Raw genomic sequence first — 60,948 nt, 5'->3', positions numbered from 1 at the left:
TGGTCGGTGGAGCTATTCCTAAGAGTGTATCACTTACATACAGTATTTTAAACAGTTTGCTTCTAGTTCTCAAAAGGAAAATGGGGTAACATTTGTGGTTCCATGGCTGCACGTGCTTTGCCATTCTAAAAGTAGGTGCTAAGGTGTGTGCTACGCTTGTCTCCCATATAGCTTGCTTACTCTCATTTCGCTTATTTAAAGTAATCCCCAGCGTGCCAGCAGAGTGTGGTACTGTCTTGTTGTATTAATTTTGCGAGAAAATCTTCAATACCGCAACAAATTTCTCAATATTTAACGCACAATGATAATTAGGTTGAATGCATAGTTACAACAGATGTTGACTACTGTTAACTCTTGAGTCTACTTCTGCAATGGGGTCTCATACGTGTTACAAAAATAGCAGTCACACACTGTCTTTCTATCGGGATATTTTTAAGCACAAATGAAATTAATTAGCATCATACTTTTCCCTTTAATAGCAGTTAGCCGTTTTCGTATGCTCGTAAATTTGTTTAGTGCATTTAGATAACTGAGGGATCAAAATGAGGAAAAGTACACGAATTTTACAGCTACGTATATACAGTCATATTCCATTCGAGCATAGATTTCCGCCTCGGCAGGCAGTCACATGATGCCGGTTTCTGGTCCGAAACGTCAACACAACCAGATGTTTTACTGGCGCATACACCCTCGGTTCCATAGCTTTGTGCAGAATACCATGTGAAGTCCTGGTTAGGTGCAAATAATCTGACAAATCTGGTGGACTGTATTTAATATATAAATTCATAAAAAATTATTGTATGTAGGATGTTGTTGTCACTGAACGGTACGACCATCTTTGGTTGCTACTTGCTAGTTGAGTCAGTGATGCACGAAGACGCTGTGACGGCAAGTGGTAATTGTGGGGTGCGGTGTTTTGATCCCGTAGATTGTTTATGTGAGAAAGCACGTCAATGAATACTAAGGTTCTGAAAACCTCTGCCATCAAAGATGCGAACATTGTCAAGATTGCTGTGGAAATGGTACATCAGGTACCTCAATTAATAGAGTTCAATCAGAAGCAGCCGCTTGCAGCAATAATACAGGAGCTATGCAATGGGTGGGGACTTTCGGAGCCTGACCAGTATGCACTGCAGTTTTCAGAAAACAACAACCAGAACTATATAACGGAGAAAAATAGAAATGAGATTAAAAACGGATCAGTTCTGAGATTGACACATTCACCATCTACCACTGCTCAGGAGATATTGCAGAAACTGAACACAGGAACAAACGACGAAAAACTTGCAGCGTTACAGAGACTTGCTAAATTAAGTACAGATATGACATTTGCTTTGGAATTCATAAATAAACAAGGACTTGCGTTAATAATAAATATGATTGAGGGGGGAAAGTGTAAAATCAACATGTTAGCTTATTGCTTGGCGTCCTTTGTGGAACTAATGGACCACGGAATAGTTTCATGGGATATATTAGAAATACCATTCATAAATAAGGTTGCCAGTTACGTGAACAATCAGTCAGTCACACAAGATGCAAAGGTGATACAGGCTTCTTTGTCTATACTCGAGAATATAGTACTGAATAGTTCGGGAAAATATGGACAAGTAGAAAAAGAAGTCACTTTTCCGAACTTGATAATGCACCTGCAAAGTCCACATCCTGTGATTCAACAGAATGCCATTGCGCTCATTAACGCACTGTTTCTTAAAGCCGACCATGTTAAAAGAAAAGCTGTTGCTGCTACATTGTGTTCAAAGCAAGTCCGGAATGTTATATTAAGCAACGTCATACAAACTGTGTCAGGACAGGTAAGTTTAGAAAATTAATAGTTGCATGGGAACAGTACATAACATTAAAATAAAACTGCTTGTAGGTAAACTCTCGGTGTTCTCAGATGTGTGAAGCTGGAAAATTGTGTATGGATATGTGAAGGGGTAAATTTTTGGAGTATTAGAATATATTTCTCAGAATGAAAACAAAAATTGTAGAATAAATCTCTCTTGCAATATCCTTTCATTCATATTACGGAGTCGTGACAGCCAGATTTGCATGCACCAATGACACTGATTCTATGACATTTATGTGCTATACAGCACTTCATTAAAGGTGTTTCTTGATGGGTGGAGTGAGATTTAAAGCAGTCTGTTAACAAAGTCCCAGTCATTAATTAATACTACTGTGACTTCTAAAGAAAAACCACAAATACTTTGCCCTGAACTTTTTATGTAAGTCAGCTGATTCACAGTGTCATATGAACCACTGACTTATGGATCATTATAAAGAAGAAAATTTATCATCATGATGTTGAAACACACAGATACAGTACATACAAGGCTGAAATGCCATTTTCAACATTTGTTATAGGTTGTAGGGTAGAAGAGGAGTGGGAAATATGCTGCTCAGAAGTCATTACAACCAACCAACGAAGAGGTGGATTACAAATTTTGTGGTTTTGGAAATTGTGTGTTTCTTCTGTAGGAGTCACGGAAAAAAGTGAAACAAAGTACTTGGGGCGACCGGGAGCTGAGTGTGTTGCAATAAGTATGGTAGATCTCTATCCAAAGGGCAGGAATTGTGGTTTAGAATGTTATAAATGCAAAGGTAAAGCTAACAAAAACCTACACAGGTTTCAAAGGACATTGTTATGGTTTGGGCTGATTTTCAATGCTACTAATGTGTGTTCAGCTGGACTGCAGGCAGCGAGTCTAATGTCTTGGCAGGTGTAGTAGTTCGTACTAGCATGTAATTGTTATTTTGACAGCCCTCTGCTTGATAGCGAATGACAGTGTCTTATGGAATGAACAAGATGTGACACTGAAATGAATATATTGTCAGCAGATTGTTGACGGTAAATTACATAGGGCATGCCACCTGTGGACTTGGGCTGGACAGGGCTTGTCATTGGTCCTGATAACATGAAAATTCTTTGAACACTAATTTCTGAAAAAAAAAAAAAAAAAATTAAATTCTTCCACAGAGCCACAGCTTGACTAATGAGTAAACTACTATGATTTTCTCTGGTGTTTTAAAGCTATTTATGTAGGTGATCTGATGGTCAGTGGTTGCGCGATGTCATTAGTTCCAGTGCACTTTCAACAGGTAATTTTGTCTAAACACTATCTCATGTTGTGACAACTTCTATCCATGACTTTAATTTATTCTTAACTGAGATCAAGTACAAAATACATATTGTATGTGATTTACTTTCCTTTTGGACAAACTCTGTTTTGTCCCAAAGCTGCTGCTGTTGAATTCAGGTTTTAACTGTCATACAATATGTGTTAATATGTTATCTTCCTGCAGTTGTGTGGAATTGGATTAGAGATACTTTATTAACACAGTATAGCACTGGCTAAAGTGCACATTGTTGGGAGCTCTTGCATTGCGTGCTGATGTTGGAAAGTTGTTGGTGTTGCTCGTAGCCAGTTGAGTGATAGTAGGCCTATATGGTAGCTAGTAAGAATCTCTAACTCAGAATCACATTGTTGTACTTCAGAAGTTATTCAGGTTGTGACATTGTGTTGCAAATGTTTAGCCAGTTGATTGCTAAATAATACCTTCTGGCTTGAGCTGTCAGAAGAATTAGTCTGTTGTTGGGGTTCTCTGTCATAAGGTTATATGGACTGGATAGAGATTTCTGTATGCTGTAAGATTCCAATCTCATATTCCTACTTGTTTTAAAAGGCAAGTCCTTTTTTTGTTGTTAGTACGTTTACAGTTAATGTAATTTTAGTTCATGTTGTGTCAAAAAAATGCAAACCATCTGACCAATTTATTTTTGTGATTGGTGACCCAGCAAAATTCATAGTTATGTCATTCTCATATATCACTTTTTTATGAAAAACTCCAGTCTATTACCACCCTAACAAATGGAGAAGATACGATTTTGACTTTCTCACCAGAATTCACCAATTTCTTAAACTTTGAGATTAAGGCATGTCACTGATACCAACTCCAACTCTTATTCTTCTAATTGTCTGTGTGTGTGGTATAACACATTCATTCAGCTGCATCTGTCTTCTGTGATTACCAACACATGACCAGACCCCTACCTCTTTTTTAACTCAGAGATGTTATGTGTAACATCTGCTCCTAATTATGTATACATCTATGCCCCACAAGCCACATTGCAATGTGTGGCATGGTGCCTTTCCTGCTCCTTTTGCGATTATAATGTGTGGAAACAATGACTGTTGGTAAATTTATCTGTAAGTTTAGCTGTCTCAGATTTTCCTTTTTCGGTTATTTCACGAAATGGTATTTGAAGCTTTGTGGCACAGTGGTCAAGTACTCGACTGTGGATACATAGATCTTGAGTTTGATCCCTGGTGAGTCTTTGGTTTTTTATTTGTAACTTATCATTTCTTTCACCTCAGGGAAGGTTTTTTAATGTGAAAAGTGCTTCTTCATACTGATGTTTGCAGAGTCTCCATTAAACTGTAGGGCTCACTATAACTGGCTGGATAAATGAGTTCAAAGGTTGGAGGCAACAGCTTACTACTTACAACAGGAGCATGCCTAGTAAAGAACAGTGGCACTCAAACCAATCGTCTGATTGATGAGAGCATTAACTTCTTTTTAGGATGATGTGATGTGTTTCTGAAATCATCTTGTGTCATAAACTCTTTGACATTTAATGGTAATCCTTTCTTTGGTGCAGAAAGTACCTCTTATGGTGACTTCCACTGAAGTCTGATGAGTATCTCCTTGATGTTCTCACATTTGCTAAATGAACCCGCGCTGAAACACACGTCTCTTCTTTGGTGCTTCTCTGTTTATGTTACCTTGTACAGTTTGTATATAGTCATGAAAAACAAAAGTAATTAAATATATGATTTACCAAATGTGTAGCCTGCACAAGAAAATTTTAAAAATATTGAAAAGGAAGATCAATACAAAAGCCCCAAGCAACCTCCCCCCCCCCCCCCCCCCCCCCCCCACATACACACACAAAACATTTCAAATTTGTTAATCTATCAAGAAGGAACATACATTTTTGCTAACACATACATATTGACGTGCCTGTTGCAGAAAAGTCACAGGATCATTGAATAAATCACCTTTAAAATTCTGTTTCAGGTAGGAACAGAAATGGCACATCAGTTGTACGTTCTCCAAACATTAACTTTGGGCCTGCTGGAGCATCGTATGAACACTCGCATGGATTCTCAAGATCAGGATGCACATGACAAAATTAAAGAATTGCGTCGAATTGCATTTGATACAGATATTGGAAATTCTGGAGGTGGCGATTTGGCATCAAGGCGTCAACTTGGAGTTTTTGCAAAGGACTACAAGAAGCTTGGCTTCAAGCATGACATTAATCCAGCTTTGGATTTTATGGAAACTCCTCCTGGAATGCTGGCACTGGATTGCATGGTTTATTTTGCTCGGAACCATACAGAGAGTTATACTAAGGTACAGACAGCTACTGTACAGTATTATGTTTTTTAGATCTATGTGAAGGTAATTTCCCTTTATTGTATGTATGGGTCATTGGAACCGACCGATTCCATCTGTCTGCTTTGTCCTGTGATGTAATGGTTTTGTTGTGTGTGGCGTCACTATGGCGCGCTGTTGGTGGATGTTTGTGTGTTGAATTTAACATTGGGTTCATTTGAATCTTGGTTATGACTGTGGTGATGTGGGTTTGTTTGTTTGGGTAATAACACGGTTTTGAAGTGTTTGCTTTGTTTTCAATGAATTATTATGTTTTTTTCCTTTTGTTTATGTGTTTGGTGTTTTTGTGAGGTCTGATTAGTTTGGTGTGTGTGTGTGTGTGTGTGTGTGTGTGTGTGTGTGTGTTTTGCGGTAATTGTGATGTTTTGTGTGTTTTATATTTATGGCATTTTGGTTGTACTTTAATTGATGTTGTGAACATGGGGGTTTTTGGGTTTTCGAATTGTTGGGGTTTTTTGTTTCAGTGGTGTTTTGTGAGTTATGTAGATGTGAGAAGTTTATGGCTGTTATAAAGGTCAAGGAAAATGTCCAATTCTGCTTTTCGAATTGGAGATGATGGTTTTTTTGGTATCGTGGACTTTGTTTGAGAAATATAGGTCAAGTGAAGTGTACAGTTACTGTTGGTTGTGTGGCTGTAACGTTTTGTTGTGAGTTGAGTTTTTTTAATAATATTTTCGGATGGTGCGGTGTTTTGTATTGTTATATATTTAGCTTCTCCTAAATCCTCTGTTTCCTGCACTTGTCCCATTAGTTTCCTTTTATTGTTGGATTGACAAGTTCTTGTGTCATTTTTTTTCTTGTTTGCATTTGTTGGCATGTATATGTAGTGACATCGTAACTATTTTGTATACACTAGACATAGTTGTTTCCACCATATTGATGATGTCAGGGGTCAATCAAGACGGTGGAATCAGTCACTTCCCTAATACCATGCTAGAGTTGCGTCACTATTACTGTCTTTCTTTCTGTAGGATACAATTTCATCCGTACCTGGTTTCTTATGGTGTTTAGTCTTGACTGTCAGTTGGTTGCACGTAATTATTGAAAAACCTGGAATTTGATTTTTGTTACGTACATTAGTTTTTGATTCAGACAACATATTGGCATTGTGAGTGTCTCCCTTAAGCTAGTGCACTACTTATAAATCTTCCCAAACCACAACTTGTGAATATTCTTCTTTTTGTGCTTGTTGGTCCTGCTACAATTGACTCACTTTCTGTGATTATTTATTAGGAATTCTATTTTATCTAGTGTAGATTTTAATTTTTGAGTGAGTTAAATCACCACCACCATTGTCCATTCTTTTCTCTCTAGCAAGCTTGATGCAGTTGTACATGAAGATCTCCCAGACAGTTCAATCCTTCTTCTCATGTGACATTATTACTATTTGAGTGTCTCTTGTCTTTGAAGATTTGTATGTCCCAGTTATCACAATGTCCTCCTCCAGATTTTTTCAAATATCGTTTGAGGATTTATGTAAAACCATTCTTTCCATATAACCGTGTCACGGCCGTCTTGAAATATATCAACTAGGCCCCTTTCTAAATGAAACTGCTGTTTTATTTCCTCATTTTTCTTCTAGTGTTTTTGATTCAAAACCAGAGTAATATCATGTAACATGTCTGTAGACAATTTCTGGTGGGTAAAGTCAGTGTAGCTGTTTGCAAAACCATTCACATTTGGATCAAGTTATGCTCTGTGAAATGTGATGTTTATAGATAGCAAATTTGTGTTCTAAAATAACTGATAAATAGAGTGGTACAATTTGGAAGGTATGTTTATTCTGCTGATGATGTGTGTTGTGCCTAGATAGCCCAGTCGCTAAGAGCAATTCCTGTCAAAAGCAAATTTCCATATGTGCTGTATTATGTGGTCATATGCCTCCATTATACGAGTGACTTTTTTTCCTCCCATTATTTTTCAAGCAGTATTCTTGTAACAAAAGTGAGCTCTGCAGTTGTCCCATAATTTGGCCACTCTCCCTTCTATCGAGGTAACTGGAAAAATATATTTTTAGAACTAGTCAGCATACAGTTCAGTGCTGTGTATTGTTTGTTTTCATATTTTGTAATCACTGTTGAAATTTAACATTACTGTGCTGTTTGGATGGTACAAACTTAAGTGTTCTGTGTGTCTTCTTCAACATGTATTTAGATTTTTCAGTTTTAATCCGACAGGCAACAGTAGCTTGTACATCAGTTCCTACTTTCTGCTGTCACCTTTCTTTTTGTTTTTGTAACTTCTTCTCATAAACCTACACATGGCTTGGGAAATAGACATTAAGAAAGTAATTTTGTTAGTGATCTAGAGGTAGCGTCTTTGATTAGCAATCAAAATGTCATACGTCCTGGGTTTAAACTCCACCATCAGTTAAATTTGAATAATAAACGGCATTGGTGGCCAAAGACTTCCTGCGTAAGAAGTCACCCTCATTCTGCCAATGGCCTTGTTAGAGGGGCCAGAGGAGTGGACAGAGGTTCAGGGCACTCTCTTGTCTTTGGGGTGGGAAATTGCCCCTGAAAGGTGGAAGAATCAGGAATGATCAACAGCATGAGGATGAAGAAGGCAATAGAAACTGCTGCATTAAAGAGAAATAATGTGTATCCACATGATATCTGTAATTGAAAAGTGTTGTTGCAATCTCTCCATTGTCAAAAGATTCTGGAATAGTCCCCCATTTGGATCTCTGGGACAGGACTGCGAAGGGGGAGTTGACCATGAGAAAAAGATTGAATAATCATCAAAATGGTAACATTCTACAAGATAACATTCTAGGGGTCGAGGCATGGAATGTCAGAAGCTTGAACGTGCCAGGGAAGCTAGAAAATCTGAAAAGGGAAATGCAAATGCTCAGTCCACATATATTGGGGGTCAGTGAAGTGAAATGGAAAGGCAACAAGGATTTCTGGTCAGATGAGTATAGGATACTACAAACAGCAGCAGAAGATGGTATAACAGGAGTAGGATTCATTGTGAATAGGTAGATAGGGCAGAGAGTGCGTTACTGTGAAAAGTTCAGTGATAGGGTGTTCTCACTGGAATTGACAACAAACTGACACCAGCAACAAGAATACATCCTGATGTTGCAAGCTAAACACAAAGTATAGGAGGATATTGAAAGGGTAAGAGGATATTGAAAGGGTAATGGGGTATGTAAAGGGAGATGAAAATCTGATAGGCATGGAGGACTGATATGTGAGTGTAGGGGAAGAGCAGGAGAAAGTGTTACAGGAGTGTGTAGGCTTGGTACTAGGAATGAGAGGGAAGAAAGACTAATTGAGTTCTGTAATAAATTTTAGCTAATAATCGTGAATACTCTGTTCAAGAAACAAAGAGGAGGAGACATACTTTGAAAAGGTCTGGATCTACAGGAAGATTGCAGTTATATTACATCATGGTTAGACAGAGATCCTGAAATAAGATACTGGATTGTAATGTGTACCCAGGAGCAGATATAGACTTAGATCACAATGTAGTAGTGATGAAGAGTAGGATGAGGTATAAGAGATTACCGAGGAAGAAACAGTACACAAAGAAGTGGGATGCAGATGTACTAATGTTCTCTTAGGTTATAGATACTGCAATAAAGAACTGCTCAGTAGGCAGTACGGTTGAAGAGGAATGGGCATGGCTCTAAAGAGCAATCACAGAAGTTGGAAAGAAAAACATAGGTACAAAGAAGACAACATTGAAAAAACCATGGGTAATGGAAGAAATGCTTCATGTGATTGATGAAAGAAGAAAGTACAAAAATGTTCAAGGAAATTCAGGAATACAGAAATACAAGACACTGAGGAATGAAATAAATAAGAAGTGCAGGGAAGCTAAGACAAAATGACTGCATGAAAAATGTGAAGAAATCAAAAAGAAATGATTGTCGGAAGGACTGACTCAGCATATAGGAAAGTCAAAACAGCCTTCGGTGAAATTAAAAGCAAGGGTGGTAACATTAAGAGTGCAATAGGAATTCCATTGTTAAATGCAGAGGAGAGAGCAGATAGGTAGTAATTGAAGAAGAAGCAGGGGTCGATTTAGAAGAGATAAGGGAGATGGTATTAGAATTAGAATATAACAGAGCTTTGGAAGATTTAAGATCAAATAAGGTGGAAAGTATAGATAACATTCCATTAGAATGTCTAAAATCATTGGGGGAAGCGACGACTGTTCATGTTGTTGTTAGAATATATGAGTCTGGCTATATAACATCCGAATTTCGGAAAAATATCATCCACAAAATTCTGAAGACTGCAAAAGCAGACAAGTGTAGAATTATGGCACAATCAGCCTAGCAGCTGGTGCATCCATGTTGCAGAGAAGAATAATATACGGAAGAATAGAAAAGAAAATTGAGGATGTGTTAGATGATGATCAGTTTGGCTTTAGGAAAAGTAAAAGCACCAGAGAGGCAGTTCTCACACTGTGGTTGATAACGGAAGGAAGACTAAAGAAAAATCAAGACTCTTCATAGGATTTGTTGACCTGGAAAAAGCATTTGACAATGTCAAATAAATGTTGCAAGATGTTTGAAATTCTGAGGAAAAATCTATACATCGAAGAAGCAATGATGGATATAAAAGGAACGTTCAGGAGTGGAATTAGAATCCAAGGTGAAAGGATACCAATGATACAATTTTGCTGACAACATTGCTGTCCTCAGTGAAAGTGAAGAAGAATTATATGATCTGCCAAATGGAATGAACGGTCTAATGAGTGCAGAATATGGTTTGAGAGTAAATTGAAGAAAGACGAAAGCAGCAGAAATGAGAACAGCGAGAAATTTAACATCTCACGAAGCAGATTAAGTTAAGGAATTTTACTACATGGGCAGAAAATAATCAATGATAGACAGAACAAGGAGAACATCAAAATCAGACTAGCACTAGCAAAAAGGGCATTTCTGGCCAAGAGAAGTCTACTAGTATTACATGTAGATCTTAATTTGAGGAAGAAATTTATGAGAATGTGAGTTTGGAGCACAACATTATATGATAGTGTAATATGGATTGTGGGAAAAACGGAACAGAAAAGGTTCGAAGCATTTGAGGTGCTGCGCTACAGACGAATGTTGAAAATTAGGTGGACTGATAAGGAATGAGGAAGTTCTGTGCAGAATTGGAGCGGAGAGGAATATGTGGAAAACACTGACAAGACATCAGGGAATAACTTCTATGGTACTACAGAGTGCTGTAGAGGGTAAAAACTATAGAGGAAGACAGTGATTGGAATACATCCGTCAAATAATTGAGCAAATAATAAGTTACAAGTGATACTCTGAGATGAAGAGGTTGACACAGGAGAGGAATTCGGGACAGGGTTCATACAAAAAAGTTGTGGACTGTTGTATTCGAGGAATACAGCGTATCATTTCAAAACATGAACAAGAAAGAACATGAATATGGTAAAGAAGTTTTTCAATCATTTAAAGATGTTTTAGTGTACCATTTTCAAAAATGTATTTACAGTAAATGGAGTGATAACAATCTCAACAAAAATTATATGTTAGAAAACTGCCAGTTTACAGACAAAGCTGAAGTAAGGGTAATCCATCGTTATGTTCCTTACATTATTTGCTGAAATTCCTCCACTAAAACCCGTGCTAGCATTTGTTCTTGTTGGTTTTCTCTGGGATTGTGCTGAGAGGCCGGGAAGGACTAACATGATGGGCTTTATCATGCCGTGCCATTCTGTGTGCAACAGCAGCCACGTGAATGTAAAACAGACATGGCAGCATGCCATTTAGATGTCTGCTTGACGTTGGTGGAATGGGTCTAAGAGGCTTAGATGTTCACTTGGGTCACTGGTTTACAGCTAGTCTCTACATGTTTCAAAGGTGGTGGTGTTAAAGATTACTTTTCAAAATGATCTATAGAAGTAAGAAACAGATAATAGGGGAAACAATGAACTATAAATTGTGGCAGTGTTATGTGCAAAGTTCTTTTTTTAAAGATGTGTTACTCGGATAGCACAACATTGACTTTGCATTTAATTTCATGTTACTGCTCTGCATTTCACTTGCAATTAAATGTTTCTGTATCAAGCATCTGAGATGTTTTGTGTTAATTTTTTACTCTCACCAGGTGGTTTTAGAGAACTCATGTCGAGCAGATGAACACGAGTGCCCATTTGGTCGTACAAGTGTGGAACTGTGCAAGTTGCTGTGTGAAGTTCTACGAATAGGAGAACCACCTAGTGAACAGGGGCAAAATTTTCATCCGATGTTCTTCACGCATGATCATCCCTTTGAAGAATTTTTCTGTGTTTGTATTGTGCTGTTAAACAAGACATGGAAAGAGATGCGTGCAACAACAGAAGATTTTGTTAAGGTACTAATGCTTCTCTGTTCTCCAGTTACTCTGTGTTTGTGCTGCCATTTTGTTTCCTAATTCAGTATGTTCAGAGAATTTTATAGTTCTTGTTTTATGAAATGATATTTATTGTGCAATATGCCTGATGCTATGTTGGTCTGTTCAGTATAGTGCATATTTCTCTTTCTTGCTTTATACGTTGTCATAATGGTTATATACAGGCTGTAACGAAAGGTATGTCCAAACTTCCAGGAAACATTCCTCACATATAGGGAAAGTAAGTATGATATGGGCATGGGTCTGAAAATGTTTTATTTCCATGTTAGAGCTCACTGTCTACCTCTCTTCATAACCAGATTAATAATTGGAAATGCACAAAAACAGAAAGTACCAGTGTTACATGAAGTGGTTCCTTACGTGACATGTTCAACATACTCTCTTGGTTACTGTATGAAACACCTTCCTACATGAAATGCTCAAAATACCCTCTGCCTCTGTTAGCAGAGACACATGCATAAACCCACCATCAGATTGAATCTTTGATATGCTGATGTATCCCTGGGGGAATGTGTATTGTTTCACAGCTGTCCACACTGCAGGCACAAAGACTGTACACCTTGTTCCTGGGTTTCATACACAAGGGCTTTCAAATGCCCGCACAAATAAAATTCTAGTTTGTTCTAGTAGAACAGGTAGACTAATCTCTAAGAAAGCATGAAAAGTTTCTCCGTTGAGCCTGGGTGGAACAACATGACGGCATAAAAGGCACCAGTGCCAGCCCAAATGCTGACAGAAAAGCTTTGTTGGTGATGTGATTCTCAGGGATACATTAGTGATTCAGCGTGATGGCAGGTCGATGCATGTATCACTGCAAATGGAGGGCATTTTGAACATTTCAATTAGGAAAGTGTTTCAGTCTGTAACCAAGAGAATATTTTGAACATTTCATGTAAGAAAACATTTCATGTAATGTCAGTAGATTCTGTTTCTGTGTGTTTTGCATGGTTAATGTGATTATGAAGCAAAGTAGAAAATGAGGTCTGACATGTAAAGAAAATATTTCCAGACCCATGTCCAAATAACAAATTTTCCCCTTCTATGTGTCAGGAATGTTTCCTGAAAGTTGGACATATCTTTTTGTTATACCCTTATCGGAAAACAAAATAAATGGCCTGGTTCCTGTAAATGTAATTAAAGTTCAGTCTCTATTGTTGACTGTATCTTAGCAAGCTAAAGCATTCCAACTATTCAACATTTAGAACAGATATATTCACTTATCTTAAAGACAGCTGAAATCCCAGTAGAACTTGCAACAGCAAAGAGATAATCATTTTGAAATAAAGCTTATTTGCTTAGAAGGCACAACATTAGTAATACTTGTGAATGCCTGATGGCTTAATGCGTGTCTCTTTCCTAGTAACACCCTTTGTTTCCTGCCAGAGATATAAGATTTGAACCATTCTGCAGCATTTCCTGTTACACCATAATATTCGAATTTACTTAAGAGGATATTGTGATTTACACAGTCAAATGCTTGCAATATTTTGTCTAATGAATTAAGTACATTTTCACTGTGTGTGTAGATAGCCTTCTCAGTATCAGAACCCTTTAGAAATTCGAACTGCGACATTGACAGTATGTTATATGTGATAAGATGGTTATAAAGCCGATTGTACATTACCTTTTCTAAACTTTTTGAGAATGCTGGCAAAAGTGAAATTGGACGGAAATTTGATGCTATTTCTTTATCTTCCTTCTTAAACAGTGGCTTAACTTCAGCATATTTCAACCATTCAGGAAATATTCCACTGACAAAAGACTGGTTACACAGCCAGCTTAATATGTTAATTAACTCAAAATCACATTTTTAATTAACTTTGTTGATATTTCACCATAGCCACTAGAAAGTTTTTGATTTTAAAGATTTTATGATAGACATTACTTCTGCTGGGGTAGTGAGGGTCCAATTCACATTATGGAAGTTATTTGAAATGTCTGGTCTGAGGTATCCCATGGCAGCATCTACAGAACCTGACAACCCCCACCTTTTCAGTAACAGTTATAAAATGTTTGTTAAAAAGTTCTGCAACACTATACACATCTGTCACCAATGTATCATTTACTCTTAATGCTATTGGCCCCTCTTCATGTCTGGATCTACTGGTCTCCTCCTTCACTACATCCCATATTGTCTTTATTTTGTTATCTGATATGACTGTCTTTTCCTGCAATATATTTGCTTTGATGTCCGTATTACAGTCTTTAATATTTTTCAGTATTTCTTGTATTGTACTATTGCATAAACATCAGAACTGTTTTGGAGTGACAGATACAGTTTTCTTTTTGTTTTACAATATACCTCTATTCTTTGAGTAATCCATGGCTTCTTTGTAAACTTTGCACTAACCTTGGTAAGTTTTACTTTGCACTAACCTTGGTAAGTTTTGGGGGAAAGCAGTGTTCGAATAAGGTAAGCACTTTATTAGCAAAAATGTTATATTTTTCATTCATGCCATGAGAACTGTAAACATCACTCCAGTGAACGTCTCTGAGGAGTGCCCTAAAATAATCAATTTTTGGCTTATTGATTACCCTCTTGAGTTCAGATTTAACATACTTTATATCCTGTTCAGTATTAATATTTAACAGAAGGAACTGCATGTCATGGTCTGAGAGGCCATTGACTATTGGTTTTGTAATATAATTTTGTTCACTGAACTTTTCTATAAAGATATTATCAGTGGCTGTTTGTGAGCAATTGGCTACCCTCGTTGGGAACTTTACAGTGGAAAGTAAGTTGAATGATAGTGTTACTAACTCAAATAAGTTCTTATTGGGGAGAGTCTTTAAGGAAATCTACATTGAAGTCACCAGCAACCACTATTTCTTTGTTTTTGGTTGTTAAATGGGCCAGTACACCTTCAAGATGGTTTATGAACAGATTAAAGTTACCTGCAAGTGCTCGATATACATTTAATATTATGAAGGATTTTTTATGAAATTCTGCTTCTGTTGTGCATGCATCCATATGCTGTTCTAGGCCAAATATATGAATGCCTATTTTCTTAAATTTATGACAGTTCCTGGTGAATGTGGCAACTCTACCTTTCTCCATTTCTGCTCTACAAAAGTGAGAGGCTAACCTAAATCCTGTAACACTTAACAGTTCTATACCAGTGGTTGCATGATGTTCAGAGAGGCTGATTATGTCAGCTGGATTGGAGGACTCAGATTCATCTGTGCAGATAATTAATTCATTAATTTTATTTCTCAGTCCTCGAATATTTTGATGCAATAAAGATAGCTGACATTTCACATTGACTGAGTTAAAATTGGGTAGAGTTGAAATGTCTGCTGATTGTTGAAAATTGTTAATCAACAGCTGTTTATGCTGATGTAATGAGCTAGAACTATGTTTTTTGGCTTCTTCAATGTTTTGCATTCCTAAGCAGGCAAGAAATATTTTCTGTTATGTTTATGTTCTATGAAAAGGGAGTATATCAGCGCAATAACAGATATCATCCAGTAGGTAATACAATGTACAGAAATAGTATCTTAACAGCTACTTCTCTCTGTTGATGTATACCCTGACGGTTTTTACACCTTACATTGTTCTTCTTCATAATATTACCTCAAGAATGTGATAGTTTGATGATTCACGACTCACTTTCTTTCAGGAGTGCTAGTTCTGCAAGGTTCGCAGGAGAGCTTCTGTAAAGTTTGGAAGGTAGGAGACGAGATACTGGCAGAAGTAAAGCTGTGAGTACCGGGCGTGAGTCGTGCTTCGGTAGCTCAGATGGTAGAGCACTTGCCCGCGAAAGGCAAAGGTCCCGAGTTCGAGTCTCGGTTGGGCACACAGTTTTAATCTGCCAGGAAGTTTCGGTAGGAAGACTGCTGGAAAGCAATGCATTTATTTTCAAACAAAAGTGAGAGTGAGCCTGCAGCCACTTGGCCTTAAATTGGCTGGCTAAGACACTGTTCTTCCCCCCCTGAACCATGGACCTTGCCGTTGGTGGGGAGGCTTGCGTGCCTCAACGACACAGATAACCGTACCGTAGGTGCAACCACAACGGAGGGGTATCTGTTGAGAGGCCAGAAAAACGTGTGGTTCCTGAAGAGGGGCAGCAGCCTTTTCAGTAATTGCAGGGGCAACAGTCTGGATGATTGACTGATCTGGCCCTGTAACACTAACGAAAACGGCCCTGCTATTTTGGTACTGCAAACGGTTGAAAGCAAGGGGAAACTACAGCTGTAATTTTTCCCGAGGGCATGCAGCTTTACTGTATGATTAAATGATGGTAGTGTCCTCTTGGGTAAAATATTCCGGAGGTAAAATAGTCCCCCATTTGGATCTCCGGGCGGGGACTACTCAAGAGGATGTCGTTATCAGGAGAAAGAAAACTGGCGTTCTATGGATCGGAGCGTGGAATGTCAGATCCCTTAATCGGGCAGGTAGGTTAGAAAATTTAAAAAGGGAAATGGATAGGTTAAAGTTAGATATAGTGGGAATGAGTGAAGTTCGGTGGCAGGAGGAACAAGACTTCTGGTCAGGTGACTATAGGGTTATAAATACAAAATCAAATAGGGGAAATGCAGGAGTAGGTTTAATAATGAATAAAAAAATGGGAGCGCGGGTAAGCTACTACAAACAGCATAGTGAATGCATTATTGTGGCCAAGATAGATACGAAGCCCACACCTACTACAGTAGTACAAGTTTATATGCCAACTAGCTCTGCAGATGATGAAGAAATTGAGGAAATGTATTATGAGATAAAAGAAATTATTCAGGTAGTGAAGGGAGACGAGAATTTAATAGTCATGGGTGACTGGAATTCGACAGTAGGAAAAGGAAGAGAAGGAAACGTAGTAGGTGAATATGAATTGGGGCTAAGAAATGAAAGAGGAAGCCGCCTGGTAGAATTTTGCGCCATAACTTAATCATAGCTAACACTTGGTTCAAGAATCGTGAAAGAAGGTTGTATACATGGAAGAACCCTGGAGATTCTAAAAGGTTTCAGATAGATTATATAATGGTAAGACAGAGATTTAAGAACCAGATTTTAAATTGTAAGACATTTCCAGGGGAAGATGTGGTCTCTGACCACAATCTATTGGTTATGAACTGTAGATTAAAACTGAAGAAACTGTAAAAAGGTGGGAATTTAAGGAGATGGGACCTGGATAAACGGACTAAACCAGAGGTTGTACAGAGTTTCAGGGAGAGCATAAGGGAACAATTGACAGGAATGGGGGAAAGAAATACAGTAGAAGAAGAATGGGTAGCTTTGAGGAATGAAATAGTGAAGGCAGCAGAGGATCAAGTAGGTAAAAAGACGAGGGCTAGTAGAAATCCTTGGGTAACAGAAGAGATACTGAATTTACTTGATGAATGGAGAAAATATAAAAATGCAGTAAGTGAAGCAGGCAAAAAGGAATACAAACGTCTCAAAAATGAGATCGACAGGAAGTGCAAAATGGCTAAGCAGGGATGGCTAGAGGACAAATGTAAGGATGTAGAGGCTTATCTCAAGAGGGGTAAGATAGATACTGCCTACAGGAATATTAAAGAGACCTTTGGAGAAAAGAGAACCACTTGCATGAATATCAAGAGCTCAGATGGAAACCCAGTTCTAAGCAAAGAAGGGAAAGCAGGAAGGTGGAAGGAGTATACAGAGGGTCTATACAGGGGTGATGTTCTTGAGGACAATATTATGGAAATGGAAGAGGAGGTAGATGAAGATGAAATGGGAGATATAATACTGCGTGAAGAGTTTGACAGAGCACTGAAAGACCTAAGTCGAAACAAGGCACCAGGAGTAGACAACATTCCATTAGAACTACTGACAGCCTTGGGAGAGCCAGGCCTAACAAAACTCTACCATCTGGTGAGTAAGATGTATGAGACAGGCGAAATTCCCTCAGACTTCAAGAAGAATGTAGTAATTCCAATCCCAAAGAAAGCAGGTGTTGACAGATGTGAAAATTACCGAACTGTCAGTTTAATAAGTCACAGCTGCAAAATACTAACGCGAATTCTTTACAGACGAATGGAAAAACTGGTAGAAGCTGGCCTCAGGGAAGATCAGTTTGGATTCCGCAGAAATGTTGGAACACGTGAGGCAATACTGATCCTACGACTTATCTAAGAAGAAAGATTAAGGAAAGGCAAACCTACGTTTCTAGCATTTGTAGACTTAGAGAAAGCTTTTGACAATGTTGACTGGAATACTCTCTTTCAAATTCTGAAGGTGGCAGGGGTAAAATACAGGAAGCGAAAGGCTATTTACAATTTGTACAGAAACCAGATGGCAGTTATAAGAGTCGAGGGGCATGAAAGGAAGCAGTGGTTGGGAAGGGAGTGAGACAGGGTTGTAGCCTCTCCCCGATGCTATTCAATCTGTATATTGAGGAAGCAGTAAAGGAAACAAAAGAAAAATTCGGAGTAGGTATTAAAATCCATGGAGAAGAAATAAAAACTTTGAGGTTCGCCGATGACATTGTAATTCTGTCAGAGACAGCAAAGGACTTGGAAGAGCAGTTGAATGGAATGGACAGTATCTTGAAAGGAGGGTATAAGATGAACATCAACAAAAGCAAAATGGTGATAATGAAATGTAGCTGAATTAAATCGGGTGACTCTGAGGGAATTAGATTAGGAAATGAGACACTTAAAGTAGTAAAGGAGTTTTGCTATTTGGGGAGCAAAATAACTGATGATGGTCGTAGTAGAGAGGATATAAAATGTAGACTGGCAATGGCAAGGAAAGCATTTCTGAAGAAGAGAAATTTGTTAATTTTGAGTATAGATTTAAGTGTCAGGAAGTCGTTTCTGAAAGTATTTGTATGGAGTGTAGCCATGTATGGAAGTGAAACATGGACAATAAATAGTTTAGACAAGAAGAGAATAGAAGCTTTCAAAATGTGGTGCTACAGAAGAATGCTGAAGGTTAGATGGCTAGATCACATAACTAATGAATAGGTATTGAATAGAATTGGGGAGAAGACGAGTTTGTGGCACAACTTGACTAGAAGAAGGGATCGGTTGGTAGGACATGTTCTGAGGCATCAAGGGATCACCAGTTTAGTACTGGAGGGCAGCATGGAGGGTAAAAATCATAGAGGGAGACCAAGAGATGAATACACTAAGCAGATTCAGAAAGATGTAGGCTGCAGTAGGTACTGGGAGATGAAGAAACTTGCACAGGATAGAGTAGCATGGAGAGCTGCATCAAACCAGTCTCAGGACTGAAGACCACAACAACAACAACAACAACAACAACAACAACAACAAGACACTGTTGTGACCTCCTAACTGGAGATGCTGTTTATTCACTACTTGCAGCGATCCCTTTGAATGAGGTCATTCTAAATGGTGAGTATTCACTCAGGAAGTGCAGCATTTATTTGCTGGTATGGGCTTGCCAATCCTGGCTGTCATGAACTGGGGTCTGGTGAGTGTTGCCAGTCATCTATTACTGTAAGCCCTAGCATGCTTCACTGAGCATTTCACAGAGAAACACCTGGAGGTCCTCACATATTTGAGACCTGGCATATTTTTGATTGCCTCAACGTAGTCCCCTCTTTAATATGGACATCTTCTAGGTAAGTGACAGAAGATTGAAAAAATTAACATTCAGAAAAATCACACAGACCCTACCAGACAGAGCCACAAAAACCTGATGTAAATTTCCTAAATGTTCCTTGTTTGTATGATTTGTAATCATGAGGTCAGCAGGATAATTGATACGTTGGGAATATCTGCTATCAGCTGTTATAAAAACCTTTGGAAACTAGCAGATTCACTTGTGACCCCAGATGGCAACCTATTAATTTGATGATAAGGGTTGACAGGTGTACTTAATATCAAGAGTTTCTTCAATTTTTTGGCTTATGCAAGCTGTAAATAGCCTGTGCCAGGTCAGTTATTATAAATAACTGATCATTTGCTAATTTGTAAAAAAGTTCATGAACTTCTATTTGCTCACAGACAGTAAGTTAAAAGTTGACATACATGAGTGGAATGTCCCAGGCTTATGTACACCCACTAAGGGAGAGGCCCATTGTCTAAAAGAAATAGACAAAAGAATTCTCTGTTGTTCCAGCCTGTCTAATTTCAGTTTCACTTCATCCAGAAGGGCCAACGGAATATGGTGAGCTTCAAAAAATGTGGTCTGAAATTCATGGTTGTCATAGACCAGTCTCAAATAATGTCACAAATTGGGAACATAAAGTGTGAATTTCTTCACATAGCACTGAAAGCTAAATGATATTAACTGTGTGGTGCAGAATAGGAAAACCATAAGCTGAATAAGTATCGTCAAGTAAAAACATATTTTCTTCTGATGGTGATCACAAGAAATGGCATGGTCCTTGTCACTTGTTTATACTTGTTAGAGAGCTCTGTTTGGTCTAACAACAGAATTTTATCACACCTGGAAGTCCAAAAATTTGAAATGCATACTGTCCAAAGGTGGAACACCAATACTAAAGTAATTAGATTGATTTATCACAGAGGCAGACTCTATATTGGCATTCCTGGTTTCTTTGTGTAACAGCATTTGTTGTGGAACCACTGTACAATCCCTTCATGTAATGTTGTTGATCTGGATTGTGGGAACACAATGGCTGGGTGCAAGTTGAACTTCCACTAAGTGTCCCTTATGAAAACACTTTTAGCTTTTGGTATCATAATGATGGATGTAAACTGAAATAGGCAGGCTAATTATGCATTAATTGTAAACATTACATCCTATATCTCTGAACAACATGAGGTGGAGTAGAACAGGGTTGGTTGGCTGCCACTGGGCGAGACATACATGTTACCTTTTTTGTTTTTAACCTGCTTTTTTCTGCAATCACTGTTACACAAGTAATATTTTCTGCGTTAAAATTGAAAGGAAAGTTTTGTTGCACTTTGTCAGTCGTTTCTGCAGTTATTGTAGGTAGTTTAAAGTCAGTGGAAAACATTTAGTGGTTGGTTAGGGAAATTTAAAAAGTACAACTGACATGCTTCACCTCTGCTAACAACAGATCAGACTGGTGTAAGGCCTGTTAGCATTCATCTGTATTCAGAGGCAAGATGAATGGCAGTGTCCGTTTTTAGATTAGATTAGATTAGATTTACTTTCATTGCAATTGATCCATAGTGATGAGGTCCTCCAGGATTTAGACCATGTCAGGAAAACAATAATACATGACAAATATTTACAACTAAAATTAAACTTTCAGTGAATGATAGGCACAAGTACTTGTAAGGTTACATTTCCTACTAAATCCTTGAAGATTTACAGACCATGAATTGATGCTTCCTGTGTCTGGTTTAGGTTTACAATGTTGCAGAAATTCTAACCATGCTGTGACCACAAACATTTTAGTAGGAAACCAGTAAATGCCCAGTTCGTTAAAGAATCAAACTCTCTTGCATAAAACAGCTTCAAACATCTGATTACTTTACAGATGTGTTAATATATTTGATGTCAAGCATCTAAGTAGAAAAATTTAAAAAAGGTTTGAAATTGTGCTTAAAGTATGTTGAAAGTCACTAAGTGCGCTCATGAAACACTGAATGAATATAGTCTTCATGGTTATCATTCCATATTAAGCAAATGCAAGTTTTTCACATATCTCAATGTTTATGATATTATATCTCCTGAACTGTGTGTTGTACAATGATATACTTTTTTTGGTACATCAATTGATATACATAGATACTGTCTGCAAATTATGTTACAAATAGAGTGGGTAGTAAAGAAGTAATAAATTAAGTTTTTTTTTTTTTTGCGGGGGGAGGCGGTTTCCAGTGCGAAAAAGTTTCATAAATGTTTGAAATTATGTGTAAAGTTTGTTGAAAGTTGCTAAGTGCTCTCATTCTCAAGTACAGGATGAATAAAGTTGGGTATTTGTGCACTGTCAGTTGTGCTTCCTCAAGACAAACACACAGTTTCTAGCTGTAACATTGTCTTGTTTGTTAAAGTTTTAACATAAGATTATACCTCTTAATGAGTAAATTATCACAGCATTTTAAATATGACCAGTAATTACATGAAGTATTGAAAATCAAATTTTTGTGCCTTCTGGAAGCCATTAGATAAGCAACTTGCAAGTGGGACCAGGTTCTGGGACAGTTGCTTAACATAATAGATCATTCTGTTGACGAAGTGTAAATGTCTGAAAGAGGTAACTCTGAGGGTTCTACCAGCAGGTCGAATTTTTACATGAGATAATACAACTAGGGGTTGCTGGATAGCAAAAAAGCCCACTACCGCTGTCAGCACTGAACATCACTTGTTCGGAAATGTAATGCTATCTCAGTCCTCTTGTGCATTGTTTAAACTGGAGTAGCTGGGAGGAAATGTAGCTGTTGAGGAGCAAGCTGATCAAATGTTTTGGTATCTCATGTTGATGTACCTGCTGTTACCACAATTTCAGAAATTTGCATCCATCGTAGCTGTGCTATCCAATGGAAGTGGAACTTACTTTGGCACAAGTTTTACATTCCCAAAGTTAGACCATAAAAATCATGTGTTCACTCTTTGTTCAATACACTCATGACACACAGTTCATAAGATATACTGACATTGTTAATTTCCCATAACTACACTGAAAATACTCAGAATTAACAACACTTGAACTGCAGTGGTAGAAATCACATGTGGGCGAGGCTGAAATTAGTCAGATGGTCAAATGGTATCACAGCTTGTCAAAGTAAGAGGGATGTTCATTAAGTAATGCAACACATTTTCCCCCTGAGAGTAGGTTGGTTTTTGTTCAGGATTCCACTTCACCGTGTTATATTCCTCACACTTTTGGCTACAAAACCCTATTTTTCAACATTACATCCATTCAATGTGACAGCCTTATGCCTCCTTACTGGGAGGGCCTGTATGTTTGTGTGGTACCACTCTACTGGTCGATGTCAGAACTAACGTCTTGCCGCATCGATAACCTTCTGCTTTCCATGGAGTGCATTCTTCATTGGGCCAAACAGATAGAAGTCAGAAATTGGGAGATGCATGCTGTAGAGTGAGGAACCCAGTGGGCACACTTCTTTGAGTACCCAACTGTGGACAAGTGTGTCAGTACTACCAACAGAGATGTCCAGTTATGTATTAATATGTTTGAGTGTGAGCCATTGATCACCTCAAATGAAAGTGTTGCACGTTCCAACATTGCAGGAGCCACAGCTGTCTTCTGGGTGGCACACTTGAGATCAGACAGGTTTACGCGACCTTGCTGCGATGATGACAGATGCTTCGCCCAACAACTCGCTGTGCTTTTGTTCACTGCCAGGGCTCTGTAACATTCTGCAAACACCTATGAATATCTGTAGTACTCTGGCTTTCCACCAAAAGAAACTCAATGATAGCTCTCTGTTAGGAACGCTCCTCCATTACAGATACCATTTTGAAGGCTACGTACAGCGCAGCCACATATTTGAACTGCATGAAAGTAGAGAGGCTGGAGCAGGAATATTCCATGACGTCGCACAAAAAATTCCATATTTTCCAACCAAAATTGGTGGAGAAAAAAAAAGTGTTATCACTTATGAAACGTCTCCCATAGACCTTATAATGGTAGGCAGAATGTCACTATAATTACGTGTCAATTACAGATACATGAAGAGTCCAAAGTCTAGTACGGAGTAATCAACCATAATTCAGTGCACTTTGAAAAGAAACACATTAGCTTTAGAATAGAAGTGTGAATGAGCCTGCAGCCGCTGACCTTAAATCAGCTGGACACAGGCATAAGAGATGGGGGGCAGCATTACAAATATTTCCTTATTAACTTCTGAACTAAAGAAAAAACTATATGATATTATCAGCTCAGATTTACCCCATTATGACCAAATTTTGGGTTGTAGCATAAGTTCATAGTGTTTTTCCATAAGTTTAATAAATGTAATGGATACACGCAACAGAGACTTCACTCGTCAGTAATATATACTCCTTCACTGTTTACAATGGTCTGCCAACACTGGGGTAACTTTTTGATTTCATGATTGTAGAAATCACATGGTTTTGTGGCGAAGAACTTGTTGAGCCATGTTCAAAGTGCATTTTCATCCAGGAAGAAAGTTCCTTGAAGGTCATAGGATAGAGAACATAAAAGGTGAAAGTCTGAGGGCGAAAATCAGATGAATAAGGTGGGTGCTGAATCACTTCCTAACCCAACTCCTGTATAGTGTTTTTTGCCAATGCAGCAGAATGTGAGCGGGCTTTATTGTGGAGTAGCATCAATTCACGCAGTCTTCCTGGTCTTTGTTCTTGGATTGCATCTCCAAGACATCTCAGTTTTTCACAGTAAATGTCAGCAGTGATGTTGCTCCTCAGGGAAGCAATTCATAGTGTATCACACTGTCACTGTTCCGCCAGATGAATAACATTATCTTTTGTGGATGTGTGCAGATATTTATACGGACAGTTGCTGCTTTGTTTGGGCTCAACTATTCCCTTCTTTTCCTTATATTAGCATAAAGACACAATTTCTCGTCACCAGTAATGACACTGATAGGAATGGTCAGTGTTGTTCATGAGCCAATTGATGACGAGCAAGCAGAGATGCACATATGGCTGCTCGATGATTTTTGTGATTTTGGCTTAAAGCATGTGGTACCCATACACCCAATTTTTGAATCTTTCCCATTGCATATAAATGTCCCATATCAGTGGAATAATCACAGTTCATCACATTTGCCAGTTCTTCAGTACAGTGACGTGGATCATTGTGTATTAATGCATTTTAACAATCTTCATCAAACTCCAAATGTCTTCCAGAATGTGGAGTCACTAATGTCAAAACAATCCTCCTTAAGATGAGAAAACCATTTTGTTGCGATGGTCTGTCCAGTGGCATTATCCCCATATGTGGCACTAATGTTTCCAGCCGTCTCCACTGAAGTCAGCCCTGTATTGAACTCAAAGAGAAGAGTATATTGAATATGTTCAGATTTTTACTCTTTGTAATCCATTCTCTAGCACCCACAGCTCCACTTACTATTTCCAAATGACACTATATGAACTCAAATAACAATACTAAACTACAAATAAAAATTAACAGTTGATAAATAAAACCACAGCAACTGAAATACCACCATCCAGTATTAAAACACTACAAACTTATGCATCAGTTTAATACTTGTCTTAATATTTGCAGGATATTGAAATAAAAAGGAGGATATGTACTTTATCTTCATTCAGAAACACTTTAGTTCAGCTCTACTCACATCCTCCTCAGGTGATCAGAACTCTCTTATCTCTTTTGCCCATCATTTTTAGGGTTCCATGGCTCGATCTGTAAAAATTGGCCCCTTTTTGTTGCTGTTGTGGTCTTTAGTCCAAAGACTATTTTGATGCAGCTCTCCATGCTACGCTATCCTGTGCGAGGCTTTTCATCTCCAAATAACTACTGCAACCTAAATCTCTCTGGACGTACGTACTGTATTCATCTCTTGGTCACCCTCTTATGATTTTTGCTGCCCATGCTTCCCTCCAATGCTAAATTGGTGATCCCTTGATGTCTCAGAATGTGTCCTACCAAGCAATCCTTTCTTTGTGTCAAGTTGTGCCACAAATTTATTACCTCCTCAGTTCTGTTCATTACTTCTTTGTTAGTTACATGATCAACCCATCTAATCTTCAACATTCTTCTGTAGCACCACATTTCGAAAGCTTCTAGTCTCTCTCTTTATCTAAACTGTTATCAGCCATGTTTCAGTTCCATACATGGCTACACTCCAGACAGGTATCGTCAGACAGATATCTTCAGGAAAGACTTCCTAACACTTAAAACTATATTTGATGTTAACAAATTACTCTTCTTCAGAAATGATTTTATTTCCGTTGCCGGTCTGCATTTTATATCTTCTCTACTTCAGCCATCACAATTATTTTGCTGCCCAAATAGCAAAACTCATCTACTACTTTAAGTGTCTCATTTCCTAATCTGATTCACTTGGCATCGTCTGATTTGACTTCATTCCATTGTCCTTGTTTTGATTTTGTTGATGTTCATCTTATATCCTGCTTTCAAGACACTGGCCATTCCATTCATCTGCTCTTCAAAGTCCTTTGCTGTCTCTAACAGAATTACAGTGTCATCAGCCAACCTCAAAGTTTTTATTTCTTCCAAATTTGCTTTGGTTTCTTTTACTGCTTGCTCAAAGTACATACTGAATAACATTGGAGATATGCTACAACCCTTTCTCACTCCTTTTGTAACCACTACTTCCCTTTCATGCCCCTTGACTGTTATAACTGCCATCTTGTTTCTGTACAAATTGTAAATAGCCTTTTGCTCCCTGTATTGTACCCCTGCTACCTTCAGATTTCAAAGAGAGTATTCCAGTCATTGTCCTCTACAAATGCTGAAAATGTAGGTTGTTTTTAGGTATGCCTTTCCTTAACCTATCGTCTAGGATAAGTCGTAGGGTTAGTATAGCCTCATGTGTTCCTACATTTCTCCAAAATCCAAACTGGTCTTCCCTGAGATTGGCTTCTACCAGTTTTTCCATTCTTCTGTAAAGAATTTGGTTAATATTCTGTGACAATGACTTATTAAACTGATAGTTCACTAATTTTCACACCTTTCAATAACTGCTTTCTTTGGAATTGGAATTACTATGTTCTTCTTGAAGTTGGAGGGTATTGTGTCTGTCTCATACATCTTGCACACCAGATGGAAGAGTTTTGTCAAGGCTGGCTCTCCCAGGGCTATCCGTAGTTGTGACAGAATATCTTCTGCTCCCAGAGCCTTGTTTCAACTTAGATCTTTCAGAACTTTGTCATATTCTTCTCGCAGTATCATATCTCTCATTTCATCTTCATCCACATCCAGTTCCCTTCCTATAGTATCACTTTCAAGGTCATCTCCCTTGTGTGGACACTCTATATACTCCTTCCACATTCCAGCTTTCTCTTCTTTTCATTGGGTTGGTTTACTATCTGAGCTCTTGGTGTTCATACAGCTGCTTCTCTTTTCTCTAATGGGCTCTTTAATTTTCCTGTGGGCAAAATGTATCTTTCCCTATGTCCTCTAGCCATTCATGCTTAGCAATTTTGCACTTCCCATCAGTCTCATTTTTTAAATCTCTATATTCCCTTTCACCTGATTCATTTTTAAATTTTCTCCTTTCAACAATTAAATTCAATATCTCTTATGTTGTTCAAGGATTTCTAGTAGGCCTTGGTTTTTTACCTATTTGGTCCTCTGCTGCCTTCACTATTTCATCTCTTAATGGTTCCCATTCAGCTTTTGCTGTATTTCTTTCCCCTGTTCTTGTCAGCCATTGCCTAATGCTCGCTCTGAAACTCTCAACAACTTCTGGTTCTTTCAACTTATGCAGGTCCTATCTCCACAATTTCCTACCTTTTTCATGTTTCTTCAGTTTTAATCTACAGTTTATAACCACTAAATTGTGGTAGAGTCCACATCTCCCCCTGGAAATGTCTTACAATTTAAAATCTGGTTCCTAAATCTCTGTCTAACTATTATATAGTCAGTCTGAAATCTTCCAATGTATCCAGGCCTCTTCAATGTATACAACCTTCTTTTATGACTTGTAAATCAAGTGTTAGCGATGATTAAATTATGCTGTGTGCATAATTCTACCAGATGGCTTCCTTTGTCATTCCTTCCCCCTAGTCTGTATTCAAATACTATTTTTCCTTCTCTTCCTTTTCTTACTACCGAATTCCAGTCACCCATCACAGTTAAACTTTTGTCTCCTTTAACTATCTGATTAATTTCTTTCATCTCATCATACGTTTCTTCAACCTCTTTTTCATCAGTGGCACTAGTTGCACGTAAACTTGTTCTACTGTGGTAGGTGTCGGCTTTGTGTCTAACTTGGGTACGATAATGCATTCACTATTCATAGTAGCATTCATAGCAGCTTTCTCGCATTCCTGTTTTCTTATTCATTATTAAACCCACTCCTTCATTACTCCTATTTGACTTTGTATTTATAACTCTGTATTCACCTGACCAGAAGTCCTGTTCCTCCTGCCACCGAACTTCACGAACTCCCACTTAAACCGATCCATTTCTATGTTTAAATTTTCTTGTTTACATGGCTGATTTAGGGCTCTAACATTCCAATCACCGATCTGTAGAATGCCAGTTTTGTTTCTCCTTATGACGACATCCTCCTGCGTAGTCCTTACAAGGAGATCTGAATAGGGGACTATTTTATCTCTGGAATATTTTACCCAACAGGATGGCATCTTCACACAACCATACAGTAGAGCTGTGTATGCATGGGAAAAATTACTGCTGTAGTTTCTCCTTGCCTTCAGCCATTTGCTGTACCAGCACAGCAACACTATCTTGGTTGGTGTTAGAAGGACAGATCAGTCAGTAATCCAGACTGTTGCCCCTGCAGCTACTGAAAAGGCTGCTGCCCCTCCTCAGGAGCAATATGTTTGTGTGGCCTCTCAAGAGATCCACTCCATTGTGGTTGTCCCTACAGTACAGAACCCGTATATGGTCGCTTTGTTGTCCATCCATCTGTCTGTCTGCTAAGAAATATTTTTCTCAGAAACAGGGACACTTATCAAGTTGCAATTTATGTCGCATATTAAGGTCTGTGGTCCCTTGATTGTGTAAATATTGTAAGCTTCTAAGAAAGTGCAATCAAAAATTTCAGCCATTTTTGTCACATTTTTTGATGCTCAGAAAGTCACTCGTCAAAATCTATAGGGTGCTTCTCGTTGATCTAGAATCGTGTAATTTGGCAAGAAGCAAGAGTTCACAGTACAAGTAAAGGAAAAAATCTGAAAAATTGTTACACTGTATTTATATCACGTGAAAATATGTTTTGCCATTTGAACATACATTGCATTCATCATCCATCAAAAGTATAATACAGGGTGTTTCAAAAATGACCGGTATATTTGAAACGGCAATAAAAACTAAACAAGCAGCGATAGAAATACACTGTTTGTTGCAATATGCTTGGGACAACAGTACATTTTCAGGCGGACAAACTTTCGAAATTACAGTAGTTACAATTTTCAACAACAGATGGCGCTGCAAGTGATGTGAAAGATATAGAAGACAACGCAGTCTGTGGGTGCGCCATTCTATACGTCGTCTTTCTGCTGTAAGCGTGTGCTGTTCACAACGTGCAAGTGTGCTGTAGACAACATGGTTTATTCCTTAGAACAGAGGATTTTTCTGGTGTTGGAATTCCACCGCCTAGAACATAGTGTTGTTGCAACAAGACGAAGTTTTCAACGGAGGTTTAATGTAACCAAAGGACCAAAAAGCGATACAATAAAGGATCTGTTTGAAAAATTTCAACGGACTGGGAACGTGACGGATGAACGTGCTGGAAAGGTAGGGCGACCGCGTACGGCAACCACAGAGGGCAACGCGCAGCTAGTGCAGCAGGTGATCCAACAGCGGCCTCGGGTTTCTGTTCGCCGTGTTGCAGCTGTGGTCCAAATGACGCCAACGTCCACGTATCGTCTCATGCGCCAGAGTTTACACCTCTATCCATACAAAATTCAAACGCGACAACCCCTCAGCGCCGCTACCATTGCTGCACGAGAGACATTCGCTAATGATATAGTGCACAGGATTGATGATGGCGATATGCATGTGGGCAGCATTTGGTTTACTGATGAAGCTTATTTTTACCTGGACGGCTTCGTCAATAAACAGAACTGGCGCATATGGGGAACCGAAAAGCCCCATGTTGCAGTCCCATCGTCCCTGCATCCTCAAAAAGTACTGGTCTGGGCCGCCATTTCTTCCAAAGGAATCATTGGCCCATTTTTCAGATCCAAAACGATTACTGCATCACGCTATCTGGACATTCTTCATGAATTTGTGGCGGTACAAACTGCCTTAGACGACACTGCGAACACCTCGTGGTTTATGCAAGATGGTGCCCGGCCACATCGCATGGCCAACGTCTTTAATTTCCTGAATGAATATTTCGATGATCATGTGATTGCTTTGGGCTATCCGAAACATACAGGAGGCGGCGTGGATTGGCCTCCCTATTCGCCAGACATGAACCCCTGTGACTTCTTTCTGTGGGGACACTTGAAAGACCAGGTGTACCGCCAGAATCCAGAAACAATTGAACAGCTGAAGCAGTACATCTCATCTGCATGTGAAGCCATTCCGCCAGACACGTTGTCAAAGGTTTCGGGTAATTTCGTTCAGAGACTACGCCATATTATTGCTACGCATGGTGGATATGTGGAAAATATCGTACTATAGAGTTTCCCAGACCGCAGCGCCATCTGTTGTTGAAAATTGTAACTACTGTAATTTCGAAAGTTTGTCTGCCTGAAAATGTACTGTTGTCCCAAGTATATTGCAACAAACGGTGTATTTCTATCGCTGCTCGTTTAGTTTTTATTGCCGTTTCAAATATACCGGTCGTTTTTGAAACACCCTGTAGGTGAACATTACTGCATGTGAATATAAAATGTAAGTTGTAGTCATGTTTTAGTAAATAAATAATGTTTTATTAAATTTTCTCCCTCTCCATGTATATACTGAAGTCCCCAACTTCGTACTTTTTGTATATCCGAACTACTTTACTACAGATATTGATATGGCCTCGGAATTCCTGGCACCAATATCTTGCAACTATTGATATTGATAACAGCAAAAATCATTGAGATTCTCAATTCCCAGGATGGATGAACTATGTAAACACGTAATTAAGTTTGTATGGAACCCTCAGTGTGAGTCCTATTAGCAATTGGCCAATTTTTGCATGGGGCAAGCTATCTCCTTGTTGCCTCTTTTTAGAGACTTACACATACCTATTGTACCTCTAACATGTCCTGCTCTGTCTAAGCATATACATACAAGTTCCACTTAATATGAAATCTAGTTAAATTAAAGGTCTGATGGTATTGACTTCATCGGCAGTAGGAAAAGATTCCTGTACACATTACTATTTAGTTTGTAGAATTTTTCGTTCCCTGTTACCAGTAAGGCAATTCAGAGAACTTGGTTTTATGTATGTAGGACATGTACTGCTGTTTAAAACTGATCATTTTTGGACCTTGTTATTCAACTCTGTTAACTATTTGTAACTGGGCCTGCTACATGAGAGACAGTTTCTTCTTGCTTGGCTGCACTAAATATAGTGAAGCCCAACCTTCTTATTTCTCCAGCACTGCTGGTAGATATGGCTGTACCTTCAAAAAAAAAAAAAAAAAAAAAAAAAAAAAAAAAAAAAAAAAAAAAAAAAAAAAAAAAAAAAAAAAAGGTCATTGTACTTAAACTGCCAGTTAGATAATTTCTCTAAGCTCCCGTTTGTACCGACAATGATGTCAGAGTCCGCTAATCCTAAACTTGGAAATGGCTTCAAGAAATTTAACAACTCACAGCTAAACGTGAAAGTTGATGTTGTAGAAAAGTCACACAGAAGCATTGTGTACTCACTTGATTGTGATTGAGGTCCTCTTCCTGAATGAATGCGGAAGTGTGGGCTTCACATATGGAATGTATGTGAAAAGAAAGGAACATTACTTAAGTATCACTTAGAACTGTATATGAAGAGAAATTGGTATTAAGTCCTTCAAAAGGAAGGTTTATTATTAGCACACGTTTTGACTTGTGACAGTGTTTCATGAACTTGTCATAATTATTAGGAGATACAAGAAAATAACTTCATCAGAGAACAGACAGGAGTGGAGGATGTAATTATGATTGTAATGAAAGTGAGGTGGAGGCAGGTGGGACAGGTAGCTAAGTGAATAGATTGATAAGTGGAGCAATGCTGTTTTTTACTGGATTCGAAGGAATGAATTAACTCTGAGATGATGACCTAACGGAAGATGTGTAGATGTCAGTAGAAAACCTGCAAAAGCGGCACTAATGTATACCACTGTAGGCTCTAATGCATAGAAGTAGACCTAGAGTAGACTTATACAGGGTGTTACAAAAAGGTACGGCCAAACTTTCAGGAAACATTCCTCACACACAAATAAAGAAAAGATGTTATGTGGACATATGTCCAGAAACACTTAATTTCCTTGTTAGAGCTCATTTTAGTTTAGTCCACCTACTCTCAATGGCGCACGTTATCATTATTTCATACGGGATACTCTACCTGTGCTGCTAAAACATGTGCCTTTACAAGTACGACACAACATGTGGTTCATGCGCGATGGAGCTCCTGCAGTCCCCAGTCGAAGTGTTCGTACGCTTCTCAACAACAGATTCGGTGACCGATGGATTGGTAGAGGCGGACCAATTCCATGGCCTCACGCTCTCCTGACCTCAACCCTCCTGACTTTCATTTATGGGGGCATTTGAAAGCTCTTGTCTACGCAACCCCGGTACCAAATGTAGAGACTCTTCATGCTCGTATTGTGGACGGCTGTGATACAATACGCCATTCTCCAGGGCTGCATCAGGGATTCCATGTGACGGAGGGTGGATGCATGTATCCTCGCTAACGGAGGACATTTTGAACATTTCCTGTAACAAAGTGTTTGAAGTCACGCTGGTACGTTCTGTTGCAGTGTGTTTCCATTCCATAATTAATGTGTTTTGAGGAGAAGTAATAAAATGAGCTCTAACATGGAAAGTAAGCGTTTCCAGACACATGTCCACATAACATATTTTCTTTCTTTGTGTGTGAGGAATGTTTCCTGAAAGTTTGGCCTTACCTTTTTGTAACACTCTGTATACACCAATAGGTCTTAATTGGTGGCTGATGATGATGATGATGATGATGATGACAACGTGAAGAGATGGAGACATATTGAGAGCAATAGAAACTGTTTTTTGCCAGTAAAGTAAGAAAGTGATCTGTCAACACTGACATAAATTCTATGCACGTCAGTAATGTAGTCTTCTTTATTATTGTAATTATGTTGCAAATGTAGTATGTTGATGATTACTTTTAAGTTCGAATATTCAACTGCAAACACTGTTGTTACTTAAATCTAAATTTTTGTTCCAGTCAGACTCAAAGCTTTAAACCAGTTAGATGATTTGAAAGCCTAGCTAATTGCCACAACAGACTTTATTGACCTTGAGTGTAGTGCAACCAGTAATGAGTGAAAAAAAAGTTGTTTCTTTAGAACATACACTTGCCAGTAAAATTGTAAGAGTAACTGCTCATTTCATTATCCACTGTGTTTAATAACATGATGAATGTAACACAATTTGTTCGTCAGACACAAGCTCTCCGAAGTGATGCAGAAATTTGTAATATATTTATTTAAACTTGTAAAATGCTACATTGTAGAGAAATCAGTCAGAATTCTTAGAAAATGGAAGAGGAAATTGAGTAAAGACTGAATGAATACCTAACATGTTTTTTTAAATATAGTGGGGGACATGGGGGGGGGGGGGGGGGGGGAACGGGCAGTTGCAACTGGAAAGAGTTTACATGTGCAACTCTGGGCTTCATCACATATAGCTTGACAGAAATGTAAGAAGCAAAGGAAACATATTTTCTAAATGAATTTCTTGAATGAAGAAACCTTTGTTGTAGTGAGCATGACAGACTTTATCTGCAGACCAAATTTAAAATGTGGCTTCGATACTACTTATCAGTCTATAAAATTCATTTATCATGTTCAAAGAATAAATTGCATCAACAAGTTGGAAGAGCATTTTTATTAGGTTTACTTGTTAGATGCTGGAGCTATTGCTTTTTGTTTATGATGACCTATAATCTTATGCTGTGGACGCTGCACAATCTTAAACTTTTTCTTGAGGGTTTATCCACTGACAACCTTGGTAGTAAAACAATGCCTGGTGCAGCAGTATTGTAGTAGCTATGTTAAATTTGCCATGCTGTACTTGACCTTTTAGTGTTTGAAAAACTGGTGAAGCAATTTCTGGTCGGTAATGGTAACTACCAATGACTGCTTCTATGAAAAAGTTCACTGTCTACAGTGAGAATAGATGTTGAACATGAAGACCAAGCATGGCTAAGAATGGCCACTCTGTGTGAGATGATGAGTGCTGTTGTCCCCTCTGCATATCGTCTCTGACTGAGACAGCCTATGTACTGTGAAGCACTTGCTTTGTTCAGTTCGTGAATGCTACTTTCACTAACATTCAAGAAGTCATGACTGTATCAATTACATAATTAAGTTGTTGTCCTAAATCTTTGAGAATCATTTTTGTATAACACTCTTGACTCATGTAACTCTTCAGGCTTTTCCGGCGATCTATTGACATCTTGGGTTGTCGGGTGTTCTGCCGGATATTAGCGTCGTACAGACCGTAGATGAAACCCCCAGGAGCGGGTTTGGTGGGTGCGGACCGCAGAGGGAACACCTAGAACCGCAACGGACGGAAAACGGAGCAGCAACGCTCCAGCAGGTCGCAGGGAATGGGTGTGGACCACAGAGGAAGCGCCTGCAGCCGTTGGTGAAGGGGGGAAGGCCATAGGCATAAATACTGGACCAGGTCCACTCAAGGAGCAGTCTCAGGTCGCACCTGATGAAGGTCACGAGCTACATGACCGAAATATCGTGCAAGTACAACGCTGATATCCGGCAGAACACCCGACAACCCAAGATGTCATTAGATCGCCGGGAAAGCCTGAAGAGTTACATCAAAAGTCTCTATGGGGAGGAGATGTATCAGAATATCAAGAAGCTGGACAAACTACGGCAGAAGAAAGGGAAGATGCTGAGTTCTCTCAGTTTTTTGCTGAGATGTCGAGATGGAGAAGTGGTACCAGTATTTGCCAGAATTAAACATCACATCAACTCCAGAGCGGCGAACAAGATAAAACGCAGAGGCAGCATGGCACTGGTGAGAGAGAGTATTCGAGATATGTGCCACAGGTTAGATGTTGTGGCCAGGGAGCTGTTACACATTCATCTGTACATGGCAGCCTCCTTAACAAGAGAAGATTGGGATTGGGTAGACCGTGCCTCCTGGTCTTTAGGTGAGTGTGCTAGAAGGAATGCCTCATCTTGCCAATCTGCAAAGTTTGACCGCATGAGTAAGAAAGCACAGCAGATGGAAGAGACACGCACTGTGACGAATCTGAGTGGCATACAGTTTGATGATACAACCTTAAAGGTACTCAGCAAGGGTCTCAACTTTGCTATGACCCCTAGAAACGTACCCATTTCAGGTTTTGTCAGTGCAGTAGAGCAAGTTGCAGCCGCACTTCCACCTAATGGGGCAGAGGAAGTCCGCCGAGAGACCTTCAGGGCCCTCACCAAGGGCAGGCCGCCGAAATCAAACATCACAACCGAGGAGAGGCTTGCACTCAAGAAACTACGGGAAGACAACAGCATTGTGGTACTGCCAGCAGACAAAGGGAACTCCACTGTCATCTTGCAGTGGGTGGATTATGATCATCTTGCAGTGGGTGGATTATGATGAGAAAGTACGCCAACTTCTGGAGGACCCTGCATACAGAATTCTGGAGTGTGACCCCACGGACAAGGTGGCCAAGAAGACTAGTGCTCTCTTGAAGGAAACAGGGATGCACGATAAGATCATCAGACAACTACGGGAAAAAGCGCCAGTGCCACCTAGGCTGTATGGTCTGCCTGAAATATACAAGGAGGGCGTGCCCCTACGTCCTATTGTCAGTAATATTGGGGCACCTACGTACACAACAGCCAAGTACTTGAAAGGTCTCCTGTCTCCATATGTGGGGAAATGTATTCACCACATCTGCAACTCAGAAGATTTCCTGCAATGCCTCAAGCAACTGCACATCACAGATTCGGACATCATGGTTAGTTTTGATGTGGTATCGCTGTTCACCAGGGTCCCACTGAAGGACTCACTAGAACTGATTACAGAGAAATTTGACGGTGCTCTGTTGGACCTGTTCAGTCATACACTGACATCCACGTATTTCCTGTACAGAAACCAATATTACGAGCAAACTGAAGGTGTAGCTATGGGCAGCCCACTGTCCCCTGTGGTTGCCAACATGTTTATGGAGAGTTTTGAGGAGAGGGCATTGGCGACAGCCACATTTAAACCCGCATGCTTCTTTAGGTATGTTGATGACGCCTTCATGATCTGGCCACATGGGATGGACAGGCTCAATGAGTTTCTTGAACATCTTAACTCATGCCACCCTAATATCAAGTTCACCATGGAACTGGAGAAGAATGGCCAGCTGCCATTTCTGGATGTACTGGTCCAGAGGAAAGCAGATGGATCAATTGGCCACAGTGTGTACTGAAAACCAACACACACTGATTTATCTCTGCAGGCCAGCAGCTGTCACCACCCTGCACAGAAGAATGGGGTTCTGAAGACTTTGGTCCACAGAGCACATGCCCTGTCAGACCAAGAGAATCTACCTATAGAGGTAGAACGTCTCAAAACAGTTTTCTCCAAGAATGGATACACGGACAGACAAATTGAGAGGGCACTCCAACCAGCCACTATACCACAGGTTCCTGAAGAAGACCAAGATGAAGCAAAGAAGGTGGCATATCTGCCCTATGGTGGCTCTGTTTCTGCCAGAATCAGTAGGATCCTCTGTAAACACAATATCAAGTGTGTTTTCTGTCCATCCAACAAGATCGGGGAACTGCTGGGGAGTGTCAAAGACGACCTGGGGTTACGAAAACCAGGGATTTACAATATACCTTGTCAATGTGGCATGTCCTACATTGGTCAGACGACAAGAACTGTGGAGATCAGGTGCAAAGAACATCAGAGGCACACTAGATTAAGACAGGTGACTAAGTCAGCCATTGCTGAACACTGTCTAGAACTAGATCATGCCATGAAGTATGAGGATACCAAGATTCTAGCACAAACACCCAGATTTTGGGACAGTGTTATAAGAGAATCGATAGAGATTAAAATGACTGACAATCTTATGAACCGTGACACAGGGTACCAGCTAAGCAGAGCCTGGGATCCGGGTCTGGAATTGTTAAAGGAGCAACGGGGCCAGCTGCAACACTACACAAACAGAAGAACCAGAGACATGGAGATGGAAAACGAGCCCCTGACAGATTGCCAGGCGCACCAGACCGAAGATGGATCACCCAGAAGTGGGACTGGTGGGCGCGGACTGCAGAGGGAACATCCAGAGCCACAGCGGACGAAAAACGGAGCGGCAACACTCCAACAGGTCGTGGTGAGTGGGCGCGGACCGCAGGGGGAACGCTTGGTACCCCAGACCGTAGATGAAACCCCCAGGGGCGGGTTTGGTGGGCGCGGACCGCAGAGGGAACACCTAGAACCGCAGCGGACGTAAAACGGAGCAGCAACGCTCCAGCAGGTCGCAGGGAATGGGCACGGATCACAGAGGAAGCGCCTGCAGCCGTTGGTGGAGGGGGAAGGCCATAGGCATAAATACTGGACCAGGTCCACTCGAGGAGCAGTCTCAGGTCGCGCCTGATGAAGGTCACGAGCTACATGACCGAAATATCGTGCAAGTACGACGCTGGTAACCGGCAGAACACCCGACAACCCAAGATGTCACTCTTGACTCATGTTGAGTTGATGTAGCCCTAATGTAGTGAAGAAAGTAATTTTGTGTCCATACTTAGCACCCATTTACAGATATTTTAATTGTTGTTTGTTTTCTTTCTTAGTTAAGAAATTGAGTGTATTTGAATGCTATTTTCATCATACTCTAATTATTGTAACTCACAGATTTCCAGTGGTTTATTTTATTTACTCAAATCGTAAGCTTACACATAGGGTTCTACAAATTTACAATTGCAGGTAAGGAAATAGAATGAATTTATGTATATACACACACATACAAAATTGAAATGAAAAAGCCTTTGCCCAGAAATGAGCAGGTTGCAAGAGCCGGGGTAACATAAACACTGACACAGGTATTTCTTTGTCTGCTCTTCTCAACATTCACATACTGTTGTCCCTTGTAAGTATATGTATTTCATTAGTTGTCCTTAGGTTTGCCGATGTCCATATGTAACCTGTTCAGTGATCTCCATGTGGTCCAGTCTGTGTCTGGCTGGTAAGCATTGTGCTGGCTTTTCTCCTGCTTGTAGATGGCTTATTTTGGATGCCCACAGATTTTCTCTGCCTTAGTTCGGATGAAAACTGTAAAAGCTCTTCTTAGACATCAACAAAAGTCTTGTTAGAGTATTTCCATGGAGTGGGTTAATTCATTTTCTTTCACTTTCTTTCTACCGGCGTTAGCAACCACTTTCTGGCACGTGTCAGGAGGAGCAATGCCCGCCTTGCAGTACAATTGAACAACAGGAGTTCATTTCAGGCATCCAATAATTAGCCTTGCATTCTCAGTAAGGGCTACATCTATTTTCTTCCTGTCTTACCTGACAGGTGACCAATCCAATTTCACATGCAGTGTATCATCTCACTTTCATATTACTGTTTATTAATGAGCATTTCAGATTACAAGCAGTCATTATTGAATTTCAAATGGTGTTTGAAACTTTATAATGGATGCCTGCCATCTGAAACTGATTATTAATAAATTGATGCCCAAGTGAGACTATATACTATGTTCTATTTCCGACACCTTGTGGTTGCTCCGTGCCTTTATGATAAATATTACCAATTACCTCATCAGTCACTGTTTTACCTTATCCAGCTGCTCTTCAACTTCCAGTCATTTTCCTTTACTTGTTGTCTCTACCATTTTACAGAGTGGCACACACAAAACCGGCCTGAACCAGAATGCGAAAGCGAGTGAGTAGCATTACTAGCTTGTCAGTTTCTTTGCAACCTTCCAACAGCAGTAGCATGTGAGTAGTTCATACGTAAAGTAGTTGTTATAAACTGTGTACTTCATTGTCATGCCTTACTCCATTGAAGAACGTGTGTTCATTGCTGAAGAATATGTGTGGTCTAAATCCATTAAAGTTGTTCGTGACACTTTTCATCAACAGTTCCCTAAAAGAAATATTCCTGCAAAATCAACGATTCAGGATCTAGTGAGAAAGTGGCGTTTGATAGGCAGTGTTGGTAATTCAAAGAGAAATAAGGCACCGACTGTATGTACACCTGAAGTTGTGGCAAATGTGACGGCACACATTGAAAGAAATCCCTACAAGTTAACATGATGATTATCACAACAGTGTGGAATATCTCGCAGGCCATGTCAACGCATCCTTCATGGCTAAAAAATGAAACCTTACCATGGGAGTGTTGTTCAGCAAATAAAAGAAGCGAACAAGGGTAAGCATACACATTACTGTAATTGGTTGCTGGAAAATGTCGCTGGAGGACAACTTGATCTGTTCCTCCATTTTTCAATGGATAAAGCTTGGTTTCATCTGTTGGGTTACGTTAATTCACAAGACACGGGGATACAGAGAATCCCCATGGCATACTGCAAAAGCTGTTACATGATTTAAAAATTGGTGTATGGTGTGCTGTATCTGGTAACAGACTTATCGGGTCAGTGTTCTTCAATGGATCTGTCAACACACGTTTACTTGCAACTCTACAATGAATTTTCGGCTCTATAAGCTCCAAACAAAAAATGTTGTGCATATTTACAGCAAGATGGGTAACTTCTCATACATCAGATTTGTCCTTAGCTTGTATACATACTGATTTTACAGAAGAGAGGACCATTGGTAAGGGCTTGTGGCCACCCAACTCTCCTGACCTGTCACCATGTGACTTTTGCCTCTGGGGATTTCTAAAGGCTAGAGTCTATCGCAACAATCTCAGAACACTTGACACATTAAAAAACAACATATATGAAGAAATTGTGAACATTCCTCAATGAGTACTGAAAAGTGTTTTTCTTAACATGCTTCAACGTGCACAACTTTGCTGGGATGATGGCGGAGAACATTTTGAACATAGACTTTAAATTCCTTTCTAAAATATGCTTACTAAACTAATGAAAGTAAATCTGTACTTAAACTGTTAATTACATAGTTAATAATGAAACTGTACAATAAAAATGTGAGAAAGCAATGATTTATGTTGATTTTCTTCATTCGTATTCCTTTCAGCGTAGGGTCTGGTTTTATGTGCGCCACTCTGTATTTCAGTGTTATTCCCAGTGTCAGTATTAGGGTTAGTGAGAGAAAGGATGAGTTAATGTAATATTATTCTTCTGACATTCATATTTACTTGTTTATAGGTATTTAGTGTTGTGCGAGAACAAATTACAAGAGCACTAGCTACTCAACCCAACAATTTTGAAATGTTTCGAGCAAAGCTGCAATTGCTGACATATTCAGAAATAACAAACCTGTGGCAACAGGAACGCATGTCTCGTGAAGAGTGGGAGTCACATGCTCGGCCAATTGTTGAGCTTCGTGAACAAATTACACCTGAAATTATGGAACTTATCCAACAGCAACGGCTTGGGTTTCTTGTTGATGGCACACGATTTACTAAATACTCCATGCGTGGACAGGTAAATATGAAATTGAAATGCTGAGCATACTGTTCAGTAATGACCTTCCTTTTTAAATTTTATTACAGTTTGTGTCATAATATACTTTTATGAAAAAAATGCGGTTGTATTTTATGAATTCATGTTTGATGTGCTGTCTGTCTTAGTGTGTCAGAAATTGATGTATAGTACGTGGATGTTACAGCAGAAATAAAAAGTGTGAAGACGGTAATGTTACAGAATAATATTTCATAAGTGCAGTAGGCACTGAGAATTTACATTTACTTTTGTCATAAAAATCATTGATAAATTTTTCCTGTGTAACTTACATCCCAGATATTCATAATAATTGTGACAGGTAGTGGATTTTAGTCAATACCACCATTCTTAATAATCTTTGAATTTCATCTTTTATCAGTATTTAGTATGTTACCTAATTGTAATAGTTTTGGTTGAGTTTGAAATATCAGAACTACACGAAACAGCAAAACAAGATGTCACTAAATTTATTTAAAAGAATTGATTTAAAAGTGTTGTCACACACACACACACACACACACACACACACACACACACACACACTTGGGTAAACTATACACATGAAGTGACAAAAATATAAAATGCCATTATCCTTGTGGAAAAAGAGCAGTACTTCTATTAGTTGTAGGATATGAAATCCGTGTAACAACCTGTGACTGAACTTTAACAAATTGAGCTAAATGCAATATCATATTGTTTCACAAAACTGACAGTTTGTTACTGTTTGTGATATATGGGGTTGGGTTGAATTATACACTGATGGAAAAAAAATCGCAACACCAAAAAATAATTAATGTAGTGAAATTAAATTTTGGGAATACGTTAGTCTAGGTAAGATATTTAAGTGATTGACATTGTAAGACCACAGGTTAATGTAAGTGAGAGGTAAGCCATCACAAATTTGAAATGCTGGTACTTTAATAACTGGTATAACTGCCAGACCGTGGAATGCATGCAAGCGAACGTGCATGCATTGTGTTGCACAGGTGCTGGATATCAGTTTGTGAGGTGGAGTTCCATGCCTGTTGCACTTGGTCAAAACAGGGGTGATAAATGCTGTTTTTTGATGACACTGGAGTTGTCATCAATGATGTCCCATATGTGCTCAATTGGAGACAGATTTGATGATCAAGCAAACCGAGGCAAGACGTCGACACACTATAGAGCAAGTTGCATTACAACAGTGGTGTGTGGATGAGCATTACCCTGTTGCAAAACACCCTCTGGATTGCTGTTCATGAATGAAAGCACAACAAATCAAATCACCAGATTGGCATACAGTTTTACAATCAGGGGGCTTGGGATAACCGCGAAAGTGCTCCTGCTGTCATAAGAAATCACATCCCAGACGATAACTCCAGGTGTAGGTCCCAACAAGCAGACCTGTGGGTTGCGAGCCCTCCTCCTGACCAACATGTGGCCATCACTGGCAGCGAGGCAGTATCAGCTTTCATCAAAAACACAACAGAGCTCCACCCTGCCTTCCATCGAGCTCTCGATTGACACCACTGAAGTCGTGAATGGCGGTGATCTGAGATCAGTGGAATGCACACTAAAGGGTGTGTGCAGAATGAGGTTTTCACTCTGCAGTGGAGTGTGCGCTGATACGAAACTTCCTGGCAGATTAAAACTGTGTGCCGGACCGAGACTCGAACTCGAGACCTTTGCGTTTCGCTGGCAAGTGCTCTACCGAGAGGTCCCGAGTTCGAGTCTCGGTCTGGCACACAGTTTTAAACTGCCAGGAAATTTTAAAGGGTGTGTGGTTTGGAGCTGCCCTTGAAGTAACCAATTTGTAATAATTTACTGTGTCTCTGTAGTGTCAACTGTTGCTCAAATTGATGCTGCAGATGCAGTATGATGTTTCAGAACCATACACTGAACACAGTGGTCTTCCCCCTCGGTATTGCCACATACCCATCTGGAGCCCGGTCTTCTTGCAACAGTACATGCTCGTGACTACTGCTGCCAACAATTGTACAGTGGCTACATTTCTGCAAAGTCTTTCTGCAGTATCGCAGAAAGTACATACAGCTTCTCCTAAGGTATTACATGACCTTGTTCAAACTCAGTGAGGTATTGATAATGCTTCTTTGTTGCCTTAAAGGCATTTTTTTTTACTAACATCAACTCATCACGTCCAATCTCAAAGGTAACTAACACTCCTGACTGTTACAGCATGAATTTAAATCAAACCTGATTGGCATCCTCATAGTGATGCAACTAGTGCCACTCTTATGCGGCTGATGCAAAATTTGAATAGACATCATCTTTCAGATGTAGAAACACGCCTACCAACTTTTGTTTGTCACACAGCTCCTTTTTCGTGTTCCAGTTTTTTTTTCCATCAGTGTATTTGTATTCACTGACTGATTTACATCATATACATTTGATACAGCTGGTATCATCAGTACTTGTTTATAAACATAAACTACACCCTCTGGGAATTTAATAGCTGGATCTTGTAATTATATAAAAGAAAAAAATCAAATATTTTCTTTGATTTCTCAGTCAAAATTGTACACACTTCGTTCTGTAAATATATGACATTTCTCATTACTCACTGAAGGGGAGTTTTCTGCCATTATCAAAAATGGTTCTCTGTAGGTATTATGAGACATGTGTTAACTACTACAGTATTGTCCGCCACCGTAGCTGAGTGGACAGCGTGCCGGCTTGTCATGCCGGGGGGCCCGGGATCAATTCCTGGCTGGGTTGGAGATTTTCTCCGCTCAGGGACTGGGTGTTTGTGTAGTCTTCATCATCATCATTTCATCCTCATTGACGCACAAGTAGCCGAAGTGGCCTCACCTCAAACGACTTGCACCAGGCAATCGGGTCTGTCTGCCGGGAGGCCCTCGCCACACGACATTTCATTTCCTTGGCAAACCATCCAGCTTAAAACATATCCATTTGCTTGGGTGTGTGAGTTGGAAGGTGCTATATTATATAGTGCAGTGGGATTATTGCTAACATATTGGGCAAGGCATGCCACCATCAAGCAATTAGTAAAATGTGTGACATGATCTCCTGGTAATCCTGGATGACTGCTGCTGAAAGGCAAGATTATGTTTGCCGAGCTATTATAGACAGTGAAGTTATTTCAGCCACAACTGTCTTCACACTGTCTTAAGCTGTTACAGTAGCACAGTACCAGAACACTATATTTGTGACTGTATCCTTCAAAATATTAAATGTTTATGCCATAAGTAGGAGGCATGAACAAAGTGTCTCACACTGCAAAACTGGGTTTAAACTAAAACTGAAGCTTCCATATGACCTAGATTAATACAGATGGATGAAATTGAAACACTGTCAAAGCATGAGAGATTGTTTTATTTATTTTAATATAAAATACTGATTGAAACGCAATATACCTGTGGTTTCAAACAATATAACTTCTAGAAAAGAGAATACAATGTTTGCTCTGAGAGCTTCCAGAATGTGTCACCACCACCATCACTGACAGACCGAGATACTGCATTATCCATTTGTAATGAAATGTAGTTTGTCCACATTTACCTCTTGCTTGTACTGTAGTTTTCTCCAACTTCCACTTCTATCCCCTTTTCACACTGTCTTCCACAGCACTTCTGTCTCTCTCTCTTCAGCTATTTATTGAACAAACTTTTCTCCCATCCTCCTCATCTCCTTGTTATTACAGTGTATCCACTGTTCATTGCCTTAATATTTGAATCTCTGGTATTGAATTCTGATGCACTACGATTAGTTGTTATCTGTATCTTTTTCAGGCATGCTAACGGTATGAGAGAGCAAAGTGTAATGTTCGTGACCAGCTATTGCATATTACTGGGCACAGTAATGAATCCATAACTAGTGAGGAAAACACTTTTCTCAAAAGAAAATCACATCACTTCCTATCTATTTTAATTTTATGTTGAAGGTGTACTTGTGTACATTCATACCACAAATGTGATTTAAATTTTTAAATATTACTTCTGTCATTCTTGTGCACTTGGCAGTTTTGATGGCAGCGCTTCACATTGTCTACCAATGTCAATTTATAACCGTACAAAAGTGAAAAATTACTTTTCTTAATACTTCCATTAGATATTCATTTTATTGGTTTCTTAGTTTCTTCATATATGGGTGGTGCATGTCATAAGACTGGTAAATATTTCTCATTTGTTTATGCTGAGTGTTAACATGCTTGTATCGTACCATCCCACAGTTGTCAATTCTGTTACGCAGTATGATATATCTGAATAAACTTCAAACAGTTATTATTTAGTGTTTAATGCTGTAATGATGTTTGTTTATTTGTTATTATTTTTTCTCTGACAACTGCTTCATGACTGGTCATTTTAGTATATAGGATGGCATAACATACTGTTTAGCAATTTCTATTGAGAATAAAATGAAGAAATTTCGATCTATATGCTACAAAACTTATAAAATAAAAGTTTAATTTCACTTTCATTTGCCTCTTCTTTTGCAGCGAATTAAGGACAAATTTTGGTATGTGAGACTGTCCCCAAATCATAAAGTATTTCATTATGGAGACTGTGATGAAAAGAGTGTACCATCTCTAGAAGAACTTCCAAATAAACTAGCTGTTGTAGACATCAAAGCATTGGTTACAGGAAAAGAATGCCCCCACATGAAGGATGTGAGGTATGTCTGCTTGATGATATCTTGTCTGCAATTTATTATGCTGATAACCACATTTCATATTGCACAAAGGGTTTGGAATTTAAATGGATTTTTTCATGCTTTTTGGTCATTCCAAATTGATGCATGTAATCTCAATACATTCAATCTAATGGGACTATGTTGTGAAAGAGTTTAGAAATTTCATGTTGCAAGTGGTTTAGTAAATAGGCAAACAATGGAAAACCCAGGATGGAATGTAACATTATGAAAAGGATACTTGTTACTCATCATATAGCGGAGATACTGAGTTCCAAATAGAGCAACAACAAAAAGACTGTCACAAAATAAGCTTTCTGCCAACAAGGTTTTGTCAAGAACACACACACACACACACACACACACACACACACACACACTGAATTGCGTGTGTGTGTGTGATCTATTTTTGACAAAGGCCTTGTTGGCCAGAAGCTTATTTTGTGACAGTCATTTTGTTGTGCCTTTCTGGAATTCAGTATCTCCACTGTATGGTGAGTAGCAACTATCCTTTTCATAATATTGTTAGTACATAGACACTGTGATTACACATGAGCAAAACATGATAGTGTAGTTAAACTCAATTCAAAGCACAAAGTAAAGTGAATAAGTGACTGTCGCCAAGTATGGATAAAATCGTGGCTGGTGTATTATTTGCTGTAGGTCAGACAACAGCACTGTGTATATGTGAAAATAAACAAAGATTTTTTTTTTTTTGAGGAATATTTTGTGAAATTATTTGTCTAAAATAGATTAGAGTAGCGTTTGATTCGCCTTTGAATGATGCTCAGAATCATTTGTAGGAAATGAGGTGCATCAGATGTTTCTCTAATGCATTTTTTTATTCCTTACTTTTAGACAAATCATTTCACAAAATTTTGGACAGTTCTGTTTTCATTTTTTTTTTTTCAAGTTTTGTTTAGAAAGAATGAAATATAATACATTTGAGTATCAATCTGTATCAATTTTATATTTTTATTTATTTATTTTTAGCAGGAAAGAAGTAATTTCACAATTCGTACACCAATGTAACATTTAAATGTACAAAATAGGTAGGCCTTTTTAACACTTCATTTACATAGCTAGGAGCAGCCATGTATTAAATATTTTAATTTTCCCTCAAATCAAACTTTTCTTAGTTACCATGATTATTCTCAAGCAATTAAATGTCTTTAGACATCACGATGACTAGACATCACGATGATTACTTTGATACTCCATTTGTCCATTTCCCACTCTGTTTGGCTATGAAAATTTGGAAAAAAATGTGTTGTGTGTTTTCTAGAGTGTGTTGTTTTTGATCCATTCAAACATTTGACCAATAACTCCCAAATGCAGGCGACATCTTTCAGTATGTCAGGATGCCTTCCAATGTCAGCACAATGTTATTAAGTAATTTCTATGATTTCGTGTGGCTGGACGCACAAGAAGCATTGAGTGAAGTGCGGTAAAGGGGAAGAAAAGACACTTGGGAGGGATGTCAGGGTTTCCTTTCTGTGTTCATTCCTGAAATATATTGCTCTCTTCTGGTGTTTCTTTTCAGTGATGGAAGACTATCCTGCTTTCAAAATTGTAAGATTTGTCTTCCTTTTATTTCTGTATATGCAGCTACTTCCATCTCATGTGAGTTCAGTCCATCTGTTGTCTAGCTACACATGGTTGAAATTGTATTTTGATTTGCCCACACACCAATTGAAATGATGCTATGATTGAAGCATTAGACGTGCATTCAGGAGGAGCACAGAGTAGGATTCAAATCCCAGTAATGCAACTAGATATATATTTTTCATGGTTTGCCAGAATCAGGTAAGGCAAATAGCAAGATGATTTGATTTGAACAGGCCAAGGCCATTTTCTTGTTCCATACATACCTTCTCTGAGCTTATACTCCAACTCTAATGACATTATCATTGAAGTGACTTTAAAACATAGCTTTCTTTCCTAGATTTTGTGATTATCTTTGATTAGTTTCTTGACCTCTGCTATTGGATGGAGAATTGTAGAGTCCATGTAAATACACTATCTGATCAAAAGTATCCAGACATCTCTGTAATGCAGAATTTTCCACTAGATGTCATGGGAGTTGGACCTATCAATATAAAAGGAGGCGGGGAGTATCGCGTTTCAGTAAAGAAGCAGTAACAGCAGTATGGTTCTGTCAGGAGTGCTCAGTGACTTCCCACATGGACTAATCATTGGGTGTCACTTGAGTAACAAATCCATCAGGAACATTTCAACCCTTCTAAACCTGCCCGAGTTGATTGTTGGTGATGTGATTGTGAAGTGGAAATACAAAGGACCAACCACAGCTAAACCAAGACTGGGCAGACCTCTGTTACTGACTAACAGGGACCACTGAGCATTGTGAAGGGTGGTTGTAAAAAGTCTCATGAAATCCGCAGAAGGAATCTCTCATCAGATCCAAAGTGCTACCAGCAATCGAGCTAGCAGAATGACTGTGCATAGGGAGTTAAATAGGATGGAGTACAGTAGCTGAGCAGCTGTTCATGAGCCACACATTTCTGTAGTCAGTGCTAAGTGACACGTAAGGCAGTGTAAATGAATGCAAATGAGTGATCCGGAGTGATGAGTCCTGTACCCTGTGGCAGTCCAATGAATGGGTTTGAGTGTGGCAAATGCCTGATAAAAGTTACCTACCATCATATGTATTGCCAACAGTTGAAATACAGAGAATGTTTTGCTATGGTGTGAGGGTGTTTTTCATGGTTAGTGTGCTAAATGCAGAAAGATAGAAATACATTTTACAGCATTGTGTACTATGTACAGTAGAGGAACAGTTTGGAGATGACGATTATTCGTATCAGCAGGACAGTGCACCCTGTCATAAAGCAGAGTCTGTGACACAGTGGAGTATGGACAATAATATTTCTGAAATGCGCTGGCCTGTCCAGAGTTCCGATCTGAACCCAGTGAATCACTGATGGGATCGACATCACTCTAGACCCTGGCTGTCCGACTTCGACCCTTGCTGTCGAACATCACTACCTTTTCTGATTTTGGATTCTGAGAAAGAATGGGCTGCCGTTCCTCCACAAACATTTGGAGTCATTGAAAGTGTTGTCAGCAGAGTTCAAGCTCCCATAAAGATGAAGAGTGGACACACACCATAATGATGCCCACTAATAAGTGTCCAGATTGATCAGAGTGTGTAGATTTAGCTTTCACAACAGATAGGAATTGTTTACTTGGATGAGATCCGAAAGAGAAAATGTCAGTTAACTGCAGAAGTGCTCATAGTAATGTCCCAGCATTAGTATCTATTATTAATGATAATGTCCACACAGGACTACTAAAATAGAAGTAACTAGCAGCAAAATCTTGAATTGTAACTGGACTATATACGTGATAAGGGTACCTCAGATACTAGTTCTGGTAGGGCATTTGTTACTGTAAAGCACTCGGTCATATCCAGTGAGGTTATTACAGACTGAGAAATAATTTCAGTAAGATAAGCATCAAAGATTGATAACATGGTAGACCACCTGCCTCAGCATCTGTAGCAATAAATTTCTTCTGGGAAAAGTTGGAAAATATTGTGCATAAATTTTGTCATGATACTGAGATACAGAAGGACATTTACCATTTATATGTATGCCAAATGTCTTACTGGAAAATTATCTGTAGGGACTGGACTGTCATCTTTTCGTGACCAACATACTTGAACTTCAATTCACTAATGCAAAGGAGGTGTATTGTTGAATACAAAGCTGATACAATGTCAATGTCTACATGTGTTAAAAGAATGTTAAGGAAATATAATAGAGGGAAACATTCCAGTGGAAAATAATATCTAAAAACAAAGATGATATAATTATTGATTGGCGACTCCATGTTGTCTTGTGCACTACGACCAGATAACAGGTATACTTGAAAAAAGAAACAGCATTGGTCGTATATTTTTTACTATCGCAAAATCGATTTTCTGTCACTGAGTGACCATCTTCAGTGCTATATTGTATAACTTAAATTAGGATGCACTGTTGTCACTAAGCTTACGGCAATCACATGATGATATAAGTTACCAAACAAAAAAGCGTTGTTATGTTAATAGACACACAAATAAACAAACACACACACACAGACACACACACACACACACAAAATTCAAGCTTTCGCAACCCACGGTTGCTTCATCAGGAAAGAGGGAAGGAGAGGGAAAGACGAAAGGATGTGGGTTTTAAGGGAGAGGGTAAGGAGTCATTCCAATCCCGGGAGCGGAAAGACTTACCTTAGGGGGAAAAAGGGACAGGTATACACTCGCGCACACACACACACACACACACACACACACACACACACACACACACACACATATCCATCCGCACATATACAGACACAAGCAGACATTTGTAAAGGCAAAGAGTTTGGGCAGAGATGTCAGTCGAGGCGGAAGTACAGAGGCAAAGATGTTGTTGAATGACAGGTGAGGTATGAGCGGCAGCAACTTGAAATTAGCGGAGGTTGAGGGCTGGTGGGTGGGTAACGGGAAGAGAGGATATACTGAAGGGCAAGTTCCCATCTCCGGAGTTCTGATAGGTTGGTGTTAGTGGGAAGTATCCAGATAACCCAGACGGTGTAACACTGTGCCAAGATGTGCTGGCCGTGCACCAAGGCATGTTTAGCCACAGGGTGATCCTCATTGCTAACAAACACTGTCTGCCTGTGTCCATTCATGCGAATGGACAGTTTGTTGCTGGTCATTCCCACATAGAAAGCTTCACAGTGTAGGCAGGTCAGTTGGTAAATCACGTGGGTGCTTTCACACGTGGCTCTGCCTTTGATTGTGTACACCTTCCGGGTTACAGGACTGGAGTAGGTGGTGGTGGGAGGGTGCATGGGACAGGTTTTACACCGGGGGGGGGGGGGGGGGGGCGGTTACAAGGGTAGGAGCCAGAGGGTAGGAAAGGTGGTTTGGGGATTTCATAGGGATGAACCAAGAGGTTACGAAGGTTAGGTGGATGGCGGAAAGACGCTCTTGGTGGAGTGGGGAGGATTTCATGAAGGATGGATCTCATTTCAGGGCAGGATTTGAGGAAGTCGTATCCTTGCTGGAGAGCCACATTCAGACTCTGATCCAGTCCCGGAAAGTATCCTGTCACAAGTGGGGCTCTTTTGGGGTTCTTCTGTGGGAGGTTCTGGGTTTGAGGGGATGAGGAAGTGGCTCTGGTTATTTGCTTCTGTACCAGGTCGGGAGGGTAGTTGCGGGATGCGAAAGCTGTTTTTGGGTTGTTGGTGTAATGGTTCAGGGATTCCGGACTGGAGCAGATTCGTTTGCCATGAAGACCTAAGCTGTAGCGAAGGGACCGTTTGATATGGAATGGGTGGCAGCTGTCATAATGGAGGTACTGTTGCTTGTTGGTGGGTTTGATGTGGACGGATGTGTGAAGCTGGCCGTTGGACAGATGGAGGTCAATGTCAAGGAAATTGACTTGGGTTTGTGAATTTTAGGAAGTAGGTAGAAGGTAGGGGTGCGGGGTGTCGGTGGGGTCAGGAGGTTGATGGAGGCACGTGAAAGGTTTTGTAGGGGGCCTAAGGTTCTGAGGATCCCTGGACATCAGGAATAGGATTACCTTGGCAAACTTTGTATGTCGTGTTGTCTGAAAGCTGACGCAGTCCCTCAGCCACATTCTCCTGACGATCAAGTACCACGGTCGTGGAACCCTTGTCCACCAGAAGAATGACGATGGATCAGTCAGCCTTCAAATCACGGATAGCCTGGGCTTCAGCAGTGGTGATGTTGGGAGTAGGATTAAGGTTTTTCAAGAAGGATTGAGAGGCAAGGCTGGAAGTGAGAAATTCCTGGAAGGTTTGGAGAGGGTGATTTTGAGGAAGAGGAGGTGGGTCCCGCTGTGACGGAGGACGGAACTGTTCGAGGCAGGGTTCAATTTGGATAGTGTCTTGGGGAGTTGGATCATTAGGAGTAGGATTAGGATTATTTTTCTTCGTGGCAAAGTGATATTTCCAGCAGAGAGTACGAGTGTAGGACAGTAAATCTTTGACGAGGGCTGTTTGGTTGAATCTGGGAGTAGGGCTGAGGGTGAGGCCTTTGGATAGGAGAGAGGTTTCTGATTGGGAGAGAGGTTTGGAGGAAAGGTTAACTACTGAATTAGGGTGTTGTGGTTCCAGATTGTGTTGATTAGAATTTTGAGGTTTTGGGGGGAGTGGAGCTGGAAGTGGGAGATTGAGTAGATGGGAGAGACTGGGTCTGTGTGCAATGAGAGGAGGTTGAGGTTTGCTGGAAAGGTTGTGGAGGGTGAGTGAGTTGCCTTTCCGGAGGTGGGAAACCAGGAGATTGGATAGTTTTTTGAGGTGGAGGGTGGCATGCTGTTCTAATTTGCGGTTGGCCTGTAGGAGGATGCTCTGAACAGCCGGTGTGGATGTGAGAGAGGAAAGATTGAGGACTTTTACTAAGGATAGGAGTTGACGGGTGTGTTCATTGGCTGAGTTGATGTGTAGGTGAAGGATTAGGTGGGTGAGGGCTATGGATTGTTCAGTTTGGAACTGGTATAGGGACTGATGGAAAGAAGGGTTACAGCCAGAGATGGGAACTTTAAGTGTGAGGCCTTTGGGGATAATGCCAAATGTCAGACAAGCCTGAGTAAATAAAATATGGGAGCATAATCTGGCTAGGGCGAAGGCATGTTTGCGGAGGGAATGTAAATAAAACTTAATGGGGTCGTTGTGGGTATGTTGTGAGGGTGACATGGTATTAGAAAGTGGAAAGTGTAACATGAGGCTGAAATGAAAATGAAAATAAAAATATATGGGGAGAGATAAAGGTGAACTAGAAAGCAACTGGAGATCTGGTGTGAAAAGTCAAAAAAGTGTTGGTTAAAGCTGAGCTATGTTGATCCTGTGGTGAATTTGGGTTGGTAACCAACGATGTGCACAAAGGTTAGGTTGTTGTGTAGTCGCCAAAACACATTAAAGGGTGGAGAAATTTGGGAAAATTTTGAAAAAACTGTGTGTAAATGTATTAAAAGGTGTGGTTTTGTGGTGGCAGATTATGAAAATGAGGCTAACAATTGTCTGCCCAAGAAATAATGACGTAAAAACCTGTGGGAAGCGGCTAAAATGATCAGTGATGTGGGAAAAGTGGAAATGGAAATAAAGCGAAAGTTGTTAGAACTAGCTGAAATGGTTGTTTAATAGGTGAAAGTAACTGTTTGTGAACTGGGAACGGTGGATTTTGTAGCAATGGTAGTGTTGAAAGCGGAAAAAAAATTTTTTTGGTTATGGTTTGGAAGTGGGTTACATATTATTGAGTATATATAGGCAGGATAAAATTGTATGGTAGATTACAGTAAAAAGGAGAAGGTGAATACAAAGTGAAACTACTTACAAAAACAGAAAGAGAAACTAAGATGACAGAAAAGATTTCGAAATGCAACAGTGACAATAACTCCTCCGTCACAGCGGGACCCACCTCCTCTTCCTCAAAATCACCCTCTCCAAACCTTCCAGGAATTTCTCACTTCCAGCCTTGCCTCTCAAACCTTCTTGAAAAACCTTAATCCTACTCCCAACATCACCACTGCTGAAGCCCAGGCTATCCGTGATCTGAAGGCTGACCGATCCATCGTCATTCTTCCGGTGGACAAGGGTTCCACGACCGTGGTACTTGATCGTCGGGAGTATGTGGCTGAGGGACTGCGTCAGCTTTCAGACAACACTACATACAAAGTTTGCCAAGGTAATCCCATTCCTGATGTCCAGGAATCCTCAGAACCTTAGGCCGCCTACAAAACCTTTCACTTGACTCCATCAACCTCCTGACCCCACCGACACCCCGCACCCCTACCTTCTACCTACTTCCTAAAATTCACAAACCCAATCATCCCGGCCGCCCCATTGTAGCTGGTTACCAAGCCCCCACAGAATGTATCTCTGCCTACGTAGATCAACACCTTCAACCCATTACATGCAGTCTCCCACCCTTCCTCAAAGACACCAACCACTTTCTCGAACGCCTGGAATCCTTACCCAATCTGTTACCCCCAGAAACCATCCTTGTAACCATTGATGCCACTTCCTTACACACAAATATTCTGCACGTCCAGGGCCTCGCTGCGATGGAGCACTTCCTTTCACGCCGATCACCTGCCACCCTACCTAAAACCTCTTTCCTCATTACCTTAGCCAGCTTCATCCTCACTCACAACTTCTTCACATTCGAAGGCCAGACATACCAACAATTAAAGGGAACAGCCATGGGTACCAGGATGGCCCCCTCGTATGCCAACCTATTTATGGGTCACTTAGAGGAAGCCTTCTTGGTTACCCAGGCCTGCCAACCCAAAGTTTGGTGCAGATTTATTTATGACATTTTCATGATCTGGACTCACAGTGAAGAAGAACTGCAGAATTTCCTCTCCAGCCTCAACTCATTTGGTTCCATCAGATTCACCCGGTCCTACTCCAAATCCCATGCCACTTTCCTTGACATTGACCTCCATCTGTCCAATGACCAGCTTCACAAATCCGTCCACATCAAACCCACCAACAAGCAACAGTACCTCCATTATGACAGCTGCCACCCATTCCATATCAAATGGTCACTTCGCTACAGCCTAGGTCTTCGTGGCAAACGAACCTGCTCCAGTCCAGAACCCCTGAACCATTACACCAACAACCCAAAAACAGCTTTCGCATCCCGCAGCTACCCTCCCGACCTGGTACAGAAGCAAATAACCAGAGCCACTTCCTCATCCCCTCAAACCCAGAACCTCCCACAGAAGAACCCCAAAAGTGCCCCACTTGTGACAGGATACTTTCCGGGACTGGATCAGACTCTGAATGTGGCTCTCCAGCAAGGATACGACTTCCTCAAATCCTGCCCTGAAATGAGATCCATCCTTCATGAAATCCTCCCCACTCCACCAAGAGCGTCTTTCCGCCGTCCACCTAACCTTCGTAACCTCTTGGTTCATCCCTATGAAATCCCCAAACCACCTTCCCTACCCTCTGGCTCCTACCCTTTAACTGCCCCCAGTGTAAATTCTGTCCCATGCACCCTCCCACCACCACCTACTGCAGTCCTGTAACCCGGAAGGTGTACACGATCAAAGGCAGAGCCACGTGTGAAAGCACCCATGTGATTTACCAACTGACCTGCCTACACTGTGAAGCTTTCTATGTGGGAATGACCAGCAACAAACTGTCCATTCGCATGAATGGACACTGGCAGACAGTGTTTGTTGGTAATGAGGATCACCCTGTGACTAAACATGCCTTGGTGCACGGCCAGCACATCTTGGCACAGTGTTACACCGTCTGGGTTATCTGGATACTTCCCACTAACACCAACCTATCAGAACTCCGGAGATGGGAACTTGCCCTTCAGTATATCCTCTCTTCCCATTACCCACCAGCCCTCAACCTCTGCTAATTTCAAGTTGCCGCCGCTCATACCTCACCTGTCATTCAACAACATCTTTGCCTCTGTACTTCCGCCTCGACTGACATCTCTGCCCAAACTCTTTGCCTTTACAAATGTCTGCTTGTGTCTGTATATGTGCGGATGGATATGTGTGTGTGTGTGTGTGTGTGTGTGTGTGTGTGTGTGTGTGTGTGTGTGTGTGTGTGTGTGTGTCAACATACCAACACTTTCGTTTGGTAAGTTACATCATCATTGTTTTTAGAATGTTAAGGAAAGTATGATAAGGAAATGGGACAAGAAACAAATTGCCATTTACCTGAGCTGTTGACAGACTTTCGTTTCTAGGGCAGGAGAGAAGTATCAACAGATAAAATTCACGTGTATGATACAGATTACTCTAGTTGCCAAGCAACATTGTGAAGAATGAGAAAGACCTACTATGGTTAAATATCGATCCTAGAAAGTTTCAACAAAAGCAGAGAGAATTTTATCACCCCAGCAAAATATGAACAAAGGTAAAATGAGCTTAAGGAGAGTAATATGAGAAGCATTCAGTGAATTCAAAAGTAAAATTGTAGCTACTGATCAGAAAAAAAATCCTAGTGAGTAAATGAATCCTGAGTCTACTGTACAGTTGCTTGCTGATTACAATGGCACCAAATTAAAGCCTGAAGCACTGGCTCAAGTCTTCGGAAATTATTTTTGTGATGGATGTTGGACTATTGGTCCTCATTTCATCGAACACATCAATGCAGTAACGATAAATATTAGCATAAGTAGCAGTGGAAAAGAGAATCAACTTAAATTGCTCAGAAGAGGAAAAATGCCTGAACATCATGGTATACATGCACCATTTTATATAGATTATGGGAAAGATTTGCTCCTCTTCTAGCAGAAGTTTAAATAGATAACTGGAGCAGAGAAGCTTTCCCACTTTAAAGTATAGTCATTAGAGACAGTGTAAATATCTAGAAGAATTGTATACTTAATTGATCTAATGAAACTCAGCTTCTCATTTTATTCACAATACAGAGGTCAGTAGTTTGTGGTTGGCTGATGTTTCGTTCATTGTCTCTAAAAATCTGCAGTCACCTGGGAAATAAAATATGTACTTAACAAATGTTGAATCACTTTTACTGATTGTATTGGATGCTTTCTATTAAATAGGACACATCATGTTCTTACCAGGGAGAAACTGTCATATGGGATGTGGATGAGTCTGTTGTATATAGGGATGTCGTAAGTGCCAGAAAATGATAGTGTATTGCTGGAAGATCTAAAGAGGGATAACACTTGGTGAAGGACTTGACAGGTGACTCTCAGCATAAAGAGATGTCGTGTATTATGCATACGTAGGCAGAAAATATCGATACTGATTACACAGCTAGTGGACAGTCACTAGAATCTGGTAAAACTGTTTCTAGAGGTGTATGTCAGGAAAGTTTAAGATGGAATAACCACATAAAATAGTTGATGGAAAGGAGATGCCACTCTGTGATTTACTAGAAGAATCCTAATGAAATTTAATTCATCTATGAAGGTGCTTACAAAACACTTGCTTTACTGATTCTCAAGTATTATAGGTCTGTTTGGAATGTTTACCAGATAAGCTAGAGAGAGGAGATTGAGAAGATTCATAGATTGATTGTTTACTAGGCATGAGGATGTCACAGAGTGATATATTTGTATTGCCCTCAGATCAGTTAACTATTGAGTGAAATATTGTGAACAGTCTGTATAATTAATCTTTTTAAATTGGAAATTTTAGTGACTACAAGAGAGATGTTCTCTTTGATGATTGCGCACTTTCGAGACTTGTATGATTCAGTCAATTAAAGGTGTTTGTCACTTTAATGTTCTTCCTTGAAAATTCAGGAGAAATAGTACTTGATGCTCACTGGATTTACAGTTGACATTTTCTGCTGAAATCTCGTAGTTTACCTGGTGACATTTTGCAACCTCTTTCAGAAACTGTCAGCTGTTCCTATAAGAGTCATAAAACCATTACTTACACCTTCATAGGCCATCTGGAGTCCATTTGTGTGCTAATACGGACTGTCAATGGAAAGTGAATGATAATTGTATGCACAGAGATTAAAAATATTTTCAAAATTAACATGACCACGTGTGCAATTTCTAACTATCCATCCATTCTTCATCAACCAGCATGATCTATAAAATGCTGAGATATCTGGGATACATAAAGTTTGATCCAAAGATGAGAATTCCAACATACCTTTTGGAATAATTAACAAAGTATATTCTCGAAAACATCAAACCTGTCTCAGGACTGAAGACCACAACAACAACAACAATTCTTGAAAAAGCAGTATGCTTTTGTCCTTAACATTAGAGTTGATCAATTTATCCTGTCATTTGTGGCGTTTTTCAAGGTGGATAGTTTTTCTACCATATAGGTTCACAGTGTTTGCAGTGTTTTTCTCTGCTGTTGCACAATTCAGATACTAAGGATGGTATGTGGGTGACACACATATGACAGATATTTGCTGGATTTTGAATTATTATTCAAGGGATACCACAGCTAGTTGTTTTGGGATGGTGACCAATTAAAGCTTCAGACTTCTCTGTGTCTATCTTTTAACCAGCCATAATAGGACAAGAAGCAGAGAGAGGTTATGGAGTTCCACGCAAAGTAAGAAGATGGCTGTACAGGGGTTTACCATGGATGCAGGGAACATATTTTGAGAGAAATCAAATGATTTTATGTTTTATTGGAAGCCACATTTCACGTACGTGTGTTTATATTTATACCAGGTAGTCTGCATTCTATTATCATAATATTGCAGTCTAATGAAATCATTTTAAGATGCATTTTTACACCTATATGTATGTATTCAGTGTCACATGTAACTAGTTACAAAAATAATACTATGGTGTTCTAAATGAGCCTGCACTACCAGGACATTTTTATTTATGATGATTTCCACAGTGTCTTTGTAAAAGTATAGTACTATTTCATTATTCACACTCAAATCATTGAGAGCACTCTGTTTTGAATTAGATAGTAGTACTCATTGCAGTCATAGCTCCATTGTTCCTGTTTAATGTGTAAACAGTCATTAAGTATTATCTCATAACTTCATTCTGATACAGTGAGTGTTCCTTTGAAATGCTGTCTGAAACAATTATTTCAGTGAAATGGCTTGTTATTTTTCATTTTGAATTCTCAGTCTCTTTCAAAAGAACACAAAGGTATTGCATGAGCTTCATAATTTGTGTAAGAAAATGTGATACAAGTGATTATAGTAAGAAAAGGAACAGCTGAAGGAAAACTGGTGCTGTGAGAGTTGATGACAGAAGGAATGCAGCTAACACTAATGTTTTACACTCATTCCTTGTTTCTTATATGGTTACAAGCATGATAATAATCAGATATTCAAAATATCTGAATGATGCGGAATAATATGAGTTTCCATATATACATATAACAGAGAAGGAAAGTTGCTACTCACCATATAGCGGAGATGCTGAGTCGCAATAGGCACACCAAAAAGATTCACTCACTTAAAGCTTTCAGCCAAGGCCTTTGTCAGCAGTACACACACACACACACACACACACACACACACACACGTGCATAAACGCAACTTGCACACACATCTGCAATCTCAGAGAGCTGAAACCACATTGCCAGCTGTACTGTTAGTGCACTTGTATCGCATTTTACTACACACATTATGTCAAGGTGTGAATTAACAGTGCAGCTGAATATAACAATTATGAACCTCATACAATACCTTTGTGTTCTTTTGAAAGAGAAGTGTGGTTTCAGCTCTCTGAGACTGCAGATGTGTGTGCAAGTTGCATGTACGTGTGTGTGTGTGTGTGTGTGTGTGTGTGTGTGTGTGTGTGTGTGTGTGTGTGTGTGTGTGTGTACGTACCTTTTTGTTATGCCTGTCGTGACTCAGCATCTCCGCTTTATGGTGAGTAGCAACTTACCTTCTCTGGTATTTTTACATTCCATCCTGGATTTTCCATTGTTTCTCTCTCTCTCCCCCTCTCTCTCTCTCTCTCTCTCTCTCTCTCTCTCTCTCTCAAATGTACAATGGAATCTAGATTTTAATAGTACTGTCTTAATGCAGGAGTCGGAAGACAACACATCAGTTGGCGTTTTCACTTACTTTAGACTCAGTGGAACTCTCGTCACTAGATTTTGTTGCACCTGATGAGCAAGTATTTGATTACTGGACTGATGGAATCAATGCACTTTTAGGTGAGTTTTTACAGTTTTGTCTGTTATGATAGTATTTTCATACTGGTGTGACAGAAATGTTGATGCACATGCACATTCTTTTTTAGGAAGTAAAATGACAAGTAAGGAAACAGTAGGTGATTTGGAAACACTCCTATCAATGGATATAAAACTGCGACTCTTGGATGCAGAAGGGATTGACATTCCACAGGATCCTCCTCCTATACCTGCTGACCCACCAAACTATGATTTTTGTTATGATTTGAAATGATAGTAACTTTTTAGAATATATAGATTTTATGTAACGTTCTTTAGTGATATTCTTACATATACCAAAGATTAATCTTATGTCATGATTTTACAGCACACTCATTTTTAAAATTTTTATTTATTATTGTTTTTAAGCATGTATTTATTCTCATTTTTATTGAGTATGGATCACCATGAATGTTATTAATAAATTAAGAATATTGTCATTCCAGTCAAGTGCTCTTCAGTCACATAAAGCTATAACTTATATTGTGAATGGATTACCTTTGTATTATGGACTAGTTATTGTTTGTCAGTTACAAATTTTATGAACAGTTTCCACAGAGATTTATTTTTTAAAGACTGATATATGAATTGCAACATGTAGAAAATGACTTTTCACTGCAACAATTTCTGTGAGCGGAGAGTGGAAAGACCAACAAGTTAATTATTTCAGAAGAAAACATCAAATACCACATCTTTTTATAAGAGGATGCAATCTCATTTGTTTATATTTCCATCAAAATAAGAGCTGTTGTTTTACCTAGATAAATGTGCTGTGCTGTATTTTGCTAGTGATACAGCAAAAAATATGGTGCTCAATCTCCTTATGAGCCTTATTGCAGCCACTGGCACTGCCATCTCATTGTACATGATCTGTTTTGTGCAGTACCATTCGTGTTCAAGAATAATTGTGATTTTTGGATATGTTTGTATTGAACATTTGTACAAAGACTTTTTACCAAAACATTCATATCTCATGTATTCCAGTATTATACTGTACGTATTGACTGCTGAAATATAAAATTGTTTGAAACAAAAATGTTTTTCTCATTGTTGACTGCTGATCCATACAGTCTTTTTATGTTGAAAGTGAATTTCATATGCTGTATAAACTAAAACACAAATGCAGAGCAGACCACAGTGTTAACTTTTGGAATGTATGTAGGCTGATTTTAATTTATTGGAAGTGAAAGATATCCATTCTGTGTCCAGTTGTTGGGTGTGGACCTCAGTTTTCATTAAATTAGTGCTACATGCTTGTCACTGTGCTCGAATTTTGGCAACCTTTTTGCATGAATTCCTGTGTTGAAAGTTGAAATTGGCATAACATTCTTACTGTAGAAATGCCATTGGCCAAAAATAGCAACATTATAAGTAAAGGGAAAAGTTACAATTTGGAACTGTGTGTGTTGTTAAATGTCACTACATTGAACTGCATCCAGTAGACATTATTGTTGTTATCAATATTAACGTCACTCAGTTGATTTGCCAAGACATGGATGGGTAGAAAGGTTTTAGAGTCCTGTAGACCCAAACTAGTGTAACAGTAAGCAAACATTTTCTTGGAGTAAAGCAACTTTAATGTATTGCATGGGTGAAAGTGGTAGTATTGTGATCAGGTTGATTTTTAGTCATTGTTCAGTATCAGCTGTAAGTGCTCACCAGAGCAAGCCAGTACAATTGTTCTTGTGCCTTAGTGTAATGTTGGCATTGGGAGGACACCCTATCCACATTCCTCCTCAACTACAGCACCATATCACCCATGCTCTTCACCTGCTCATCCTCAGTGCAACAACCTGCCTTGCTTGTTGTCAGCATCCACATTACAGATGCCTCCATCAGCACCGTCACCCACATCAAAACCACCACGCATAAACAATACCTCCATTTTTACAGTTGCCACTCAAGCCACACCAAGAAGTCCTTCCCATACAGCCGAGCCACACGTGGGTATCTTATCTGCAATGGTTATCAGTCTCTTTCCAAATATGCCGAGAATCTCGCAGGTCTTTACAGACTGAATTTACACTCCCCATTTTGTATAGAAACAGAAGTCCCTCACTTTGTCTCTCCAGATACCTACCTACCCCAGCCCCCTTTCCCCCATATGTGGTCTGCCAGAGACCAACCAATTGCTGAGCATACTGTACAACAGCATGCTTGACTTTGCTTCACAGTCTGTATCATCTGGATTGTTCCCATCAACATAAGCTTTTATAAATTGCATGAGTGGGGACTCTCCCTAAAAGATATTGTTTGTTCCTGTAATTCCCCTGGTCTCAACTTTTGCTAGTCCCTTTCCCCTCCTGCCATTATCCCCTCTGCTGCTTACTCTTCAGTTTCACACAAGCCTGCACCCCTCTCCCCCCCCCCCCCTCCCTTCCTCACACAAACCAGTGCACATGTGTAGTCCTTTCCCCTTTTCTGTTCTCTCCTCTCTCCCCTCAAATACAGCCTCCTGATGCTTTCAAGTACAGCTTCCTGATGCTGCATCTAACAGCCCACCATCCTGCCCCCATAGGCAGCACTACAGCATCCATCCCTACCCCTACTATGCT

At 39.7% G+C, this 60,948-nt stretch overlaps 1 protein-coding gene across 1 annotated transcript; it reads left to right on the top strand.

Moving 5' to 3' along the window:
• The first annotated feature begins 868 nt into the window (after window positions 1-868).
• Window positions 869-59,398, top strand: LOC126092308 (engulfment and cell motility protein 1). The gene is made up of 7 exons (XM_049907833.1): window positions 869-1,811; window positions 5,083-5,421; window positions 11,541-11,786; window positions 39,801-40,079; window positions 44,554-44,729; window positions 58,248-58,378; window positions 58,465-59,398. The coding sequence occupies exons 1-7, from the start codon at window positions 954-956 to the stop codon at window positions 58,626-58,628; spliced, it is 2,193 nt and encodes a 730-aa protein (XP_049763790.1). The 5' UTR covers window positions 869-953; the 3' UTR covers window positions 58,629-59,398.
• The last annotated feature ends 1,550 nt before the right edge of the window (window positions 59,399-60,948 follow it).

This window comes from Schistocerca cancellata, chromosome 7 (assembly GCF_023864275.1).
Source record: "Schistocerca cancellata isolate TAMUIC-IGC-003103 chromosome 7, iqSchCanc2.1, whole genome shotgun sequence".
Classification (NCBI taxonomy): domain Eukaryota; kingdom Metazoa; phylum Arthropoda; class Insecta; order Orthoptera; family Acrididae; genus Schistocerca; species Schistocerca cancellata.
The sequence above is the reverse complement of the archived record's forward strand: the minus strand, read 5'-3'. Positions and strand labels throughout refer to the sequence as shown.

Coding starts and splice junctions, on each gene's coding strand:
- LOC126092308 (XM_049907833.1), top strand. CDS start 954: ATGAATACTAAGGTTCTGAAAACCTCTGCCATCAAAGATGCGAACATT. Junction 1,812..5,082: donor TACAAACTGTGTCAGGACAG/GTAAGTTTAGAA, acceptor ATTCTGTTTCAG/GTAGGAACAGAAATGGCACA. Junction 11,787..39,800: donor CAACAGAAGATTTTGTTAAG/GTACTAATGCTT, acceptor ACTTGTTTATAG/GTATTTAGTGTTGTGCGAGA.